The sequence below is a fragment of the Phocoena phocoena genome, chromosome 1, assembly GCF_963924675.1.
Source record: "Phocoena phocoena chromosome 1, mPhoPho1.1, whole genome shotgun sequence".
In the NCBI taxonomy this organism is placed as follows: Eukaryota; Metazoa; Chordata; class Mammalia; order Artiodactyla; family Phocoenidae; genus Phocoena; species Phocoena phocoena.
In genome coordinates, this window is record NC_089219.1 from 98,166,536 (window position 1) to 98,237,833 (window position 71,298).

Sequence of the window (71,298 nt, forward strand, 5' to 3'; positions counted from 1 at the left end):
TAGATAACCATCCGCATCATATCAAGGGTATGATTATAGTAAACCTCAGCTGGTCCTAATTCTTCTTGTGATCATATTATATATGATTTTGATACCTGGTTAGGTATCAAAATCATCTGAAGAATTTTAAAAAATACAGGTTCCCAGGTCCTATTGCTAGAGATATTTGGTAGGTTTGAGATGGGGCCTCATATTTTCATAAGCTCCCCAGGATTCCAGTCCTTGTTAAACCTTTTGAGTTACAACTAGGCTTAGTAACCACTGTCATAAACTACCTAAAAAGGTGCAATGACTCTTGGAAGCTGTGAAGAGTAGCAGCATAGTTAGGGGTGGCATGTGGACAGAAGAACATGTGCCACCTGCAGTAGGTCTCTGTGACCCTAAAATAAAATTATATTGGCTTTCACTTCAATTTGGTAACCCTAGTCCCCATCCCACCCTCCAACAACATTTGTGTTCTTTGTACAGAATGCAGGGGCCTCTGAGGGCCACACTCACATACACACATTGAAAAGATGGAATTTTTGAAAAACAAGATGCTTCTAAAAGTTTCCCATCCCTTACAGTGTTTGAACAGAAACCGTCCGTAGAGATACAGAGGGAAGATGGACCAGGTGACTGCTAAACTTGTTTGAACTTCTAAGATTTTGATTCTCTTTTCTCAAAGAGAAAAAACGTCAATGCGGGGATCCCTCTTCCTCTAGCTAAAGAGTTGAACTGGGCTTCTCAACATATTGAAGTTGGAAGTAGGATGTCTAACATGGAAAGTTCCAAACTGGAAGTGATGGGCACACAGACCTACTGATGGAAACAATGTAGTGTTCTTCACTGGCTTCTGTCAACTGAAATTCCTACCCTCAAGTTACTCGACTGCAAATGCTTCACTCTGGCTAGCAGCCTTTCCTCCCAAGATTCTGGAAAGCACACCGAACTAGAACCAAGAACTGCTGCTGTGTCCCCAGCGCGGTTGCTGCTTTTACCAGTATCCCTCACCCTTCGTATTAGAAGGCTCTGCCGACCCCTGTAATCCCACCACTCCAAACACAGTCCCAGAGTTCTGGGCACTATTGCCAGGTCCTCTACTTCTAGCGCAGTTTATTCTCACATCTATTGCCTTGTTTTCCTGGTTTTCTCTCCATAGTGGAAGCCAGAGATACACATTTAAAGAACAAGAAGATTTTCATCTTTATTCTTATCCTCACATGTCCACAGACCTCTTCTTTTATGTGGAGAAACTGAGCCTTTGGGCCACAACTGCTTTCTCTGTTGAGGGTTTTGTAAGAGGTTCCTGGAAGAGGGCAGTTACAGCAACTTGTAAGACTCTACAACACCTCTACTACGGTCTCCTGCCCGGTGTCACCTCTGCAGGAAAGGCAGCTTTGTGCCCAGCTCTGTGAGCACAGAGGTCAGAGCCTTCCAAAGTCTTGAGAAAGCTGATTCCAGGGATCCCAAACTCAGGACACCAACTTGAAGCAAGACCTGGTTACCAGGACTCGGAAGAAGGCTGTGGATTCTGGGGGCTGAGAGCTTCACATCCTACCATGCTGGCAGGGGCCAAAGTCCACAACTGGCCTATAGGTCTAGTCACTGCTGTTCACCACAGCTCTTATTTCAAAGTCTTTTCCTTTGGTTTCTTCTGTTTCTTCCGTTCCTCGTATTCAAGTATTTTCTGTTGGAAATAGCCTGTGGGTTCAGATACATGGGTTAGAGACATCTAATCTGGCCAGGCAGACTTAAGATGAGCTCAGGAGTGAGGGTCAGGAATATCCTCTCTGCTGCCCACGCTCCCTGACTACACCCACATTCCTGCCAGGATGCCCAAGCCCTCACAGGCCTTTGGAGATACAGGTATTTGATTTGGCCCCAGAGGGGACCTAAAACAAATAATAATTAGTAGGAATTAGCTCCAGACTAAAACAAAGAGCATACGGCCTCCTGTTGGCTGATGAACAGAGCAACTTCTGCAAAGTATCAGCCCAGGAGGCATTTTCTTAGGCTTCAGGTTCTTTCCTTCCAGCCCCACTTGGTAAGATTACAGCTATTTTTGTGGGCCTCTAGAGAGAAATGCTCTTTCCTCCCCTCCTCTTGATCGTAGGGCCACACCTGACTTGGAGGCAGTGACCCTCCGGGCTTGGATTGATAGGGGCCTGTCACCATATACCTGCAGGAGGGTTCTTGCTCTTCTCAGCTTCCTGGATGAAAAGGGAAAAGAGCTGTGTCTTCACAAACTTCTTCACAAATCGGCGGTTGGCCTTGGAGGTCAGAGCCTTATAGAAGGCCCGTTCTTGGAAGTGGCCTTGCCCATTTGCTTCCCGCTTGATGTAGGAAGCGTAGTGGCCCACAGTCTTGACAAAGAACTGCACAAAAGGGCCTGAAACATGCTCATTGATTTGTTCAGAAGCTGCAGGGAACAGAGACCATCTCGGGATAGTGGAAGGATGAAACTACCCACTCTTACCATCAGTGGCTTTCATTGCAAGCTGAAAGCTCTTGGAGAAGGGGTGAGGTAGGGTTCATAACTACTGATTGACTGATTAAAATGGGAGACTAGATATGGGTTCACCATTGCTTAGGAAGAATAAAATCTCATACTCGCCCTAGAATCAAGGCCTCTGGGACTAGCCCAGGACTGCTGAGTGAATTTGTTTTAGTTCTGGAAGGGAATTACTGGGAATCATGCCCCCAAGCTCTTAGGAGAAAGCCAAAATAAGAGGAGCCTAGGACTTACTCTGTGACCCCTTGATCCCCTGACCAAGAGATTCTAAGATGTCCTCCTGAAGCTTGGGTGGTAGGATGTCTTTTTCATCACCAACCTAGGAGACGACAGAGGCAGCTCGGAGGTTAAGCAGTCAGGGGGGAGGTGTGGAGTGAAGTGTTGGCAGAGAGTGTGAGGTGGGGATGAATTCTACACCCAACTCTTCCCCCCGCCCCCACCCAGATAATTGGCCACAGAGAAGAGAAGCAACAGAAGCTTTGACTCTAAACACTAGTAAGTTTCTCTATCCCTCTGGTACTTGGTTTATATCCTTGCCCTAAAGGCACTAACAGGGACTGCCTTGTGAAGTCATCTGTCTTTGTCATGGGCTCCCTGAGAGAGGAGAGATCTTGTTAGCATGGATTCTCACTCAACAAAAGTACTTAAAGTTTGTTAAAGTAAGTGGAACATCAATGAGACTAGAGCAATTGAATTGGTGGTGGGTCTGCAGGGGATCTGAACCCAGACACTTACTGACATTAAGAAGGTTCCTTCACAAAGATTCACCAACAGGACCTGAAAAAAACACAAAACAGCTTGATCTCTTCCCCTTTCTCCATTTCTGCCTGTGGTTATAACTTTCAGCCCAAGTAGCAATAAAATCAGCACCTTCACTTCTCATTTCCTGTCTGATACTCTCTTCTCTCACCACCCCCTCTTTCCTGGGAAAACGGTGTGAGGGTGTAGGAAGCAGGCAACAGGTGAGAGCTAAGGAAAATGGGACAGACAATATGGGTAAACCATAGCCGGTCACTCCCTTAATAAAACATTGATCATGGTAATGGCTTCTACATATGCAACATTTAGTACATGGCACACATGGTGCTTTGCACATTTTATCTCATTTAATCTGCCCAATGCTCCTGTAGAGGCAGGTACTGTGCCTGTTTTGCAGATGAGGGAAGAGACCCAAAGAAGCTAAGCTGCCTGAGGTGATACTGCTAACAAATAGGACAGTTTCCAAGCCGAGGTTGTGCTGTCCTTGGGACTACGTCTTTCTCCCGACAACTCTCCTTCAACTCCCTTCCCTCTGGTCAGCTTTAGGACAGGGATGGACATCTTTTGATTTTTTTAATGCTCACAACAACTTTATGTACAATTGCCCGGAGTTCCATTTTTAAAACTCCCACAGAGCTTTGGGCCTTCCAGCAGGAAACAGCGAGAGGAGGAAATGAGCCCAGGGTCAACAGGAAGAGGGAAGGAAAGGCAGTAACCTGTGTCTATAGGCTGCAGGTAGGACAAGCACAGGGCTGGAACTTGGGAGACCCGAGCTCTAGTATCAGCTCCATCATTGCCTGAGAGGCCTTCAGTCCAGACTAGAGATGACAAATAGGCATCCTGCTGGTTGGATTCCAACCTACAGATCTGTTTCTTTTTGCCTCAGAGAATTTTTAAATAATTGAATTTAGTTTCCAATATTTAAATCGGAAAATCTCACATAAAATTTGGATTTGGGGCTTCTCCTGAAAAGTCAGGAGCTCTAACACTGATCCACATACAGATGGAACTGAGTTATAGCTGCCCCCTTTAGTCAAGCAGTTTGTCATAATCCCCCAAAGCCTGTGTTGGCCATTTAAATGCCTGCTGGCTCCCTCTTTTCAGTTTGTGACCCTTGGTCTCGACAGGTGGGTGAGTGATCCCTGCATGCTCCCTTCTCCCAAATAAAAAGAAAGAGAGGAACTAGGAAGTGTGCCAAGAGACAGAGCAACCACTGTAATTATCCATCATCAAGGGAGAAAAGTTGAACTAGTTCAGGCCTGAAACCACTTGTATACATAGGCTCAGATGCCTTCACTCAGGGCAGGCTGTTTACTTCGGGGGCTGGGAGGTAAGAGTGTGTGAAGAAATTTTTTGTGAAGTTGTTCCCAGAAGTCTTTCCAGTACTTGGAAAGACTGTCTGTCAAGCGTTCCCTTCCAGAGAGTGGACGTGGGGAGTCAGGGAATCCCCCTCCCCTTCCGTGTGGCCCCTAGCCCTCTCCCTTCCTCACCCCCTGCCCATTTCACGGGGCAGCTGCAGAGGAATAAAATAGGCCAAGGCTCTTAGAGAGCGGGAGCTGGAGTCTGAGTAGCCTTCGGGTGTCTTCCCGCCAGGCCAGTGGAGGAAGAGCCACAGCTTCTGAGGAGATAGAGCTGTAGCATCAGGAAGTTTCATAACTTCTGGGTATGGGGCATTTTAAGTCATTGCTAAACATGGGGCTGATACTCTGTCCCAGTTAGTCACAAGGCAAATACCGGCTCAAAGGGCATGTGTACTCAGCAGGCCTGAGGAGGGTTGAGCGGGCCAGCAAAGCAAGGAAGGGAAACAGAGCCTGCTTCTTTACCTCCCAGCAGCACTCAGTGGAAGAAAGGCTTTGGTTCTATCTGTGCTAGATTCCATCCTTGCCTGTGTGGCTTCAGATAACTGAGTTATCTGGACCTCAGATGCTTCTTATGTAAATGGAGGAAGTCCTCCCACTAGGGTGGGTTGCAAGCCTTCAATAGCTAACTGCTAGGCCCTGCCTCTCCCCTTGGTAGGCTCTTTGTCTACACAGAGGGAGTCAGTGGTTAGCCCGTGCAGACAAACCTAAGTAGCTCTTCTGGCTTGAAATTATAATCACGTGCTATCTCTTGAAAGTTCCTATTGACAACTCAAGCAAAGCACATGTTTTGAGTTCTTCTTCCAACACTGGAGATAGATTTATGTTATTAATGCCTATTCTCACCACTCATCTTTCTGGTGTATCTGGAGGCACTGCCAAGAAATAAGAAGCTGACAGAGATCAAAGGGAATTTGGACCTATATCCTCATTAGCCAACTGAGCTCTGAGCTAATCAGAAAGATGACCCTTGCTACAAAAAAAAAAAAAAAAAAAAAAAATCTGCATTTTCAAGGCTCATTGTTTGCAGGAAGGCTGTGTCAGTTCACTTCTAAGCACCGCACCGTGAACAGCCCCCGGCGGGGTGTGTGTTGTATAGACCAGCTGTGCTCATCCATTCAGAAGAAAAATGGGACACCTGGGGCCTGCTCATTAGGACTAGCTGGACTAGGACAGTTGGGTGAGCCCTGAATAAGCCACGTGCCGCCCCTTAAGCCCAGGGAAATCGTTCAGGAGGAGGGAGCAGACACTTATTGAGTATCAGCTATGTCAGGCACCAGGCTAGGTGCTTTATGCAGAATTTTTCCCCCTAGGATCCCTAGGAACTGAACACTGTCATTCCGATATTACAGATGAGGGAGCTCAGGCTTAAAGAGGTTAAACGACTTGCGGCAAAATCACCCAGCTGTTAGTAGCAGAGCTGGGATCGGGATTCAGGTCTGCCTGGCTCCAAATCATGCCCTCCGCTTGCGGCATCATACCTCTTCCATGGGGCTCTCCATAACCTCCTGCCGAAAGCGCATTTGGACTCCAACCATGAAGGGAGTGGGGCAGCAGACAGTGGCCAGAAGGCTCTCGGGGACAACAGGGATGTAGGTGTGGGCCCAGCTGAAGGGGTAGAGCAGCGCCGCAGCAGCATGGATGCACTGAGACAGTGTGCTGGGGACAGGGCACAGAGAGTGAGAGTCAGAGGGGCCTCCCTGCGCCTCCACCCCCAGGGACCCACCCCTACAGCCCACCACTGACAGCAGCTGCTCACGCTGCCTGTAAAAGCAAGTCTGGGAGCCATGCCAGTCACAGAGCTTGTGACTACTTGTAGCTGGGAGGAAAGGTACAGAAACCGGGAGGCTGAGGCTCCCCTCATCAAGGACGGGGCCTCTGTTTGATCCTTCTTTTCCCAGTTAAGTCTTCTCAACTCACTTCCGGGGGTTGGGGGGGCCAGGGGAGTGACTCTAAAGAGGGGAGGGAAGAAGAAATGGCTTCATTGTTCGAGTCCCTTCTCTGTGCTTACCACTGTGCTAAGGATGTGGATACCAGGAAGCATAAGGCTGGCTCTGCTTTTAAGGAACTCAGTGTAGTTAAGGAGACAAACGTGTAAACATTGGGGTGCGGCAGAGAGGTCAAGCCTGTTTCCTCCTTATGTCTCATCCTGAGTCTTTAACTCTCACAGCTCCCTCTGGCCACTAGTGGTCATTTCAAGTTACCGGGTTGGTGCCTGAGTTTGCTTGGGAAATTCCTGGATTCCAGGAACTTCTGACCAGCAATTCCTACCTGGAAAGTCCCACAGAAGTGGCTCCTCCACCCTTCCCAACGAAGCATTCCCTGTGTAATTACTGCCTAAGTCACAACTCGGGCCCAGCTCCTCCCAATCCCTCCCCTGTTTGCCCCTCCAACACACACACACAAACCCCCTTTCTGTCTTCTCTATTCTCCACTGGCTTTCATGGCTCTTCATTTCTCCAAATTACCCCAAAGCCAAAGCCAATCGAAACACAGATGCAGAAACCTTGTTTCAGCTCTTGGTATGGAGCTAGCTAGCACTTCCTGAGTTAGAAAGATGGAGTCTCTGAGAGTCTCGCCAAGGCTTAGGCTGACTGGAAGTCCCCTTCCTGCCTGAGTTGCAGAGATCTGAAACACTCAGTGTAGGAAGGAAGTGGGGAGTGGTAGAGTCTTCCTGAAGAAAGTTAACGCCTGAGAGATGAGTCTTGCCGGCCTTTGCCCATGTCCAGGCCAGAGTCCCCTTCACTTCCTAAACACTGATCTTAGGGGGAAAAGGCCAGAATCCCAGCTCCAGCTGTGACAGAAACTTCTCAGTCCCCTACAGGGCAGAGAGTGGAAGAGCTACTTCCAAAGCAAAAGATTACACCACTTTCCACAAGGATTGGCCTACTACTGGTGCCTTTTTGGTTATCACTGATTTTTACAGAATTTTCAACCCACAGACCCCCCATTGCCTGCCCAAGCTTCCTTTCCTCTAAAACCCATGACATTCACCTGGCCCTCTGGCCTAACATTTGGGTCCCTAATATCCTTTTCTTCTTCTTCCCTAAAAGATAAAACCAGGGTTGTCAGCCCAACATAAGCAGCTTTCTCCATCCCAAGACATAAATAGGTCAACCTTCTACTGTCTTACGATTTTTCTCCCTTCTCTATTCTGTCACACATCTCCCCGTGTCTTTCTCAGACTTGAAGCCCCTAAGAGGTAGAGACCAAGACATGATATTATTCTGCTTCAACTATACACAGGGATATAGTCAACTATGAACTTATTATTAAGAAAAACAGCTAGCACTTACCAGTGTGTGCCTGGCAGAGTGCTAGTTACCTAATGTGCATTACTTCATTTAATCCTTACCACACCCTTATGAAGTAGCTACAGATCTCCATTTTACAGATAAGGAGATCACGACTTCAAGAAGTTAAGAACCTAACCTAAGGAACACCCATGTAGCTAAAGGTAGAGGAAAAGAACTTGAACTTTGTTCTGTTGATTTCAATACCTGTGCTTTCTTTTCAAATGGGGATAATTCTACATTCCCTTAAGGTCTAGGACCATGTCTTATTTGTCTGTATCTTCCTGATGTTTGGCATCTGGTAAACAGTTGACACACAATAAGTGTTTGTTGAATGAGTGAATAAACGGACAGATGACATGTGTTTGCCACTAAGGATAGTGTGCTGGACCTCCCTACCACTATATGACTTCCTGCCCTGTCCTCCCTCAGCTTCTCAAGCGCAGAATCATGTCTGCATCCACCCTAACTGGTCTCCTCCAGGGCTGTCACGGGAATACTTCATGTACTTCTCAGAGTTAAATCACAAACCTCCTTCAGGCTTAGGCAGTGATCAAGTTTGGAGGCAGAAACAGGGAATTATCACAGCTACTTTCTAGGCTTAGTGCAGATCAAGGCAGGGTGGCAGGAGGGTGGGGAGTACACAGGTCCTACAGCCTGATTTCCTTCGAGAACCCCCCGGTCTATTCCTTGGAGCCCAGGGATGCCAGTCAGTTCAGGTGACCCCGCTCAGTGGCTGGACCAACCTGAGACCTTCTGCCAGGAAGATGATTCTTCTCTCCAGCACTGCAGAGGCAAAGATCTGAAGAATCTGCTCAAAACTGAGACAGCGCAACAGAGAACTAAAATCCACGTGCTCTAGGTGGGAGTCAAGGGGCCGCGTCAGCGAAATGAACTGTGGGGAAACCAGAGAGAGGGGGAGTCACCACACTGAAAAAATCACACAAACCCCTGAAAGCTGGGTCTCTACCAGCCTCCACCCTATCTTCCCCAAAGGAGTACATCTGACCGTGCCTCCCCACCGCTAAAAACCCACCCATGGTTTCCCTACGCTCTGAGAATGACACTGATGTAATCCCCTACGTGGCCCACAAGGCCCGCCTCTCTCACCACCTGCCTCACCTCGCTTCCCCGCATCAACTCCTTTCCGTTCCTTGAGCATGTCACGCTCTTTCTTGCCGGAGGTTCTTCCCTCCCCTGGCTTGCCTTTCACTCTTTTCCAAAAAAACTGACTTATTAGTTTTTCATTGAAGTGTAGTTGGTTTACAATATTCTCTCTCTTCATTCTTACCCTCCTTTATGTCTCAGAGGCCTTCATTGGCCACCTAATGCAAGGTGTCAACCTGTGATTCTCATCATTTTCCCATGTAGCATCCTGTTTTCTTTTCATCACAATCATACAATTTTTAATTATTTATTTGTGTGTTTACTTATTTAAGTCTTTAGACTTTTAGCTCCATGAAGTCAGGGACCACGTTCATTTTATTTACCGCTTCGTAGCCAGAAAATAGTCTAACTCGGTGCGTAGCTAGCCTGCCACACTTATTTTTTGGATAAGTGAACAATCCTAGCCCCTCCCCTTATTCTGATCTGGGGAAGCAGAGGACACACAGGTTATCCAGAGTACCAGGGGTCAGGACTGGAATTCTTAAAACAACGTTCTACTTGCTGCTTTGTATGCTTAGCGTCTTAAAACAATAGCATCCCCACTGTGGCATGGGTGGGGACTCAGGGGTGGGGATGTGTGATAAGAAAAAGACAGGTGGAGGCCATAAGGTAGAGATATAGGACAGACACCGGAAGATAAGTGAGGTAATGGGGAAAAGTGGCAGTTTGGCGGCCGGGGGCAAAGGCCATTCTAGGACCAGGAGCCTCAGCTTACATGATTTATTTATTATAAATAAAAGTCTTGGTGGCTTAAACAGTAAGTAGGTCCTTGTGAGCATCAGGTTGGGAGGATCAGAACATTGGGGTTTGACTTTCAGCTCTGCCGCCAATAATTCGAGCCAAGCCCCAGTGCCTGCCTGGCTCAGTTTCTGGTGAATGGGAGCACTGTGACGAGAGGTGCCCCAGGAACACGCCGCCTGCAGTCAGGGAGAGTCTTGTCCATTTTGCTCACCCACCTCAGTGCCTGAGTCGGGGATGAAGCTCTTGAGGGTGACGGTCTTCCCAGGAGCAGGGAAGGCTGCCTCTCGGAGGCCCTGCATGAATGGGTAGATGACTGCCATGGAGATCTGATGCCTCTTTTCCACTTCATCCAGGATCTGTATGGAAGAGGACCACGGGAAACATGACTCAAAGGGACGCTCCCAGGCTGGTAGCTGAGATCTCGTGTGTGAGGCTGGTCCTGCCAATCCTTAACTGGTTCTTTCCTCCCTGGCAGAAACCAGTCTGCTGTTTATCTCCTGCGCAAGACCCGCTTTTGCTCCTAGCCTTCTTCTTTTCATCTTCTCTCTACCGATCCGTATTCCTTCCTTCTCCTAACCTCAGCACGAGCTACCTTCCCCAGGAAGTCATTCTAGAGTAAACTCGTCATCCCTGATGGTACCATGTTCATTTGTGCTAGATGGAGTGGGAGACTAGAAGCTGGGCCTCTTGGGTGCCACTCTGCCCTCCAACTTCCACCAGAGGCTCCCCAGGTCGAGGGATGGCCTTCATCCACAGAACCCTGCACAGATGAACCATCCACCCAAGCCAAGGCTGATGGAGTATATTACCTTCATCCTTCAAGGGGCCTGCCTGGGGCAGCGCACACTGATGCCCTTTTCTGGCCACTAAGACATGCCGCATCCATTCGGAAGGACTCCTCTCTGATCCCAACTCAGGTGTACTAGCACTCAAATTAGCTCCAGCAGAAGTCCTGGAGACCTCAACTTCCCCCTCTACCCTGGAAGGAGTCAGAGGGAGTCCCCCAAGCCCCACTGTATAATTGTCTTTATATCTGTTTAGTATTCTGTCTCCTTCATGTATCGTGTCATCTGAGCCTCACACCAACCCATGAGATAGGAAGGTGAGGGATCATTACATGCATTTGACGGATGAGGAACTGGAACTCCCCACTCCTAACCTGGAGCTGTACCCATGTCCCTCTCCAGCTGCATTCTTACCTGACTAGACGGGGAGCAGTGGGCTTTCTGCAGGGGAGACAGTCCTCTAGCTTCAGTTCCTACTTTTCCCTAAAGCCCAATCACCTGTCTGCCTGAATCTCCCCAGGGTGCCTCGCCTGACCCCGGCTGTGGGGGAGGAGCACAGGGGGCTCAGGCAGGGCAGGCAGCCAGGTGGACCTGGAGGCTCAACAGGCCCAACAGGCCCCGAGGAATCCCGTTCCACCCCTACCTTGGAGAACAAGCCGAAGCAGCCGATGCAGCTGATGATGCAGTACACCCTGGGGAGGCGAGGACCACGGCCGGCGGGCTAGGGAGGGACGGACAGCCTCCTTCAGTGCTGCAGCCTCCCCAGGGCCTCTATGCAACTGGGGCTGATGGGGCACAGGGCTGGTGGCTGGGGCTGGGGGATCCATGGTGAATGGTGGGCTGGAGGGAGAAAGACCTGGCTGTGCAGAGGTCCCACTCATGGGAGAGGCAGCAGGGAGGCCAGAACGGTCACCGAAATCCAAAGAAAGTGGCCTTGAGGGGGCTGGTTGGCTCAAGGGCGAACACTGCCTGCATCAGCACCAACACTATCAGGGGTGAGCAAAGAGGGAGCAAGTGTGTTGTAGAGACGAGGGAACAGCTAGGCAGGAGAGCGCTATGAAAGTGACTTGAGAGCCCAAGGACTGAGCTGCGTTGTCCAAATCCCAGGCCAGGCTGTGGGAGGCAGGGGCCAAGTCAATGAGGCCTGGATAGAGAGGGCGGGGAGCGGGTTAGAATGAAGCTTCCCCCCGAGCTGGGGAGAGTAGAGACCAAAGCATGGCAGCAAAGGTGCTCTGGGTGGGTGAGGAGGGGTGTGTGTCCCCATTCTTGCGAGGTGGCACAGGGCACTAACATGGCAGCAGGTACCGGGCTGTGCTCTCTCTACAACCACCTCTGCCAGGGAGCCTTGGCTTTTGCAACTGAGGCCTGAGCAAACCCAGCTGTGGAGCAGAACAGGCTGCAGAGAGGAGGGGCCAGTTCAGAGCTGCACAAACCAAGAGGCGCCTGCAGTAGCCAATCTTCCTGCTGCCATCCACGTTGGTCAGAACGAACGAGAAGGTCTCCCTGAGGAAGAGCAGACAAGACTGGTTTACATTTGCTCACTAGGTTCTTTTTATTCCTTAAGATTTATTTATGATTTATTTATTTATTTTTGGCTGCATCAGGTCTTCGAAGAGGCGTGCAGCCTCTTCGTTGTGGTGAGAGGGCTTCTCTCCAGTTGTGGCGGGTGGGCTTTCTCTCTCTAGCTGTGGCACGCAAGCTCCAGGGTGAGTGGTCTCTGTAGTTGTGGTGCGAAGGTTCCAGAGCACGTGGGCTCTAGTTGAGGCATGCGAGCTCAGTAGTTGTGTCTTGGGCTTAGCTGCCCTGCGACACGTGGGATCTTAGTTCCCTGACCAGGGATCGACCCCGTGTCCCCTTCATTGTGAGGCGGATTCTTTACCACTGGACCACCAGGGAAGTCCCTGCTCACTACATTCTAAAGCAGGAAGGCAGTCAGCATCAGAGCAGGGCTGAGGGGGCTGGAGAGGGTAAAGGGGAGCTGCTGATTAATCCTGAGAGTAACCGTAACATCAGTAATTTATTTAAAGTGCTTATTGGTGACAAGCTCTAAATGTAACATCACATTTAGTTCTCAGAACAACCCTTTGAAGTAGGTTCAATCACTATGCCCACTTTACAAATAAAGGAACTGAGACTCTGGGGGAGTGTTTCTCATCCATGGTCATTCAACTCATAAGTGCTAAAGCCAAAACTTGAGCTCAGGCAGTCAAATTCCAGGACTCATGGCGTAAAAGGCTCTGGCATATAAGGGACTCCTTAGAGGCCAAAGGACTTCTTCTAAGTCCATCTTCTGCCAGAGGCCGTCAAAACAGAGTGACTAGCTCCTAGGACAAGTGAAAGAGCCTCGCCCTTCTGTTAGATGTTTAGAAATGAATCAACTCCAGCCCCTCCCCATCAGGAAGGAAGCAGTTGATGGGGGGGGGGGTTGGCTGCTGGTGGTGGTGGTGGTGGTGCAAGAACCCCATGGTTCGTCCTTCTCCTGCAATCCCAGATTCCCCCGTCCCAGGGCTGAGCGATTACCTGGGATACTCAGTGAGTGGGGCCCACTCATTCCCATCTGGGAAGCAAAACAAGGGGATGGCTCCGAGCAGCCGTTCCTCCTCCTCCTGTTGTCCCCGAAGCAAGTTCTCTCGCTACAAGGAATGGGAAAAGAGACAGGTAGATGTGGAGGTAGGAGCAGGTGGAGAGGGCTTGGGGGCTGGCAGGCTACTCTGTGCCCATCACTGCATAGAGACTTCGTTCTGGGTCTGGCTGGAAGAACCCCAACGCTGAAACAGTCCCTCCCGGGCCAAGTCTACATGAACCTGAGTTGGACTTCAGTATCCTAAGGATCTACATAGTCAGGAAGGGGGCCAGGACCATGCTGAGTGCAGAAAGGCCCAGAGACCTCCTGGCTTCCTGGGAGGACCACATCAGAGAGATACCGCATCTGAGAAGAGAAGCGGCCAGCTCAGTAGCCTCACTGTCAGGGTTAATGAGAAAGATGCCCTAACCCCACCCCTTCACCCACTGCGGGACCAGACAAGAAGGAGTCTGATGCTTGAGCTGTGGCCACCAGCTACGTGCCTGCCCCACCCTTTCCCTCCCACCCACCCCAGGGAGGGGATTCCTGCAAGGACCTCTGGCAGAAGGTAAGCTTCTCTACAGAGAAGGGTGGCTGAGCATAGAATTTGGAAGAATTAGGAGGTCCCCCAAACAGCAGAAGAACTAGCCTAGTTTCCCAGCTAGGGAGCCTAGGTCAGTTCATTACAGACCTAGATTCTGCGGGTGATAAGAGAAAACAGGGCTGGACCTGAAGGAAACAGGAGCAGTGAGCTCAGGGCAGCTCTAGACGAGCCCCCGCAGGGTGGGGGGCTGGGGGTGGGGAGACGGCACCCCACCCCCACCCATCGCCTCTCAAACACCCAAACCCTCTGCCCCCCATTGCCCCTTCCTTCAATCCTTACCTTGGGGAACTGGTAGGTGATTGTGGGCTCATAATCATCCCCCGAAGGCTTTTTTTTGAGAGAAACGACGAGGAGGTATTCAAAGAAGTGCTGCCCTCCAGCAAAGTTGGGTAGACAGTGCTCCTGGGCCCTTTCTGGTTCCTTTACAACTTCCCCCAGATTATCCTGGGGAGGTCCTGAAACCAAGACACCAGGGCCTACTGGTATCTCATTGATCCAGGCCCCGAGTGGAGGATGTGAGGCTCCAGTATCTTTGGCATTTTTAGGCCGTCATACCGACACCGAGGTCCCTGGAGCCTGCCCAGCACCTCAGGTCCAGGCATGGGATCAGAGCCAACTGGGCAGTTTCCGTGCTTGCCTGGGAGATTTGGAACCACCGGGGGTGGGGGGGCAAGAGGAGGAAAGAAGTCACTGATTCGGAAGCCAAGGAAATATACTGGGGAGGTCACCTGGGAGGCCCGAGGCCCCTGGGTAGCAGAAACTCTGCCTAAGTGAAACAGTACACCCTGAGTTGACTTGGACTCAAGAAATCGGAACAGGCCAAGGGCCACGTGACTGTGACCACAGGGCATGACCGGCTCTAAAAACCAACAGGGGAAACCTCCTGGCCCGGTCACATGGGGAACCAGGGAGAGGATGAGATATAAAAGAAGAAGAAAAAGAAGTATTTCAAGGAAGAAACAGCCCCATCGAAGAGGGTCACCCTGGAAAAAAGAAGTAGCTAATCCAGTCCAGACCTGCTCCGTGTCGAGGCAGCCAGTTGCAGAAGCGCCTGAGTATCCCGCCTACCACTTGTCTTTCCATCTTCTTGGGCCTGTAAGGCATGGAGTGCTTGCCTTTCCTCTAACAGACTGGCTACAGAAAGCCTGAGAAAGCGGCTGCCGTTTCAGTCTCCAGCCACAACTCTATGAAGCCAAGCCACGTGCTGTCTTCCAAATAGGGGAGAGCAGTTTCCATCCTATGCACCCAATAGTTGAGCAAGAAGCCTGTGTGACAGGACCCAGAAAGGCAGCAGAATGCCTGCACTGACAGAGGCAGCATCCTGGCACTGCAGCTCAGACCTCAGCTCCTCCCAAGAGCCCCAGGGTGTGGTGAGAGAAAAGGTCATAGGCAAACACCTCCAGAGCCCAGCTGCTTCTGGGCTAAGGGCTTTTAATTCTGGGCTGAAGGTTGTGCAATGGGTTTATTTACAACCCCTTGACAGTGGAGAATGCCTTGTCAGTCCCAGGACAGGGATCTTATATCTCCATAACTGATTCCCAACCTTTCACTTCCTAACTCAGTTAATGGCAGCAGATAACCTCTGCATGGCCCCCTGCTGCACTCTGGGACTTCCAGGACTTCAAGGCTGCAAGCAAGAGCACAGGACCAAAAACTCGTCACAGCAAGGTTGCCCCTGCCTCCCCTGATTAAAATCAATAGACTTGACCTCATTCATTATTTAAGTGGAGAAATTGTTCTAGCAAGAGGAATTCCTGGATATCAAAATGAACCTAATCCTCTCCTGGTGGTGAAATAAAGAGCAAAGTCCATCTCTGGGTTGGAGAGTTCCTGATATCTCAGCACAATCTACAATGGTGCATCTTTCATCCCCTGCAATATGTCCTAAGGCAAACTTGTCTCACTGGGACCTGTTCCAGGGCTCCAGCAAAGAATCCCTCCTCCCAGATAGGAAGCACTGACTTAGGACAGTCTCCCTGGCCTACAGTAGGGGACTGGTTGCATCAGTAGCCTGAGGGGCACTCAGTGGAGTGGAAAGCATCTAGGTGATCTCCACCCCACCCCCACTCCTGCTCAGTCTTTTTTCCTGGTTTGTCCAGGTCAACAGTTCTGCACAAGCTAAGAGCAGAGCAGCTGGGCCCTGGGGCTCCAGTGGTGCTGTGTCTGGAGGCTGGGGAAGAGAGACAGCATAGCAGTAAATCACCTGGGATTCTCACATAAACCCTTGAGTGTGTAAATGCACGTGGTAAGAGATAAAGACTTTTGCCAGGAGGCTGCCCCTAAGAGGAGCTAGAAGGCAAAAGGGTTTGGTGCCAGTGTCTGCCACTCCTGCAAAGAATTAATAGACCTTTGGAAGAATGTGTGGTGCTGAAATAGGGGGCACAGCTGCTTGCTCTTAATAGTTCCAGACCTGGCTTCTGTGGACTAGTAAAAGCCAGTACTCAGTGGCCCAGCCATGACTCCTGGGGAGATCAAGGATCACAGTAAATGAGAACGTTTCAATCACTGTAGGGACTTCCCTGGTGGTGCAGTGGTTAAGAATCCGTTTGCCAATGCAGAGGACATGGGTTCGAGCCCTGGTCTGGGAAGATCCCACATGCCACGGAGCAACTAAGCCCGTGCACCACAACTACTGAAGCCCGTGTGCCTACAGCCCATGCTCCGCAACAAGAGAAGCCACCGCAATGAGAAGCCTGTGCTCCGCCATGAAGAGTAGCCCCCGCTCACTTGCCTGCAACTAGAGAAAGCCCGCATGCAGCAACAAAGACCCAGTGCAGCCAAAAAAAAAAAAAAGGGAATGTTACATTCACTGCAACGGTGAGAACAGTGACCTGGAACACTCGGATCTGTCACCACACCTTATCTGCAACCTGCGCAGACTGGTTGCACAATCCTTGCCACCAATCTGAGAAACAAGCACCATCTCCGGATACAGATGGGGAAACCGAGGCACAGAGCAATTCAGGGACTATTTGGGGAATACAAAAGAATCTGTCGGGGGTGGGAATGATGAGCGTTTCACGCTGATGCTCCTGCCTTCTGGGTGCAGTACACACCAAACATCCCACAAATGTGGATGCCTCCTGTTTGCAAAAGACCTTGAGAAGCAAAATCTTTTCCCTGGGCATTCCAGAACCTCAGGAAAGGATTTCTTTCCCTAAATCCTTTGGGTTGCATTTTCAGCCCATTTCTTCCTGCTTTATCAGAAGAGCCAAGAGAACAGCAAAACTTACAATCGCAAACAAAAGGAGTTACTGGACTTTGGGACTGAGGACCAAGAAATCCAGAAAAAAGTCTTCCCCCTTTCAAAGGAGGTTATCAACAGAAGAGAAAACCTCCATCAAACACACGTTTAATATGGGTCTTCTCGGTTAATCCCCAGTGCCCTAGGAAGGAATTATTATCCTGAATTTTCAGTTTAGGAGGGAGACGCCCTTTCTAGGGAAGTCAGGAGTCTGGTTGCAGTGTTCCTCCACCAGGAAGTGCCTCCCACAGCCCTCTGACAAAAGTCCCAGAACTAGCTGGAATATAGGTGAAGGTGAAGGGACTTTCTGGAACCTTGATCCGGAAAGCTGGCCCTTCCTCTTCTAGCTCAGCTGCTCTTGACCCAGGACCACCACCACTGCCAACCCTCCCATCAGGATGATTTATACCCATGCATGTGTGTATACACACACACACACACACACACATCCTCCTACCACACAGTTGCCTTGGGACCAAAAGGACAAAAGAGGGAGGGGGAAATTCCGGGAAAGGTGGAGGATAGTATGGAAGATGAGGAAGGCACACTCTCCTGCCCGGTAGGTGCCAGACCTCAGGACAGGTAATACTGGCTGCACATCTTACAGTCCCTCACTGTCATCAGGCACAGTCATCAGCCCTGTTTTGGGAACAACTGGAATGTTTCCTCTGGGCTGCGGGGAGCAGATCCCTTCCATTCACACAGGCTTCTGAGGGTCGAGGGAGACCGGGAAAGACCAAGCCAGTGCTCTCCAGAGAAAAGATGCCACAGCCCCACCCTGCATCTCCTCCTGCCACGGCACGCTCCCAGGCATCTGTCCCAACCCATGGTCTCTGACCTCTCCACCTCAGTACAGGTGGAATGACCAGATAGATACTGGAAACCTGTGTTCAGGGAGAACAGCAAGGGCTAGGGGTGGGGGACAGGGGTAATGGCAGAAGGAGCACTGATTCCCCCCTCCCAGGTCTCCCCAGCTCTGGGACTTGGAGTAAGAGGGGGGTCTCATTCAATCTTTTGACCACCAATGTTAGAAGGGGTGGACTGTCTTGGTATGACCCCTGCTTACTTTCCAATCGGCTCCCTTCTTCTCAGAAGGTGGGACCTCTGCACAAAGTATCTAAGAGTTGTGGCTGCTTATAGCCATCGGGCTGGTCAGTGGTAAGCAGCAATAAATATATGTTGAATGAATGAAAAAAAGAATGAATGAATTCCTAATTCCCTTCCTTCCAAAGCCCAGCGCCCCTGCTGAGAAGAAAGGAAGCGAATATTGACTTCTAATTTAATCCGTACAACCCTGTACGGCAGGAATCATTCTTCCTTCTGTAATGGGGGACCAAGGGATAAGGGAGGCTTGCCTTGCCGGGTTCGCACACTCTAAGGAAGCAGCTGAGCAGGCTCTATCCCAGCTCTGCTGGAGGCCACACTCTCCAGGGCTCCTCGCCGCCCCTGGGGGAGGGAGGGGGGTGACGTCGCAGGGGAAGGGCAGTGATGTGGCCGGCGGCTGTGTGCGGGGCAAAGTCGCTGGCTCCCACGAGTGGAGTCCGGGGGCGGGGGGGGGGGGGGGGGGGGCGGGGAGGCGGGGCAGCGCGGGGAGGCGGGGCAGCGCGGGGAGGCGGGCGGCCGGGGGCTGAGGCTGTGTCTCCCGGGCGGGCGCCGGGCCCGGGAGCTGCAGGCACCCTGCGGTTGCCCCACAAACTTCCTGGCTGGTAGGACACGTGGCCCCGGGGCCCCACAACGGTTTCCTTTGGTTGGCGACCTCCCCTTTGCCCCTGCTGGCGTGGCTTCTCCTCTGACCTCCGACCCCTTCCCCACCACCCCGTTTCCACCTCTACCTGCGCCCTTTCTCTCCAGCTCACCTGACCCCTGCCCAGCACCCCCGGCATGCCCCCTCAGACTGCTCCTCGATCGATCGCGACCCTCCGCACCGCCCTGCCTTGGCCCCTTGTCCCCGTCACCGCCTGTCCTGGCCCGCGGTCCCCCCGCTGTGCCCGCGCCCTCGTCCCGGCGCGCCCCGGCCCGGCACTAACCCCCACGGCCGCGCTTCAGTCTCAGGCTGGCTCGGAGGCGGCGGCCGAGCCCATCCATGGCCCCTGGAACACCCGGCGCCCGCTCCCAGGTCCGCGCCGGCCCCGCCCCCCCAATGCGCGACCTCGGCTGGCAGACACTTTCACTTTTCCGCGGGGGAGAGGCAGAGGGGGACGAGCCGGGACGCGACGGCACACCTTCCGGAGTCCGGCCCAACCCCCGGCGCACCTGGGCGGGCCCGCTCTTCCCTGGGCGCCGGGCAGGGCTGCGTGGGGTGACAGAGGGCGCTCAACGCGCGTCCGGGAGGGGCGGTGCCACCTGGCTCCCACCCTCTGTGGGGCGTCCCGGGAAGCTTGACTTTCCGAGCCCCGCGGTCCGCAAATGTTCGGGGTCGCCACGAAGTCACCCTCCGCCTCCGCGGCAAGCGCGGGTTGTGCCCTCCCGGTGGGCATCCCTACACCTTCCAGGTGGCTCGGGGACTTATGCCAGAAGGAGACAGAGTTTTCAGAGTCGGCACAGCTTTCCAACCTCTCCACTTCGCCCCCTGCAACTGCGTTAGCCTCTGGCCATTTCCAGATCTCTTGCTATATTTGTCCTTCTCCTCCGTGGGGCCCGTGTCCCTGCGTTGCTCTTTTCCCTATTCCACTCCCCCGACGAAAGGACCTGGCCCTGTGAGCTCTTGAGGAGGGACTGGAGATGCAGTTTAGGGCCTTGACCCTGCCTTCCATCCAGCCGGCTCTTGGGCAGTTCAGCAAAATGAGAGGAATCCCTGCCCTGCCACCCTGCAAAGACGTGGAAGTCAAGGATTAGACAGCTCTTTGTAAACTCTTAGGTGATACAAATTTAAGGGATGACGATAATAATGATGACAGTAGTGATGATGACAGTTGCAGCTAGCCACACTCCCCTTCTAATCCCAAATCCCCATAGAGCCATTCAGCTTTTCTTCTGCCCTTCTCACCTTCAATGGCTTCCTTACACTCCCACATTTCAAGCTTCCTTTGTCAGAAATGAAAATTTGCATTTGATAAGCCCCTCTTGCTCCTGGGGGATCCGCCCTGGCTCTCCTCTGCCTCCCAGGACCTGTAGGGTGGAAAGGATAGAGGAATTGCAGAGTCCGTCTGAAATTTCTCCATTCACAGAGGTTTTAGCCTCTGTTTCAGATATGGGTGGCAGAGGGAAGAAGACACTGTGGCAGAAATATGTCTAGGATCTATAGAAATGACCCCCAGACCTACACCCCCTTCCTCTCCCATGCATGGCCTCCAGGTGACTCTTGTGTCACAGACTATGGGTGAGCAACAGTGAGGAATCCAGCCCTGGTATTAAACTGTCTAGTCTTAGCCCAGAGGTTCTAAAAGTTGCCTCTACTCTGGGCCTATGCAATTTTGTACTTAATTACACAGTCTGTTTCTGTTCCCTATTCTCTGTGAATTTCCACACACGAGGACACGTCTCTTTCTCAAGTACCTTCTCTTGGCTCTGCATTCATGTCTTCTGCATCTCCGTGTAAGTACAGTAGTTGTTCATGATAAACTTGTCCCACTGGTTGAACATAATTGGGCCTTAATTTTCCCAACCTATTTTGTGGCGGCCTTAACCAAACTACTTCCTTCCTGTAAAAACAGATGAAGAAATATGTGTACAGGTACAGCAAAAAGATATGTACAAGACTGTTCATGTTGAATCTTATTTGAAATAACCTCAAACGTCCATAAACAATGACATGGATGAGTTGCAGCCTATTCTTACGATGGAGTACTATACAGCAGTAGGAATGAATACACCATGACTGCATGCAATAGCATGGCGACACCATACAAATATAATGTTGAGCAAGACAGTCAGACACAAAAGACGACATAATGTAAGTTTCCATTTATGTAAAGTTAAAAACAAGCAAAACTAATAGATGGAATGAGAAGTCAGGATGATGCCACGTTAGGGAGGAGGGAGGAAGTAGTGATTGGGAGAACACCACAGGGCTTCTGGGGTGCTAGTAGTGTCCTATTTCTTTTTTTTTCTTTAATTAACATCAAGCCACTTACTTTCATTTATCTGTCACTTTTTTTTAAAGGATTTCATGATGATGTATGTTTCCTAAAGTTTAGGTGTGAATCAAAATGAGCCTTTGTGTTTAAAAATATATACAATACATCTTTTAGATGGTTATTGTCCACCTTTGATTATGAACTATTACAATGAAAATGAAAAATTGGGCAACGTTGGTACAAGCTGTGGCTTTTGCATGCCTTACCTTGCTTCTTTTTATCCCTGTCTTCTCTTCATTTATTTGATGCTTTCTGCCTCACCACGACCATTTCAGTTGGTGATACCGTGATAGTGAAGTTATTTGCCAGTTGGAAATATAAACCTTGCTCCCGTCACAATTTGTTTCACTGCCGAAGGGCTTAATAATTTTTCTCCACCCAACTTTTTCTGTCTGTGGCAACCAAGGTAGTGTTATGAGAAATTCTCTCATGAATAAAGCTTAACTTCTGAATCTGGGGGCAGGGAGTAGAGTCCTGTCCTGTTACTGATTTCAAGTTACTGATTTCTCTAGTTTATCTTTTTTGGTAACTAGAGCCCTCAGAACAAAATGGTAGCCAACAGACATTTCCCAGAGAAGAGGAAGTCAAAAAGGAGTTCTCCACGGTGTAGTAAGGACTCTTAGGAATTCATAGGACTTTTATAGTCAGTATTGTCTCTCCTCTCTCACCATGACCCTTGCATATAAGGACAATATTGGGCCATCAATGTCCTATTTCTTAACCTGGTGGCAGATACATAGGTGTGGTCATTCTTTGCACTGTATGCTTACATGTACTTCTTTCTATGTATGTGAAACTAAATAGTTTTTTTTTTTTAAAGTATCCATTAGGATGACATAAATGGAGGCATAAGCTAGTTGAGAATGAATTGAGAAGTTATTGGGATGTAAGTAAGCAAGTATAAATCTACATTTTTGAGAAGTGTGGATAACAATAGGAAAAATTGGTCCATAGTTAGAGGGAGATTTGGGTTTAAAGTGGTGGGTTAAGATGGGAAAGATGAGAGCATATTTATGGGCGTAGGGGCAGGAACCAGCGGGAAGGAGATGAAGAGTACAAGAGAGTGGCAGGTTGAACAAAATCTGAGAGGGGGGAGAAGGTAGAAGTTGGAGGCTTTGGCAGAAGACTGGCTTTAAATGGGAAAAAGAGCTTTATTTGTGGGAAATGGGTATAGATGTTGATTAATTTCTAGATGAAGAAGTGGGAAGTTAAAAGGATAAAATGAGGCCTCAGTTTCTACTAGAAGAAAAGTTTTTTCCTCCTTTTCTTCTTGTAGTTGTGTTACTGAGTCCAAGCTCGCTCTGCTCGCCACACGACAGGCCAATAAATCAGAGACGAGGTGTTGAGGCAGGGAATACGACTTTATTCTGAAAGCCAGCAGACCAAGAAGGTGGCAGACTAATGTCTCAAAGTAACTGTCTTATCTGGCTTTGGATCCCAGTTTCTTTTATAGCACAGAGACGGGGAGGAGATAAGGAAGTAAGTAAAAAGGCCATAAGATTTGCAACTGTCCCCTGGAATGCCCAACCTCGGGAAGGGGATGTGTTCATTTCTTCTTTCTTGCAGCCATCCACAGGTGGACAGGGTCAGGATGTTTCCCTGAACAAAGGCACTCTGGCTTAACATTCAGGCAGAGGGGCAGGGTTCCCCAAGGCAGGCCATTATGTATAGACAGTATCCTTTTAGTGAACAAAAGCAGCGGGAAGCAAAGGTTAAAGGAAAAGAAACAGATCCAACATGTAGTCAGACTTGGCGCTTCCTCCCTCTCTATCCCTCTGCCTGTTCTCCCAGAGTCTGACTGTGGAGTGGGAGAAAATGAGCCAGCCTTCTTTTCTTGAAGGTCTTGAAAGGAAGCCCCCAGGTAAGTTTTATTCAGGGAGGCAGCATGGCACAACAGAATGACCTTGGGTGCATGGACTTAGCCCCAGGATGACGCTTACTTGCCCAGCAGCCTTGGGTTAGGCATTTCCTATACCTTACTCTCCTAAAATAAATAAATCACTTTCAGGGTGCTTGTGAAAACTAGAAAGAAGATTTGTAATCCAAATGTCCAAACTTCACATATCTCTTTAATGCCCCAAACACTGTAGTCTCAAATCATCTCTTTTAATTATAGAAGTACTGTCTATTACCAGGCTTCTCCTTCTGGGGATTTCCGGGCAACCTTTAAGAAGTGTTTACACATTCCACAAACCAATTCTGGTAGTTGCTTGTCATCAGAGTCCATAGTAGGGATCCAAGCTATTACTTCCTCCTTCCTCAGTTATGCGTTTGTCTCCCCTGTGCCATTTTGCCCAATTTGGACATTGGCCCTGTCTCCAACTCAGGACGGTGATAGCTGAGATCAGGAAATAAGATTTGTTAGGATTTTGCTGACGGCTTTGATAAGAAAGGATATTACAAAACAGAGAACTTAAAAACAAAGTATCGCTGCTCTTGGGGTCCACAGAGGGGTCCTGTCCTGGCACTTCTCTGCCTGCCCCTAGGGCTGCCCCCATGTTGCAGGGACCAGCAGACTTGACCTCAGTGGAAATGCCCTTGAGTCTAGCCTTGTCTCTGTGTTCACATATTCCAGAATGGTCTACGGTGGCAAGGTTTATTACATTCGGGGGGAGCCCTGCCCCTGAATGCGATCCTGTCCTTTGGCACAACGCATCAGAACAAAACAACGACAAACTCCACAAAACACCTCCAAAGAATGGGTCCTTCAGTACAGAATAACACTGTCCATAGTCCTGTACAGTTCTTCTTCACAGCTTCAGGTGCACTTCAGAAGCTCAACTGTCTGTCCTTCAAGCCACCTTGGAGTCTTGGTTTCTAATCTCCTGTGAGCAACAACTTGAACAGTGACCCACGCCTCTGCTAGGAATAATCAACAATAGCCAGGATTAGCAAAGGACCTCTGAGTACTAGGAACAAAGACTACCTTTTTTTTTTTTTTTTTTTAATATTTATTTATTTATTTGGCTGTGCCGGGTCTTAGTTGTGGCATGTGCCTCCTTTAGTTGCGGCCTGCATGCGGGATCTAGTTCCCTGACCAGGGATTGAACCAGGCCCCCTGCATTGGGACCGCACAGTCTTAACCACCGGACCGCCAGGGAAGTCCCACAAAGACTACCTTTTACATTCCCGCAAAGAGATCCTGGAGCCAAAGTTCTCAAACCTCTCTGCTGGACAAGGGTCTCTGCTCTATATTTGGATAATTTTGACCAAACCTTGACCCCTCTCCTCCCCATTTAAATTAGAGCCTCCTGTTACAACCTCAGATCACACTCTTTCCTTTGTTTTCTTAAAAACACTTAACGATTTATAGTTAAACACGGATTTCTGAAATTAGTTGTTCAGCTATTCTCTGCCTTTCTAGAGTCACCCCAGGGGGCATGGATCGTGTCTCTTTTGCTCATCCCTGTGTCCCCAGTGCCTAGCACAGTGCTGGGCACACATTAGATAATCAGTAAACACTTCTCCATTGAATAAATAAGTGAATGACTAGGGGGGTAGTCTACCCTTAGCGTCCACCTCTAAGGAGACAGAAAATTACTTGAAACATTTTTGGTCTTCCAAGTTCTATCAGGGCTAACACTTAGATTGCTTACCGCTCATTCTGACTCTTTCTTTGCTGGATGAGTCTTTGATCAGAGGTGTATCAGATCAGTAGGATCTGATCATGGCGGTCCCAGTCTCCTTTCTTGAGAATGATTTGTAGTGGCCAGGTGACTCAGCTCTGGCCCAGTAAAAGGTAAGGAGGTGTCTGTCCTAGTCAAGGGGAAATCTGCTGGGGACTTCTGGTATAGGTTTCTCTAGAAGGGATGGTATTTTTCTGCCTCTGGACATCACTGAGTTTGGATATGATGACAGGAACTGCCGAGATGAAGCCAGGACATGCAGCAGAACAGGGCAGACCAGCTCTCAGAGTAAGGGGACCAGAGCCAGCTACAGCTGGGCTGGCAGGAGCCTGGAGCTGCCTCAGCTCTGCGCTTCTTGTTACCCAAGGTATCAACTCTTCCTACAGATTAAGGTGGTGAGCTTTCTAAGTACATTTTACATGGCATCCGACACAATACACACACAGGTAATATACAAAAAACACAAACTTCACAAAACAATACCACTCCTACCATATGCAATGTATTTCTGCTTTTTTTCTTCCGTTCTATTATTGCATTAAAAAATATCTTTTTGAAGGCACCCTAAAATGATTTCATCACCCCAAATGTGTGTAACCTGCAGTTCAAAAAACTTTGGAGTTTTCTGGTACTTTTAACTGCAGACTCTGGGGCCAGACTACCTGGGTTGGTATCCCAGCTCTGCTAATTACTAGTTTTGTTACATTGGACAAGTTTCTTAACCTCTCTGTGATTCGATTTTCTCATATTTGATGGGAATAAGACTGACCTACCCCATAGGGTTGCTTAAGGATGTATAAATGAGTTAATGCACCCAAAGCACATGGTAAGGGAAGGCATTGGGAGGTCTGAAGAGAAGACTGACATGATCTCACAAAGATGAATAAGCTACGGTCCCTGTCCTCACAGAGTTTACATTCTTGTGGGAAAGATATAACATAGAGGCGCTGAGATTAAGAGAAATACAGAACAGTCCAGAAACATGAAGGAGAAGCATGCATTCTAGCTGTGGAATCAAATCTAATCTCCAGGGGGTAGGACTGGGAGATAAAATGAGTTGTGAAAATTCTACTTACTTAAAAAACAATAGGGCTTCCCTGGTGGCACAGTGGTTGAGAGTCCGCCTGCCAATGCAGGGGACACGGGTTCGTGCCCCGGTCCGGGAAGATCCCACGTGCCACAGAGTGGCTGGGCCTGTGAGCCATGGCCGCTGAGCCTGCGTGTCCGGAGCCTGTGCTCCACAACGGGAGAGGCCGCAACAGTGAGAGGCCAGCGTACCGCAAAAAAAAAAAACAAAAATAGACTAATTTTTAGAGCAATTTTAGGTTTATAGAAAAATTGAATGGAAAGTATGGACAATTCCTACATATATCCTTCACTCCCACCCTCACACACAGTTTTCCCTATTATCAATATGTAGTACGTTTGTTACAGTTGATGAGCCAATATCGATACACTATTATTAACTAAATTCCATAGTTTATATTAGGGTTCACTCTAGGTCTTGTAAATTCTGTGGGTTTTGACAAATGTATAATGACATGTCTCCACCATTACAGTATCATATGGAGTAGTTTCACTGCCCTAAAATCCCCTGTGTTCCCACCTATTCATGCCTCCTTCCCTCCCTGGCATCCCTGGCAACCTCTGGTCCTTTTACTGTCTCCATAGTTTTGCCTTTTTCCAGAATGTCACAGAATTGGAATCGTACAGCAAGTAGCATTTTCAGATTGGCTTCTTTCACTTAACAATATCTACTTACATTTTAAAAACCTCTCTGAATACAGAATACATTCAGAAGAAAAAGAACAAAGAGTAAGAATTTGAAAGTATCTTTCATCACTATTCAGGGCTCTGAGCAACCAATAGGCATAACCAATGTCCTCGACAATCATCTGCTTAATAAATATTTGTTGAATAAATATGAATAAGTTCCCAGTGCTATGACTGCAACATTAGTACATGGTTAGTACATATCTGCTGAGGGGAACTACAGTCCTAACACCTTTGATTTTAACTTAGGAGCTTCCCGGTTCTCCTTGGCCATTCACTTAATAGGAACAGACAGTTCTCATGGTTTGAGCTCTTTATATGTTCCAGGAACGATGCTAAGAATTTTACAAATATTATTTCAAATCAGCATTACTAATAATCCTTTGAGCTAGGTGTTACTATCTCTGCTTTATAGATGAAGAAACAGGTTCAGAGACGCAAGGTCACACATCAAGGTAAAGTGAACCTTTCATTCACACTCAGATGGGAACGTTATCTCCAGGTTCTTGAGCCACTGCCAATGAGTCCACCAGCAGTTGCTGTGGAGTCTTCTATGGAGCTGACAAGTGGTCTGGCCCTCAAAGCCTTCCCTGATGTCCTCAGACAGATATCCTGTGTGATTACAGTCAGGTCAGTCTGCTCAGTGCTCCTAAACTGCCCTACCTTCCACACTGAGGAATTCCCCAAAGTCTATGTGGGTTTCATTGTTGTTGTTGTTGCTTTTTCTTTTTTGGGACAGAGGCTCATCATTATCGGTGTCACAGCTACTAAAAGTCCTCAGAGATGCGAATGATCCCCTAGAGATAAGGCAGACAGTTCTACTGAAATGCTAGGAAAATAAGCCCACCATTCACCATTGTATGGGGAGAGAGGGGCCCTGAGGATCATGTATGGCTTTGTAATTCATCGAGGAGCCTTAGACATTTCTGCATTTAGAAATTTTAAATGAGTTCTCCAAAGCTTCAAACTTCTGGCGGGGAAGACATATTAATCCAACGAGCAAATCTTCTAAACATGTAAATGAGTCTTGCAAATCGAACATATCGACCTGCTAAATGTGGCAAGCAGACAGAAGATAACCAAAGCCACACCGTGAAGATAAGTCACTTTACCTGAATGAACACAATTTACCAAAAGTACTGATCCCACTGTCATCTATTTATTGTCTCCTTGCTTATCTGTACATTTTCCCAGAACTACATTTTTTTCTCAGCCAACCAAGAGAAACTTAAAAACACTCAGTCCCATGACTACAGTAACTGACATTTCAGAATCAGAGTTTGGTCTGCGACTCTGGATAACTAAACAAGGCTTACACAGTGATTCTAAGATCATTGTAGATGAGCCATAAATAGGCTGAACTCTTAAGTCTTTTCAATCCTGTACATTTTCTTACAATATAGTGCATCTTCTAACACCTTTTTGATATTTTGAACAGTAACCTTTTATAACACTTTTACTGAGATATCTTCCATGTGAATTTTGATTGACTAATTTGAACTTCTCTTCTCCTTGTCTAGTTTTCAATGAAATGCCTTTATTGCCTGCAGTGAAATCTCTTTGTTCCATACCTTCTTTGTTTCTCTACATCTCATTTGTCTCATTAACCATATTCTGGGCATTTATTGACAGAAAGAACCTAGACTTGTAAAATGTCCAGTTAGAAGGAACTGGATCAGAGGCATTCCTATGCCCCAGGCTGGCCCTGTCAAGGGCTGCTACCTCTGCGGGCACAGTCTCAGCAATAGGAAAATCCCTGCCTTGAGAACTTAGAGTCTGCCAGTCCATGGCCTCCCGGGCCATGTGTGTGCGTGCATGCGTGCGTGCGTGTGTGTGTGTGTGTGTAGCCTTGTCATCATACAGCTATTTAGTGGCTGTCTAAGGACAGGCTCTGTCCAAGCCCTTATCTTCAGCCCAGTGAAGGGATCTGATGGATAACTGTCTTCATTTTTCCCCCCCTTTTCCCTTAATGAGCAAATACCACAGAAAGCAGTGAGCACTCAGCACAGCCCTAGAACACAGAGATCAGTAAATACTTGTTCATTGACTGATTAATGACACTGACCCCCAGCTGTCCACATTCACCCTAACAACGGAGCCTAAGAATATATGAGCCCCACACCCCCATAGGTCTCTTCCTCTCCCCTTACGCCTGCCCAGTTCAGAAAGGAGCTGTGCTGAACAGCCTTGACCATGGCCATCCTGTAGTGGAAGCTAAGGAAAGGATGAAAGGCTTTGAAAGACAAGTATGTGAAGAAAGGGGGAAGGTCACAGTGAGCAGGGACCTGGAGGGAAGAGAGAAAGGTGGCTGGGTAGAGAGGCCGGGGGCAGGACTGTCATCCCCCTAAAAACCAAGGCTGTCCACTTGGGTCTCAGAGACTGCTCTCCTTTCCTTCCCTTTGGCTCCTGCAGAAAATATTATTTTGTCTTATGTCTCGGTCATATTTAACTAGATGGATGCATATAGGTGTATGTATGTATACATACATATACTCACATAGGTGCCCACATGTCTATTTAGCTATACATACCAAATTGACACCTGTTCCCAAACTGGACTCTGCTGCTGAATACAGCCACTCAAACTCAGTGCCCTCAGGGAGCTTGCACTCTTGGGATGACACATCAACTCAAGGATAAGGGCCCGCCTCCCCTTGGGTGGATGCCTATATCAGACTTCTCTAAGAGCTGAAATAAACCACAGCCTACTTCATCATTTCTCCACTTCTCTCCTCACTTTACATCTCACTCCAACATTTCTTCATGCAGCTGTCATTTCCTGAGTGTCTCCTGTGTCCCAGGCACACTTCTGGGTGCTGTGGATTGAACCACACAAACTTGAACCTGGTTCCAAGGAGGTACCCCCCCAGCACTCAGAGGAGTTTCCACAACCAATGCGAATTGCTGGCTTCTTGTGAGGACCAAGGGAGATTGTAGTTATGGAAATGCTTCGAGTAATTGGAACACCCGAGTTAATATTTTTGCCATATACTTCAGTGGTATGTATAACAGAGCTCACTAGTGTTCTTGAAGCTGAGAGGAAGCAGAAGGGAACAGTACTCAGCACCTTCATGGACCACATGAAGGGTGTGAGGTCTGAGCAGCAGTCAGGCTGTGAGTATGTGAGAACCCAGGAGCATCCGGTTCCCATAGTGAATGGGGCCGTGCACTTAAAAAGCACTTTGTTTTATTTTTGCTTTCTTTTTTTTCCTTTTTGTAATATACAAAGGAAACTAAATGCAAATTGGTACTTATTTTATAGGGGCCCAGATACCAGTCCCCCGCTTATCAGGAAATGGGAAGTATCGGTTGCCCTAGCAACAGAGTCCTGGTGGCAACAGACCTGGGGGCAGGAGGAGGGGCTATGGTTGTTTACCAGCTTGTTCTGGGGAAGGAGGTGGAACCCTCACCCACTGCACTAACCAGAGGAAACTGTCTGTTCCCCAAGGTCATTATGGGCTTCCTGCCAGAGCACCTGAAATTTCAAGTCACGAATGAGGTGGGCCTTCACCTCAAAGTCTTTCCATAGATGGAGGTGGAAGTGTGGGTTTGTGAATGACCAACCAGCCGCCTCCCAGCTCAAACTTGAACTCCTTCGTGCTGACTGGGGGAAACTCTAGGTAGAAGGAGCACCAGGCTTTTGAATTCTGCGTTTCAATCCTGGCTCTGCCATTTGAAAGCTGTGTGGGGAGAGGGTATAAAGTCCATTGGCTACGAGGTTTACATAACTATCTCCCAACCTTTTTTTTTTTTTTGCGGTACGTGGGCCTCTCACTATTGTGGCCTCTCCCGTTGCGGAGCACAGGTTCCGGACGCGCAGGCTCAGCGGCCATGGCTCACGGGCCCAGCCACTTCGCGGCATGTGGGATCTTCCAGGACCGGGGCACAAACCCGTGTCCCCTGCATCGGCAGGCGGACTCTCAACCACTGCGCCACCAGGGAAGCCCCTCCCATCCATTTTAATTTTTCCCCTTTCCTTCCCAGTTCTCAGGATCCCTTTATCTCTCCTCTTGTGCAGCCAGTCAGAACTCAAAATTCTTCTTACTGGGCTTCCCTGGTGGCACAGTGGTTGAGAGTCCGCCTGCCGATGCAGGGGACACGGGTTCGTGCCCCGGTCCGGGAAGATCCCACATGCCGCGGAGCGGCTGGGCCCGTGAGCCATGGCCGCTGAGCCTGTGCGTCCGGAGCCTGTGCTCCGCAATGGGAGAGGCCACAACAGTGAGAGGCCCGCGTAACGCTAAAAAAAAAAAAAAAAAAATTCTTCTTACTTTATTGTGCAAAGCAATTTTGTTTACTTTGTTTCATTTTGTGCTCTCTAAACCAGATCCTGAGACCTAATTTTTCAGAATAGAGTGACTATGTAAGTGTTATGCTAACAGCAACAATAAAATTCTTCTCCAAAAGGAATTCTGTCTCCAGCTTTAATATAACATTGATTTTTTTTTTTCCCTCATGGCTACTCTGGTGGTTCTTCACTCGACACTTCCCTACATCCCTTGCTCCTCAAGATAACCTAAAATGAATGAGAGGGCCAAACTGGCATGCCATCTCTACAGACTTTTCCCTGCAGATAATGTATGACTTTGTAATTCCTTGAAGATCCTTAGATATTTCTACATTTAGAAATCTAAAATGACTGATTTCGGGCTTCCCTGCTGGCACAGTGGTTAAGAATCCACCTGCCAATGCAGGGACACAGGTTCGAGCCCTGGTCCAGGAAAATACACATGCCGCGGAGCAGCTAAGCTTGGGCGCCACAACTTCTGAGTCTGCGCTCTAGAGCCCGTGAACCACAACTACTGAGCCTATGTGCCACAATTACTGAGCCTATGTGCCACAATTACTGAAGCCCGCGTGCCTAGAGCCCGTGCTCTGCAACAAGAGAACCACCGCAATGAGAAGCCCACGCACCACAACAAAGACCCAATGCAGCCAAAAATAAATAAATAAATAAATTAATTAATTAATTAATTAAAATGACTGATTTCTCCAGTGCTTCAAACTTCTGGCAGGAAAGACATATTAATCCAAGTCCCCAGGGGTGGAATACTCCTCACAGGCCATTTTTCAAACAATCTGAAACCAAACATGCCCACCCTTCTCCCCTCCATCTCCCCCCTGTGTCTTTCTTTCAATCAGCTTGTTAATGAAGTCTTCTAAAATCAGTCTGCCATCTTACCAACATCATAGCAATACATATTTATTATATACATCTGCCAAACACTGGCGGGGGCTGGGGGGAAGGGGTGGTTTTGTAACAAAATTGCCAAAAGCAATCTATGATAGAAATTGTCCGTCACCAACTTAACATTCTTCCTGCAGCATGCCCCTTCTACTCTGCCAATAGAACCTTGATGTGTTTAGCTACCAGTAGAAATCTTTTGACTTTAGGGAGAGAAGATCTCTTACTCTGGCCATAAGGAATGAATTGCAATTTGCCTGGACCACGCATAGTAATCTCATTCTCCTAAGGTTGGCTACATGAACCAATGAGATATGAGGGGAAGTTTGCTGGATGGGGTTTCCAAGAAAGTTTTTGCTTTCTTGGGTAAAAAGGGACAAACTCAACTGGCAGGGTCCCTTTTGTCCCTTTGTCATTGCTTCTTTCCTGGAATACTGACATCGTGCCTGGAAGTACAGCAGCCATCTTGGGACCATGAGACACAGGAAAAAGGACAAAGATGCAATCTTTTATGTATGGTTTAAGAGAAAGATAGCAAGACCCTGGGATACTAATGGTAACCTTGAGTAGCTGACCATCCCTGGTCTAATCAGTTATGTGAAACAAGCCTCCATTTGTTTATGTCCTTAGGTTTTCTGTCATATGTATCTAAATGCAGTCCTAACTGATATATACTTCTTGCTCTCAAGAAACATTTAATGGCTCTTGAGAGCCATTAATGTATATGCATCTTGACATCAATCTTGATTCCAAATTCAGTGCATGGAAAAAAATCCCATCTGCCCTACTATCAAAATATATCCCAGATTTCAACCACTTCCCATTGCCCCTGCTGCTACCTGGTTTAAGCCACCCTCCTCTCTCAGAATAATGTAGTATTCTCTTGACAGAACACCTGTGTCTGCTCTTTTGCCTCTTCAGTCTATTCTCAACACAGCAGCCAAAGTGATTCCATAAAATGTAAGTCAGACGGTATCACTCCTCTCATCCAAACCCTCCAATGGTGTCCGTGTTACTCAACTTAGAAGCCAAACTCCTTAGAATGACCTACAGGGCACCTGCATGATTTCACCCCTGCTTTCAGATAGTTTCTGTTACGCCACCTTCAAGTTCACTGTTATTTTCTTCTTCAGGATCTAATCTACTTTTTTGTCCATCCAGTGAATTTATCATTTTGAATATTGTATTTTTCAGCTCTTGAGGTTCCATTTTTCTTTACAGTTTCTATCTCTCCCTTCATTACATCGACTGAAATAAAAACACACAATATGAGAGATGTGAGTTTCAGTCTTATTTGGGGACTTACTGAAGACTATAAGCCTGGAGACAGTGTCTCAGATGGCTCTGAGGAACTGCTTGAAAGAGGTAGGGGGGAGGCCAGCATATATGTGATTTTGCAGGAGGGGTACATGCAGTCAAGCACACATCTTGGTAGAAGGTTGCTACTAGTCAAGAGGAACAGCTATGATTAGTGCTTTTCTAAGTATGGAAAGATGCAAGAATCCAGGTTCATAAAATTTCCTCCTGAAAGTGTCTGACTCTCTGAAGGCCTGTTCTGCCCATTTTCCCAGAGCACAGTGTGCCTTGTTCCTGATCTCTGCCCTAAACTCCTTTCAGGGTGTGTTGAAGGTCAGTGACTACAGTGGCTAATGACTCAATCATCGTGGAGCCGGATGGTGAGTAAAATTCTTTAGTTGTCAATTATATTTATGTTTCCCTTTAAGTCCTTGAATATACTTATTATAGCTGCTTTAAGGCCTTTGCATGTCAATCTCCATTTTCTATTTGTTTTTATTTACCCATTTTCATCCTGGTTATTAGTCATCCTTCCTGTATTTTGGCATATCTAGTAATTTTTTATTGGACGCTGAGCACTGTAACTGTTATGTCATTGAATCTGTAGATTTTGTTGGCAGGCAGTCAATTTACTGGCAGATTGGCTTGAGTGTTTTGCAACTCGTGTTCAGGCTTTGCTAGGGATGGTCTCGAGTGATGGTTTAGCTTTCAGCTCTCTAGTGGCGTTTTTTTCCTCGGTGATGGATCTTCACCCATTCTTCTGGAGTTTCACCCTTTGTACGTACAGCTTGGCATTCAGCAAAGATTCAGGGGAAACACACAGATTTCTGAAGCTCTCTTTCTGTATCGCTCCCTTGTCTCTGGGACGCTATTGCACAACTTCCATACATCCCAGCCTCTTCCAACTCCAGTCTTTGTCCTCTCAGCTCAGTGAGACCACCATGCTCTTCATAGGCCCCCCTTCCTTGTGCTACAGTCTGGAAATGGCCCCAAGGCAGAAATCTGGGGGAGCAGTAGGGTTCACCTCATTTGCTTTCCTTCTGTCTGGGTTCACAGTCCTGCACTGCACGTTGCCTACTGCCTGCAAATAATGGTTTCACATATTTAAACTAGTTCTCTAGTTTATGGCACGAGGGTTACTCAGTCATAACTGGAAGTGGTCACAAACCCTTTCTAAATGTGTACTGCATTTCAGCCTCTGTGCTAGTTACTAGGATACGAAGTTGAGTATAAGTACATTGGCACGTGGTAGAGGAAATGAAACTCAGAGCAGGGAGATAATTTGCCTAAGACAAAGCTGTCGTTGGTACCAGGAGGAGTGTCCAGGCGTTTTACATTCTCAGGCTGTTCTTTATGCACAAGCCATATCATTTTTCCCTCAGCTTAGCTCCTCTGAGCACTTTCTCCCCCTCAGTCCCTGTCTTCTAACATTTGGAATACTGACTCCTTCAACCAGCTCCTCTCCAACACCTCCCCAACCCCTCTTTCAGACTAGCTGGGAAAGTTTTCTCAGGCCCACATGTAACAGACCATTTAGAAGGATTGAGACCCATGCCATCACGAGCCAGTGGGTTGAGCTTTGTGATTCTCTCCACTTGGACATCTGCTTCAGATTTTCCCCAAAGTCTCTTCACGCCAACATGCAACAAGATGAGCCCATGTTGAGGAAATTGTGCCCAAAATAGCAACATCTAAGCAAATGGGATCCATCAAAAACTAAGCAGATAATAAACACCTGCCTCTGTGCGTCAGGCCCCAAGGGGCTGAGGGTCACAAATAAAAGGCCTCTTTTCTCCAGGAGCATTCATTCAAGGGACTGGCGTCAGCAGACACCTCCTGCTGCTGGTTTTTCAGGGTCTGCCTCAGATACAGATGTCCCCCTTTCCCAAGGTCATGCCCTTACCAGGGTGGCCCACATTTGGGGACAAAATTGGGTGGGAGGATAAAGGTCCAGGTATTTTAGTCTGAAGCAGGACGACTCAGATGGACACCACTTGTTCTAGAGCTCCTGGCCAGGTTGGCCGAAGATTTGTCAAGGCTGCGTCATGACTCAGCTTCTCCCTCTGCCCAGTCCTGCCCCGTCTCCCTTCCTTTCACAGGTGATGATTCCTGATAAACGACTTGTGCCCAAGCTCTGACTCCACATCTGTAACCAGACTACCTACACTGTGACGTAGGAAGCCACCACTGGGCTTTGGCAGCTACATAGAGTCCGGGTTCCCTGCAGCCAGGGCCTCAAGGTCAGGCAGTGGGTGTTGACCCCCCAGGAAGGTCACCCTGATGCACAGGTTCTGGCCCCTCACAACTCTCCGCCTCCCTTTTTTACCAGTGGGACAGAAAATTGACATGAACACCCAGAATATATCGGAAAATGACATTAGATATTTACTGAGTATACATTCGGATCCAGGCAGTATACTCAGTGCTTCCCATGTGCGATCAAATTTAATCCCCACAGGCAATCCCACACGGGAGGTCATCTTATTGTCCCTATTCTCTAAAGGACTTTCCTCTTCCCTGGCCTGTGTCTGCAAAACGTTGGGGCAGGTCCATGGGCAGGTGATGTATGATTATCTCAGGCCCCCTCCAGGAATCTGGCTCCAACTTCTAGGGCATGAGACCCTCACAACAGTTTCCTTTCATGTCTGGCTGGTGCTTACGTTCTTCTTTTCCTCGTTCCTCCCCCAACTTTCAATTCTTCAGATCTGGCAGCTCCCCGCAAGGGGCCCACTGACAAATCAGAGGCACTTTCAGAGCTCCACCCCCACCCTCAAAACTAGGAAGGCGAGAGGTGCGCAGCCCACATCCTGTATTTGAGCCCCATTCCCACAAGTGGTTCAACCTAGGCAAGTCTTTATGCAACAGCTTTCAGCTTCCCTCCAGCTTAGCAAACACCCACTTGGGGTCCCAAGAGGTCACTCATTCACTCATTCATTTATCAATGATGCACTACCAGTGGTGAACCTACTGTGGACAGGGGCCGGCTGGAAGGACACAGATGAATGACCTGTTCGTTTATTCTTACACTTGTTTATTTAATAATGACTTACTTTGTTTATTTATTTTTGGCTGTGTTGGGTCTTCGTTTCTGTGCGAGGGCTTTCTCTAGTTGCGACAAGCGGGGGCCACTCTTCATCGCGGTGCGCGGGCCTCTCACTGTCACGGCCTCTCTTGTTGCGGAGCACAGGCTCCAGACGCGCAGGCTCAGTAGTTGTGGCTCACGCGCCCAGTTGCTCCGCGGCATGTGGTATCCTCCCAGACCAGGGCTTGAACCTGTGTCCCCTGCATTGACAGGCAGACTGTCAACCACTGCGCCACCAGGGAAGCCCTGAGGTCCTATTCTGTTTGAAGCACAAGTCCTAGAAATATGTGGGGGGAGAGCGGGGAAGCAAGAAACAGTCTTTATTTATTTATTATCGAAGCAGAGTTGATTTACAATGTTGTGTTACTTTCTGCTGTACAGCAAAGTGATTCAGTTATACATACATATACATTCATTTTTATATCCTTTTCCATTATGGTTTATCACAGGTTATTGAATATAGTTCCCTGTGCTATACAGTAGGACCTTGTTGTTTATCCGTTCTATATATACTAGTTTGTATCTGCTAACCCCAAACTCCCACTCCATCCCTAACTCCCCCTCACCCTTGGCAACCACAGGTCTGTTCTCTATGTCTGTGAGTCTCTTTCTGTAACAAACAGTCTTGACCTTACACTCCACTTAGTGGAAGGGAGAAGGACTAGAGTCCATGATTAAACTACTTTACCATAGTCCCGTCTCACACACAAAGTCCAGAAGAATGGGCAAGACATTTTTAGTTCAAGTTTAACAGCAAAAGGCGTTCTCAGAGAGGTGGGTAGTTCTTTTGGGGGGCTGAGTCTTTCTATTTAGATCCTCTGGGTGTGTCACAGGCCAGTTCCTCTCACCAAGGAGCAAATACCTCTGTCTGAACCTGCTCTCTCCCCTCCCCCTCATGGACACTTGGCCTCATTTAGCCTCCCTCCCAGCATCCTGCCCCGTAGTTGGGCCTCTCTCAGCACACATCCCATGTGTCTCCAGGCTGAAGTGATGAAAGAGCCTGTCTCTTCCTCTGACTTGAGGTACATTAACAAAAGCCCCTTCTGTTACACCAAGTGTAGTCCTGAACTAGGTCCCAGAAAGCAAGGTGGGAGGTGCCAAGCCTCAGGAATGTGTGCAAGTTGGGACAAACAAGAAAAACCCATTTTGCCATATTTAGAACACAGCATTTCTTTATCCTTTTTCTGCATTTTTCCCTTCTAACTTCCCTGGCATTCTGCCTCTGCTTCGTCCATTTTTTCAGTCCATACCTATTTCCACAGGGAGCTGGGTCACGGACTCATTCCTATATCCCTATTCCTATCCCCATTCACCCTCCCAGCTTTTGGGAGACATCCTCTATCCCAGCAAGAGACTGAGGGGTTGGGGGACACAGCACCTTCTCAGGCCACAAGCCCAGGTATTGAGCCACTCACCAACCACCACCAGAGGGCGCTACTGCCCCTTGCCTCCTGCTGCCAAGGCACTCTCCCAAGTCCAGGCTGGTGGTGGTTCAGCCCAAGTGCAAGAGCCTGGAACCAGAACTCTACCTGGACCAGTGACAGTGCCTCACTTTCTTCACTGGCTAATAAAAAGCCGCATTTGTTGTTGTTTTTCTCAATAAAAACATATGTATTACCCATTCCACTTGTTTTCCACTTTTTTTTTTTAACATCTTTATTGGAGTATAATTGCTTTACAATGGTGTGTTAGTTTCTGCTGTATAACAAAGTGAATCAGCTATACATATACATATATCCCCATATCTCCTCCCTCTTGCGTCTCCCTCCCACCCTCCCTATCCCACCCCTCTAGGTGGGCACAAAGCACCAAGCTGATCTCCCTGTGCTATGCGGCTGCTCCCACTAGCTATCTATTTTACATTTGGTAGTGTATATACGTCCATGCCACTCTCTCACTTCGTTCCTGCTTACCCTTCCCCACTCCCCGTGTCCTCAAGTCCATTCTCTATGTCTGCATCTTTATTCCTGTCCTGGCCCTAGGTTTTTCATAACCTTTTTTTTAATTTTTAGATTCCATATATATGTGTTAGCATACGGTATTTGTTTTCCTCCTTCTGACTTACTTCACTCTGTAGGACAGACTCTAGGTCCATCCACCTCACTACAAATAACTCAATTTTGTTTCTTTTTATGGCTGAGTAAAATTCTGTTTTATATATGTGCCACATCTTCTTTATCCATTCATCTGTCGATGGACACTTAGGTTGATTCCATGTCCTGGCTATCGTAAATAGTCCTGCAGTGAACATTGTGGTACATGACTATTCTTGAATTATGGTTTTCTCAGGGTATATGCCCAGTAGTGAGATTGCTGGGTCGTATGGTAGTTCTATTTTTAGTTTTTTAAGGAACCTCCGTACTGTTCTCCATAGTAGCTGCATCCATTTACATTCCCACCAACAGTGCAAGAGGGTTTCCTTTTCTCCACACCCTCTCTAGCATTTATTGATTGTAGGTTTTTTGATGATGGCCATTCTGAACAGTGTGAGGTGATACCTCATTGTAGTTTTGATTTGCATTTCTCTAATGATTAGTGATGTTGAGCATTCTTTCATGTGTTTGTTGTCAGTCTGTATATCTTCTTTGGAGAAATGTCTATTTAGGCCTTCTGCCCATTTTTGGACTGGGTTGTTTGTTTTTTGGGTATTGAGCCGCATGAGCTACTTGTAAATTTTGGAGATTAAACTTTTGTCAGTTACTTCATTTGCAAATATTTTCTCCCATTCCGAGGGTTGTTTTTTCATCTTGTTTATGGTTTCCTTTGCTGTGCAAAAGCTTTTAGGTTTCATTAGGTCTCATTTGTTTATTTTTGGTTTTATTTCCATTTCTCTAGGAGGTGGGTCACAAAGGATCTTGCTGTGATTTATGTCATAGAGTGTTCTGCCTATGTTTTCCTCTAAGAGTTTTATAGTGTCTGGCCTTACATTTAGGTCTTTAATCCATTTTGAGTTTATTTTTGTGTGTGGTGTTAGTGAGTGTTCTAATTTCATTCTTTTACATGTAACTGTCCAGTTTCCCCAGCACCACTTATTGAAGAGGCTGTCTTTTCTCCATTGTATATTCTTGCCTTCTTTATCAAAAATAAGGTGACCATATGTGCATGGGTTTATCTCTGGGATTTCTATCTGTTCCATTGATCTATATTTCTGTTTTTCTGCCAGTACCATACTGTCTTGATTACTGTAGCTTTGTAGTATAGTCTGAAGTCTGGGCGCCTGATTCCTCCAGCTCCATTTTTCTTTCTCAAGATTGTTTTGGCTATTCAGGGTATTTTGTGTTTCCATGCAAATTGTGGGATTTTTTGTTCTATTTCTGTGAAAAATGCCATTGGTAGTTTGATACATCCTTCATTTTTATTTCCTCCTGTGGCTGTACTGAGTTCTGAATTTCCTCCAAGCAAATCCCTGAAAAGCATATTTCTGACCAAGCTTAGGTTAATAAGTATAGTTTTTTCCACCTTTAGGGATTCAGGTCTTCCCTGGGGTTTGAAACAGAGCTAGATCTTCCCTTCCTAGGTCCCTGTTAATCAAGCTGACCCACAGTTGGCATTGAAATCTGGCCTTATAACCAAAATTGACATCCTCACACTCCCCCCATCTGGTGATTCTCAGTGTCTACGATGCTCACAAAGTCTCTCAGTCACTCTTGTTCCTACCTGGAGACTTGCTTGAGATTTGGCTGCAGTGCATGTTTCTGACTCTTCTCTGCACCCTAGCAAAGTCAATGTCCTCTTTCTAATCCTGTCTGAAAGCTTGCTTTCTGAAGGAAGCCAGCCCGGTTCCTCCCAGCGCACTGCAGCCATTCTCTAGCCACAGTCCTCCATTCCATTTGCACTGCTGTTCTATGTGTATTTTATTCCCTATTCCTTCATCCTGCATCTGACACAGGTCTCACCTACGTCCCCTTTCCTGGGTTAGATTCAGAAGCTATAAATAAAGATCGATAGATCAGACTTCAAAAAAATATTTTTAACTGCACAAAGAAAATATAAACAAAATATAAAGTGAAGAAAATGGGAAAAATATAAAATAAATATGAGAGAGAAAAGATTAATGTATACATAATAGAGAGGAAACTCCTAAAAAGCAATACCAAAAAGAAGGATAATCCAGTAGGAATGGGCAGGCAATAGTATTGGCTAATAAACAAATAACATAATTGCTCAATGTTTAATTTTAACATAAATTAAAAATAAGGCATCATTGTTTAATATAATAGAGTCATAGATGTAGGAAACAAACTTATGGTTACCAAGGGGGAAAGGAGAGGGAGGGATAAATTGGGAGATTGGGATTGACATATACACACTACTATATATAAAACAGATAACTAATAAGAACCTACTGTAGAGCACAGGGAACTCTACTCAAAGATCTGTAATAACCTATATGGGAAAAGAATCTAAAAAAGAGTAGATACACGTCTATGTATAACTGATTCACTTCGCTGCACAACAGAAACTAACACAACATTGTAAATGAACTATTCTCTAATAAAAATTAATTTAAAAAAGAATGATATATACTAAATTGTTACAGTGGTTTCTTTAGAGAATGACTAAGTACTTTCATTTTCTGCTTTATATACTTTCTTATATACTTTCATATTCTTTAGGGTTTTGGTGCAGGGTACATTTGCTACAATTATAATTTTTTTTCACATTTTCAGTTTTGGGTACAAAGGAACAATTCATTTATGAATTTGTCTCCACCGCTAAGGACCTAAGTTATTGGAAAGCTGGAACCATATCATATTAATATTTATAAAGTAGATGACATAAATATTCCATTAATCTATTTTGAATTGGTTTTCTTTTATACAGTTTAAAAGCTGATGTTCTGTTTAGGATGTACAGAATTCCCCCCTTACCCACGGGGTATAAGTTCCAAGACCACCAGAATGACAGAAACAGTGGATAGCACTGAACCCTATATATACTATGTTTGTTTGTTTGTTTCCTATACAGATATACCTATTGTAAAGTTTAGTTTATAAGTTAGGCACGGTAAGATAATATCCTAATCGCCAGCATCATTACTCTTGCACTTTGGGACTCTTATTAAGTAAAATAAGGGTTACTTGAACACAAGCCCTGCAATACCAGGACAGTTGATCTGATATCCAAGAAGGGTACTAAGTGACTAAATGGGTGGAAGCGGATACAACACAGATATGCTGAACAAAGTAATGATTCACTCACCAGGTGGGCTGGAGAGGGATGGCCTAAGATTTTATCATGATACTCAGAACAGCTCTCAATTTTAAACTTATGAGTTGTTTATTTCTGGAACTTTCCATTTAATATTTTCAGACACTGGTTGACCACAGGTAACTGAAACCACGGAAAATGAAACCAGGGAAAACAAAACCACGGATGAGAAGGGACTACTGTACTTCATTTCCCATAGTATTACACTTAGCTGTATAGTTGACCCTTAAATAACTTGGGGGTCAGGGATGCCAGCCCTCTGCACAGTAAAAAATCTACATGAAACTTTACAATTAGCCCTCTGTATCCATGGTTTTACATCCGAAGATTCAACCACAGATTGCGTAGCACTGTAGTATGTATTTATTGAAAAAAATTCGCATATAAGTGGACCCATACAGTTCAAACCTGTGTTGTTCAAGGGTCAACTGTATTTACAAACCTGTCTTCATAAGTACAAGTTCCTTGAGGCAGATCACATGCATCCCCTATAGACCTCTAGAAGTTCATTGCAAAGTGTCGACTTTGCATAAAGTTTGCTGAACTTGTTGGATGGTGAGTGACTGCAAAACTTACTCGCTGCTCAGGCCTCAACCCTTCCACTCATATTCTCCTTCTCTTCCACAGTGGAGCTTTGAGTTTAGAACATACTGATGTATCTTGTGAGATCATGAATCTAGTAAGGAATGTCTCTAATTTAGGTTTTGAGTCAAAATAGACAATGGAGCAGAAGACACTGCTTGGGACAGAATCCACAGCTTGGACCTGGAAGGAGACTTGTTTAAGCAGAAGGTTTGCACACAAATGTCATGACCTTGATAATGAAAACCAAAATATGTTTGCTCTTTTAGTCTTGGGGGCAAATTTATTATTTTCCAGAATTAAAATAAAGGGAGAAAAAAGATACATCTCTTCTACCAACATAATAAAGCATAATAGCAGGAAAGAAGAAATGAATCCTGAATTACTTTCTTTAGGATACCGTCCATGAGCCTGGCCATCTGATTAAAATACTGAGATGAACATGGGCAAAGAAATGCAAGCCAGTGTGCAACTCACAGGTATACTCACAAAATGCTAGGGTTACCTTTTCTAGCAAGGCAGGAAATACTCACCATAGGATGGGAAGACTTCAGTTCAAACTGAATAAATTATTAGTCAAATAAACTAGATTAGGTGATGTGATCTTGTGGAAATATCAAAGATACCAAACTAGGGGCTTCCCTGGTGGTGCAGTGGTTGAGAGTCCGCCTGCCGATGCAGGGGACACGGGTTCGTGCCCCGGTCCGGGAAGATCCCACATGCTGCGGAGCAGCTAGGTCCATCAGCCATGGCCGCTGAGCCTGCGCGTCTGGAGCCTGTGCTCCGCAATGGGAGAGGCCACAACAGTGACAGGCCTGCGTACAGCAAAAAAAAAAAAAAGAAAGAAAAAAAAAGATACCAAATTGAAATTAGGAGGTTGGGGGTTTGATTTCAGGTTCTGTCTTTAACTAGGTGTAGGATCTTGGACCTGTAATTAAACATTTCTGGGCCATGATTTTCTCTTCTCTAAAATGAGGAAATTAAAATTGATAAGTAGTTTTCAAAATTTTTGTTGTTGTTTTGAAAATTCCAGAGCACTTTCTTCAAATGTAAGTTTAGAGAAGCTCCATGTATACAAACATAAAAATGAAACTACTCTCATTGAAGCTGGTATGGGTGCCTGGAACCATTTGTTCCCACAAGGCTGCCTTTGGTTGGAACCCAGGGAACTCCAGACTCCACGAAGCTCAGTGTAAAAGTTGCTGGACAGGATAATCCTTGGAATCACTTTCATTTCTGACTGGCTACAACTCAAGGACCCTAATAAAATTAATTGCTAAAATCCAGACATTATGTTAAGCATAGATTTTAGCCTGGGAAACATGGCACCAACATCCAGTGATGACATGGTTAGTTATTTTTCACACCTTGGTTGCCCTTTGTCAGAAAATCTTCTATAAGTACTAGAAAATTTCTATAAGAAATTTTCTGTAAGTCAAATCTAGTTTATTGGACTAATTATAAGCAACTGAAAAGGTCCTAATAGATCTTTTTCTACTGAAACTATTGAAACCTAATTCTGATTTTTATAGCAAGTCCCCTACTTTACCAAGTTCTAACTAAGCAAATGTGATTATCTTAGAATAAAGTCAAATTTATCTTTTCCCAGGCTACCTATCTCTGACTGTAGCTAGCTCAGCACTCGTCCAATGACAACTACTTGGGAACCATTGATCTACCCTAGTTTCAAAATTATGAAGCTCTGTATTCACCCAAAAAACAAGCACACTGGTTTTCTATATAAATCCTCAGATCTCCATACTGCTTTCTCCTAAACAAATAGATGAACGAATAAACAAAAATGCTTTCCAAACCCTCATTTTAATTTGGAAGGAGAATGAACTCTTTTGTATGCATGATGTTAATATTATACACAATAATAATATTTTTCTCTGCTGTGTTTTGTAAACCTCACTGAAGAAACCAGAAGAAAGTTAAAGCTTTCCACACCATTTTCTTGACCCCCTCTCAGTGGGCTGAGCTGAGTGATTTTCATATTGACTCAGGTTCTGTAGGCTTCTGGAGCCATGGAGAATCAGAGTAGGTAGGAATGAACTCCTGACAGATCAAGTTCCATGGTAAATGTTAATAAATATGGCTGAGTCAGCAAAATGGTGGAATAGAAGGTTTCAGCCCTCATCCCCCCACAGAAACATGGATGTGACAAATCATTCGTGGATGAAAATACCTGCATACGGGCTCCAGAATCCAGGTGAGAGATTACAGGACCCGGGTAGAACACAGAAATGAAAAAAAGACACATTGAAGAGGGTAGGGGGGACAGTTTTATTTTACCTGTGCCACCTCTCTCCCAAGCCTACACAGCACCAAGGGCGATGCCTCACCTCACACTTAAGATGGCTTTTATTACAAAACCCAAAAGATAACAAATGTTGATGAAGATGTGCTTGTACAATGTTGGTGGGAATACAAATTGATGCAGCCACTATGGAAAACAGTATGGAGTTTCCTCAAAAAATTAAAAACAGAACTACTATATGATCCAACAATTCCACTTCTAGATATATATCCAAAGGAAATGAAGTCAAGATCTGAAGATCCTGAAATTACATATTCGTTGGAATATTATTCACAATAGCCGAGACAAGGAAGTGACATTCATCAACAGATAAATAGGTAAAGAAATGTGGACTATACATACAATGAAATATTATTCAGCCTTAAAAAAAGGGAAACCTCACCATTTGTGACAACATGGATGAACCTGGAGGACATTATGCTAAGTTAAGTAAGTCAGACACAGAAGAACAAATTCTGCATGATACCACTTATAAAATGAATCTAAAATAGTCAAACTCATAGAAACAGAGACTGGAATGGTAGTTGCCAGGGACTGGGGGGAGGCGGGGAAAAAAGAAGGTATTAGTCAAGTGTACAAAGTTTTCATTACACAGATGAGTATGTCCTAGATACCTATTGTACAGTATATATAGTTAACAATATCGTAGACTTAATTTGTTATGAGAATAAATCTTATGTTAAGTGTTCTTATCACAATATAATAATAATAATAGGGCTGGAGGAAACTTTTGGAGATGATGGATAGGTTTAAGGCATTGATTGTGGTGATGGTTTCATGGGTGTATACTTATCTCCAAACTCATCAAGTTGTATATATTAATTATGCACAGCTTTTTATATGTAAAAATGAAATAAAATACAACAGAAAAACATGACCAAGCCCAAGTTCTCCTCTAATTCACAGATACATTTTTAAAAGTGTTATCTTGTTCCAGGGCACATCCAAGCACTTTAAAAAGTGACAATGATTGTGTTTTCTTCCTGATCACGAAAGTGCTGTGTGATCATTAAGGAAAACATGGAAATTACAAGGCTTCTGGATTCTTTGATTGAACCAAAGAGAAAGCCAAGCATCCTTCTCCATTCTGTCCTGTTATCAGGATCCAAGTCATATCCTTCTCCATCCTGACCCCCCCTCTTCATCCAGGGATGGCTTCAAGAGCTCATTTAACCTATTGGTCAATTAGTATCTTAAAGGTCAACTCAATATTAACTCCTCCAAAATTAAAACTATTGCTTTTGGTGTACACTTTTCCCCTCTACAGCATGGCATGATGAATGTTAGTTTTAATAGTCTATGATTTGGTAACCATAAAAAATGACTCCAGTTCACATTTTGTTTTATTTTACTATCTTGGGGAAGATATTACTATATTTCACATCTAACTCATCTGAGAGGGTCCCTTTAGATGTGGACCCATGCAAAAGAAAACGTTCTCAAGAAATGCATGTGGCATAATATAATGTTATATATTTTAAAAAGCAGAAACCGAAGTGTATATGAGATGTGCTACAATATTAAACGGCACAGATTCATCAATGAACAGAGTATAGGGGCAGAGAATAAAGAAATTTACCTAGTAAATTCGCTACCGGAAAGTGGCATTTCAAATCAGTTAAGAAAAGATGAATTTTTAATAAATAATATTAAAACATGTAGCTAACTATTTGGGAAAAAAGCTCCATCCACAGGCATTAAAGAAAAAATTAACTCCATATAGGTCAAAGATCAAAATGTAAAAAATAAATGACACAGTGTTAGAAGAAAACATAAGTAATTTTTAAAAATATAATCTTGGGTTTAAAAGGCCCGTTTGCTTAAGCAAGATACCAAAGCCAGAACTCAAAAAAAAAAGAAAAGATTGATTTTAACTACATATAAATTAAAAACATTGTGGGCAAAAGCACCACAAACAAAATTAAAACCAAAAAAATCTAAGAAAATATATTTGCAACATATTTGACAAAGCTCTAACACACTTTATATATAAAGTCAGGGCTAATTTATTTATGGTATAGAGTTCTTTCAAATAAAAAGGAAAATCCAATAGAAAAATAGACAAAAAAATATATAGGCAGTGCTCTGACAATGAAATGCAAATGATTCATAAATGTAAACAATAACACTCATTTAAAAGAGTGCAAATTAAAACAATGAGGTAACACCTATCACCTATGAAATTGGCAGAGATAACAAAGTTGAAAGACGTGCAAAGTCTTTGGAAGGCAGTTTTACAATAACTCTCAAAATTAAAAAATTCAAATGCCCTTTGACCTATCAATTCTACTGCTAGGGATTTCTCCTAGAGATAGATTCCTACACATATAAAGAATAGATATTTTCATGGATGTTCATTTTAGCTTTGTTTTAAATAACAAAAGTATCTAGAGATAAGCTAAATGTTGATCAATAGGAAGTGATTAAGTAAATGAAGGTATAGCCATACAATGGAATACGGTGAAGCCAGTAAAAAGACTGAGTTAGAGACTGATTTGGAAGGATATCTAGGTATATTAAGTGGGAAAAATGTAAAGAAAATGAATATTTTATGCTCCTATTTAGACATAACACTAGATTTCTTAAAAGGTGAACAAGTATGGCTGGTACAGTGAAGTAGCAGGACGTACCGGTTAGAATCATAAAAGCAACTTTACTTTTGGCTCCGGTCCCTTTAAGTTTGCTGCTCAGTGGAGATGGTTCTACCCTCTTCCTGGATTTTTCTTCTGACTTGCAGGTAATAAAATTTCTACAGTCAATATAAGTTACAAACACAATTCAGTTTACTAACCAGTCCCAGATGATAACCAAGACTCCAAACGTGACTAAAAGTTAAATCGGATCCTCTTCCCCAGCTCAGCCTGCTATGGGATGCTGCTTGAACCCACCTTCTTTTTTCTTTTCTTGCTTTACTCTTCTGCCCCCTGATTTTCCATCTTGCTATTTTGATTTCTGAACCAGCTTTAGTCAAAGCCAGGGGAGGGAGAAGAGTGGCAAGAGGAATAGGATAGTTGTCACTTAACTGGTGTGGGCTTAAGAGGGCATCATGCCTCCAGGGCCTGGCAGATGTTTCAAGCTGACATTTTTCCCTCCTGAGAGAATTTGTGCATTTTCCTCCAGCCACTGGTTCCCATCTGTCCCTGATTTTCAAGTATGTCCCTTCAAACAGCAGACTTTCTCTGTTGGGGTCGTATTGCTCTTTCTTGGGCAGAATTTAAGATGGATCCAGGCCAGTTTTCTTTTCTGCGTGTGGCCCACATCTGATGTATGAGTAACAGCAGGTTCAAGGCTGGAGAGAGGTATCCTGGGACTAACACAGAGCAAGAGATCAGAGTCAGGAAAAGTGAGAGACAGAGACACACCCACAGAGAAAGCCAGGAGACCAGAGAGGTAGTCAGGGAGCAGATCGTGTAGGGCCTTGAGAGTCTGTCTGCACCTTAGAATCTGGGGTACAATTCAATTCTAATCTTCAATAAATATTTGTTGAGGTTTTTGTTTTTCTTGTTTCACTCAGTTCTTGTACTTAAGAACTACACAGGCAAGTTGGGGAGATAGACATGTACACCAGTGCGCTACAGTACAGTGTGGAGACATGGGAAGAAATACAGTGTTCTGTGAGCAGAGGAGCCAGCTACCCTGGGCTCAGGGAGAAGCAGAAAAGGTTCCATAGAGAAGGCGTCATTGGATGTTATCAGGTGAAGAAGAGCTGTAGGGTAGGACCACCTGGGATGGTAGCACTGCCTGATTAGATGATCAAGAATATGCAGGCCACAAGTGATGTGAATATGGAGGGAGGTCAGGGAAAGAAGAAGGAAACAGATCCTGGGTGGTGGAGAAATGGGATTTGGGAGCCAGAAAGCAGTATGAAGAGGCAACCCGAAGTACCATCTTCTTCCCTTCTCAGGGACCAGATCCCTTCAGGGTGAGACTGGAGGAAAAGGACCTCTCAGTGGTTGTCTCCACTGCAGCTTTTTTTTTGACACTTGGCATTGCACAAATCTGGGTCTCATTGCCAGGAAGTTTCACAAGGCAGATTTGCCAAGGGAAGTCCCCGGAATCTCCTGGACTTCTTCCTGCTTCCTTCCCATAAGAGAGGCTGTTGAAACCTCTAGGGCATAAAAGGCCCAGAGGCATCCCAGGGAAGCTGACCAGGGATATGGGAGAAATCACCGTGGACCAGAAGTCTGTCTCTCTGGGCAGGTGAGCTCTGGGCTGATAATTCAGCAGGAAGTTAATGAGGAGAGAAAGGGTAACGTAGGTAACATAGACCTATGGAAGAGGCGGTCGTCTTCTCCTCCTGGGACACCAGTCTCTCTGTTCACCTCCTTATCAAAACCTATCGAGTCAAGGCAACTGCCCTAGGGGACCATCTGATCTTTCCTAGATGGGCAAGGGAGCAGCCGTGGCCAGAGCCCTTCAGACCATCAGGAGTGTTTTCAGTCTGCATTTTCACAGAGCCGCCTCTCATCCAGATTGTGATATACGAGCACTGTCTTGGGAGTCCCATGTTTCACGGGCTCTGCTTTCTGCACATGTTAAAACTTTAGGGAGCCTCACCACTTCTTGTCTTCAGAATGATCTGTTGGGGTAAATGTTTTCTAAAATCCCCCTTTCAACTCTAAAGTTCTGATCCAAAACTCTGGCTTTCATGGTGGCTGGGAATTTGGATGAAGGTGAGGAGGACACTAAATAAATAGGGCTATGGGTGAAGAAGGGAAGTTTGCTGGGCCGAGATGGATTATGTCTTACGGAGGCAAAGGAACCATTTCATCGTGTCTTTCCCTCTTTCTTCCTGCCTATGGTCTCAAGGCATGCCTGCCCACTTGGAAATGGCAAGAGCATTTTAAGTTCCCTGTTGAAGCTCTCCGCTCTGAGCTCTTGGAAGAGCAGCCCACAGGAAGCTGGCACTTTGAAGAAGGGCCTGGAGGCTGACTTAACAGCAGATGTGGCAACCAGAATTCTCCTACCCACTGAGCTGGTGTGTGGAGGGCCAGTTCCCTAAGAGTCATGTGAATCAGGAGAACAGGACCCTTGAATCCAGTTTCCCAGCCCCAAAGTCTGTGGAGAAGGCACAAGCCCCAACAGCTGTCATCCAAAGTTTTACCTCATTTTTAACTGCCCTTTTCTCCATTTTCATACCCCCCAAATGTCTTAGTGTGGGTAAGTCTAGACAATGTCCCCAGGGTGGGGGTCATAGTTCAAGGAGTCTTGCCTTTTGGGTGAGGTTTCCAGCATCAGGGTCCTGCCCTTTCCTTCCCTTTAGGAGGGTGAATTAAGGGTAGAATGGTCTCATCAGTCCTCGCAGGGGAGGTGTCCTATGGAGAAGAGGCTGGACATGACCTCAGTCATGAAGGCTTGGCGCACTTCCAGAGGCAGCTCACACTGCCCAATTCACCTTGCCTTGTTTTAAGAGTTGTGTGTACGCACGGTGACTATTCATTTCGATTCACCCAGGAGAGTTCTGGTTCAAGCTGGTGCCCCAGGGAAATTATTAATAATGCTCCTTTTCACCCTCCAAACTGTCCCATTGGATGATAAACTATTTGGTCACCTTAACTATATTCAATTCCAGGCAAGGCTGTGAGCTCCCTGAGTACAGGGACAGCATCAACCTCATTTTAGCTTTCCCAATATCCAGGACAACACTTGGAACAGAGCAGGTGGTTCAATTAATTTCTATTGGATAAATGAACGAGCAAATGAATTCCCGGTCTGGAAAATGTCTCTCTGTAGGGCTGTAGACTCCACAAGGCACCCAGGTGCTGGGGACCTCAAGGCCCTATAAAAAGACCTCAGTAGCTATGCCTGCAGTGTCCAGAGGAAGTGTAGCTATATTTTGCATGTAGGCACGCCCGCACACTCACTGCCACAGTCTGAGACAGAGAACCAGCTGTGGCTTAGCAGATTTCCTTCTCACCCACCTCTTACAGTTTTAGTGGTCTTGTTGCTTCAGGAAGTCAAGTAGTCAATGAGTTACCACTGCCTGGGTCCCCTGGGCTGTGTCCCTTCTGATGTTTGGTTTATATCTCTGCTTCATTTTGTTTCTCTTGATGACTCTGCCAGGTTCTGACACTAACATATTGATGACTCTGAGGTTTTGTCCTGTGTGTCTCTTTGTGCATGCAAGGCTCTGCTTCTATCTTTTGAGCCTCTCTCTCTGTCTCTCTGTTTCTGTCTCTCTCACCCACTTCAATGTTGTGTGTATCATCTCTTTTTTTATCCACTGATATTTCTGTGTCATTCATCCATCCATCCACATTGAATCTCAGTGCTCTGGGGATGAGTTCCTTATGGATAATATCTCTGTCTCTCGTTGTATCTCTTAACTGGGGTCTGGATGCTCAAGAGCCAGCACTGAGGGCCCAGGTTGAATGACCCTCAGAGGCTCTGGCTGAATAAGCAAAGGAGGCCATGGTTTTGGGGGGAGAAACTTGTGGCATTCTGGGCTCTGAGAACACCGCACTAGGTTCCCCATTGGCTCTCTTCCCTCTACTCCAGGATCTGCCTACAAACTGGTTTGCTACTTTACCAACTGGTCACGGGACAGGCAGGAACCAGGAAAGTTCACCCTTGAGAGCACTGACCCCTTCCTATGTTCTCACCTCATCTACTCATTCGCCAGCATCAGTAACAACAAGGTCATCATCAAGGACAAGAATGATGCGATGCTTTCCCAGACCATCAGCAGTCTCAAAACCAAGTCAGTAGGATAGGAGTGGGGAGCATCCAGGGTGGGTTTTGGGGGAGAGAAGATAGTTCTAAACTGGGCCGAAGGTCTTCTGGCTCCATTCATTCATTTGTGTGTTTATTCAAGTGTTTTTCCTCGGGTATAATCCTGATGCTTCCTGATTTTCTCCCCCATGCCTCATCCCTTCACTGAACTTAGTTGCTAAATAGCTGGAGCCCACTTACCCATAATCTAGTCCTAACCCTTTAGGCAAAGTTTTCCCTGGCAACCAGTAAAGAAATAATCAGCTTATTCTTCTACTCCAGGAATCCCAAACTGAAAATTCTCTTGTCTGTTGGAAGGTATCTGTTTGGTTCCAAAGGGTAAGGCCACAATATCTCTATTTTTTGTTTATTCTGCCGTGTAATTTCTAATCATCACTGCTTTTCCTCCTCTTGAAAAGAGACATTGAATTAGGCTTTAGAAAGGTCCTCCCTTGGCTTAGATGGCAAAACTGATCTGAATCTTGTCACAAGTTGAGGCATAGCACTATGTTTGCTTGTGTCTTGGAAGGAACTCTGCAGGAGCTTAACACAAGCTCAGATACTTAAGTCGTGGGAGAAACTGAACTGGAAGCAGTATTTGGTAAACTTTCAATTATTTACATGAAGGTTTTTCACCTAATGGACTATGGGGAGATGCAATTTTTTTAAGGGTTCTGAAGGTTTGACTTTGTACCATGGGGGTGGGTCATGTAGGTGACTTCCACATAAAACCAAGTCCTTAGCAGCCATCAGTGGACCTCGATTTCCTGGGTCATTGTTGTACAGCTGGATGGCCTGGACGTGCAAAGCAGCATAGGGGCAATCAGGTCTGTTTTGCTTAAAAACAAAATAGTTATTAATATGAGACATCTATTGTAAATTATAATTCCTATTCACAGGAAAATGATACTCCATTTGCATCAAGCTAAATAAATACAAATATGTAAGGAAGAAAGGCACCTTTTTTGCAATTTTTAAATGCAGTTAATCTAATTTTGAATTTCTTCTGCTTTAATTTTTTTTTAAAGTGCCAACATTTTAAGAAGTCCAGAGATCTTAATCTCAGTCAGCAGAGGCTTTCCGCTTTCACGAGAAGTCTGAAAAGACATCTTTCTCGTGTAGCAGGTCAGTATTCTTTACAGCTGGAGTAAGCAGAGGACAGAAGTAGCATTAGAAGACCTATGTAGGTGAGTGACCTAGGGAAAGTTAACTCACCTCTCTGAGCTCAGTTTACCCATCTGTAAGATGTACATCACAACATCTACTTCATAAGGTGCGTGCAAAGACTTCGAATGAGGTAACGTATGTCATGTGCCTGACTTAGTTATCGACCAGTAAGTGTCAACTTTTTCTTCTCCTTTTTTTATACTGAATATTTTCATCTATGAAATAAGAGGGCTGACCTAATTAATTTCTAAAGTCTCTACCAGCTCAAAACTTGTAGAATACTTAGTAAAGCAATTTCTACACACATAAAGAAAAAAGATCAACCTACCTAACTTATCTGGTTCTGCATTAACCTCACCATGAACTCCTTTTAATTATTAATGGGTTTTCATGGCAATTATCCATCTGATTCCCAAATTCTCTCTCATTCATAATACCTGCTTATCTTTGATTCAATTAAAAATATCTTCATTCATTCGTTCTTACATGCATGCATTCATTTATTCAATAAATAATTTATTGAGTACTTATTGTATATTAGTGTAGTGGTTAAAAGTAGGACTTTGGAGATAAACAAATTTGGTTTGGCTTTCTCCTTAGCTATATGCAAGCTGCATGCTTTCTCTTTAGCTATATGCAAGCTGCATGCTTTCTCTTTAGCTATATGCAAGCTGCATGTTTAACTTCAGGCAATTTCTTTTTTCTTTCCTTTAGGCAATTTTTTAAATGTCTCTATGCTTCAATTAAAAAAAAAAAACTACACAATGAGGCAAGTAACAGGATCAACCTAAGGATGAAGTTGTGAGGGCAGGCAATGCAAGCAAACTGTTTAGGTAGTGCTGATGTGCAAAAAGGACCTAATGGTTGCAATAATTATTGTTGTATATTAACGTTGTCATTATTATTAGGTAAATGCCAGGCTTTGTGCCAGGTGCTATGCAGCAATACTTAGAAATATGTAATGCATAGACTTGCTTCTAAATTTCTAGAATGTTTGTCTTTCCTAAAATTGGAGGTTTCTGCCCAGAACATCAGATGCAACTGCTCCCTAAAAGAGGTATCCTTGCTTTTCTTCTAATCACTGTGAGCACTTCTGAAATATAAGAATAAAGTTACAAACCTACTTCTACCATGTTTTTCAGATAATAGTCCAAGTTTTGCTATCTCCTCCACTGGGCTGCTGAGATACATGCAGGAACCAAATCCTCAATTTAATTTTTTTTCTTTTTTTTTTTAACATCTTTATTGGAGTATAATTGCTTTACAATGGTGTGTTAGTTTCTGCTTTATAACAAAGTGAATCAGTTATGCATATACATATGTTCCCATATCTCTTCCCTCTTGCGTCTCCCTCCCTCCCACCCTCCCTATCCCACCCCTCTAGGTGGTCACAAAGCACGGAGCTGATCTCCCTGTGTTATGCAGCTGCTTCCCACTATCTATCTATTTTACGTTTGGTAGTGTATATATGTCCATACCACTCTCTCACTTTGTCACAACTTACCCTTCCCCCTCCCCATAACCTCAAGTCCATACTCTAGTAGGTCTGTGTCTTTATTCCTGTCTTACCCCTAGGTTCTTCATGACATTATTTTTTTCTTAAATTCTATACATATGTGTTAGCATACGGTATTTGTTTTTCTCTTTCTGACTTACTTCACTCGGTATGACAGACTCTAGGTCCATCCACCTCACTACAAATAACCCCATTTCGTTTCTTTTTATGGCTGAGTAATATTCCATTGTATATATGTGCCACATCTTCTTTATCCATTCATCCGATGATGGACACTTAGGTTGCTTCCATCTCCTGGCTATTGTAAATACAGCTGCAATGAACATTTTGGTACATGACTTATTTTATTTTATTTTTTTTGCGGTACACGGGCCTCTCACTGTTTTGGCCTCTCCCGTTGCAGACCACAGGTTCTGGACGCACAGGCTCAGCGGCCATGGCTCACGGGCCTAGCTGCTCTGCAGCATGTGGGATCTTCCCAGACCGGGGCACGAACCCGTGTCCCCTGCATCGGCAGGCAGACTCTCAACCACTGCGCCACCAGGGAAGCCCCATGACTCTTTTTGAATGATGGTTTTCTCAGGGTATATGCCCAATAGTGGGATTGCTGGGTCGTATGGTAGTTCTATTTGTAGTTTTTTAAGGAACCTCCATACTGTTCTCCATACTGGCTGTACCAATTCACATTCCCACCAGCAGTGCAAGAGTGTTCCCTTTTCTCCACACCCTCTCCAGCACTTGTTTCTAGATTTTTTGATGATGGCCATTCTGACCTGTGTGAGATGATATCTCATTGTAGTTTTGATTTGCATTTCTCTAATGATTATTGATGTTGAGCATTCTTTCATGTGTTTGTTGGCAATCTGTATATCTTCTTTGGAGAAATGTCTATTTAGGTCTTCTGCCCATTTTTGGATTGAGTTGTTTGTTTTTTTTTGTTATTGAGCTGCATGAGCTGCTTGAGAAATGGAAATAAAAACAAAAATAAACAAATGGGACCTAATGAAACTTAAAAGCTTTTGCACAGCAAAGGAAACCATGAACAAGACCAAAAGACAACCCTCAGAATGGGAGAAAATATTTGCAAATGAAGCAACTGGCAAAGGATTAATCTCCAAAATTCGCAAGCAGCTTAATTTAATATTGATTGAAACAAATGAATTCAAGACTCTAAATCTGTCTGGGGATGGGAGGTGTTGTGAGAGGTGGGAAGTGATACAAGTCAAAGATATGTCCTCTGGAAAATACCAATATCTTGTCTATAGCTTTGGATTTTAAATACTGTTGGTGCCCTCTGTGTGCACAGCTAAGAATCAACTTCCTGGCTTAAGAATTCTAGTTCAGATAAAAGCTCTTGAGGGGCTGCTGCTTTCAGGGTCCTCCTGGCTTTTCACCAGAAGCCCTGGGACTGGGGAGATCTGGGTTGCTAATTCGTGCCTGGGTTTATTGTTTGGGGAATGTGAAGTCCAGCTCTGCTTTCATGAAGCTTGCCAAAATGTGATTACTTTGAGATAGATGAGGCAGGATCAGTATCTTCAATCCCAATTTAGAGATGGCCAGACTGAAGCCAGAGAGCTGGTTAGTGAACAAAATGTACTAGAAATGACTGTGACCTGGGACTTGAACCCAGATTTCCCAATCCTAAGCCCACCACAATGCAAACTGCTTTCTCAAGGGTGTAACATGTTAAGGAAAACCAGAGCTGGACAGTAATTAAAGAGGTAAAAATAGCTTTTATTCAGGAAATATTATAAGAGGGGAAAGGAGACCTCAGTATAGTACTGGGCTCAATTCTGGATACAGCAGGGGCAAGTGGGGAGGTATAGCCAAGGAACAGGTTGCAGGTGCAGGTTGGTGGATGGAAAAAGAGGGAACATTAGAGGTAGGGAGATTCTTGGTAAACTGACTCAACAGAACTCTTGCTGAAGGCAGGCCAGGGTGAACAGATATCACCTGGGGGATGGTAGGGGAGGAGGAATTTGATCAGATATTGAAGAAGATCTGATTTCAAGGGTGGGGCAGTCTCATTAAACTGACTTAGGATTCTCTTTTTAAACATCTTTATTGGAGTATAGTTGCTTTATATTGTTGTGTTAGTTCCTGCTGCATAACAAAGTGAATCAGTTGTACTGTATACATATATCCCCATATCCCCTCCCTCTTGTGTCTCCCTCCCACCATCCCTATCCCCCACCACCAGGTTGTCACAAAGCACCGAGCTGATCTCCCTGTGCTATGCGGCTGCTTCCCACTAGCTAGCTATTTTACGTTTGGTAGTGTATATATGTCCATGCCACTCTCTCACTTCATCCCATCTTACCCCTCCCCCTCCCCGTGTCCTCAAGTCCATGACTTAGGATCCTTGCTACAACTGCACTCTGCAAAGATAGGCACAGAAGTCCAAGGTCAAAGTCTAGTTGAGAAGAGGGTTCATAGGAGTCTGGCTAAAGTTTGGTCAAGGAGCGTCTTTGTTAAAGGCAACTCCATTACCCTGCAGAAAGGTCTGCAGAGAACCCAATTGTCCTCTGCCCAATCCAATCAATTTTCTGGCCCAACAATCCTTCCTCTCCTCTTTTGATCCAAAAGAGGCAGGAGTTGGGATAGATAAGTGGTGAGAATATATTGCGGAACGGAAGACTATTTCAGGATTTCTGTGAAAAATATGTTGTGCAATGGTAATTACTTCCTCTTTCCAAAAGCACCTGTATTGCTTCTACCCAGGTTCCAACGCATGGTTGATTCTTCTACATTACGCTTAGAATTTATCAACTCTGTAATCCTATTTCTGAGGAACCATAACTTTGATGGGCTGGACATAGCTGTATTTACCCATATCTGAAAGACAACACTTGTTTCACTGTGCTGATTCTTGTAAGACAAACTCTGTGGTACCCTTAGTACCTTAACAAGTGGAACCCATGGCCACACCAGGAGAAAAAAAGGAAGAGATTGGCTCTGGCTTGAAGACAGTCCCTTTCTTCCAGAAGCCCCCACTGATGAAGGAAAAGCCCTTGGTCCTAGTTTAGGGCAAGGACAACATCAGAGAACAGAGCCTCCTTATACAATAAACAACACTGAAACAAAGCAACACCCACATAAAAGATTGTGAGACCATAGAATCTCCTGAGCACTGAAAGAGTCTCACAGATGTTCTATCAGATAGATTAGAGAATCCATCAGGAGGAAACTCAGTTTTTCCTGGGTACAATGTGACTGGTTGTCCTCCTACCTAATGTGGAGATTTCCTGACCACAAGGCAGGAGGCATCCCCATGTGGGAATGGGGAGAAAAGATTTGGTCTTTCCATCTAATGCTGTTTCCATCTAGAAATGTCCTACCAAGCAAGAACTTTAGCGCTTTCCTCTGGGAGGGAAAATTGACCTCTTCTGGGTTTTTTTTGTTTGTTTTCATAGGAGTTAGCAGAAGCCTTTCAGCAGGACTTTGTAAAATCCACCAAAGAAAGGCTTCTCTTGACTGCAGGAGTTTCCGCAGGGAGGCATATGATCGACAACAGCTATCAGATCAAGGAATTGGTAAAGTAAGTGCTTTGGAGCACCCCCTCCATCTCTCTGCCTCCAGCCTGGCCCATGCAAGTGATGCATGCCAGTATGTCTGAGGGATGAAGGGAAGAGGGAGAGCATGAAGGTCACTATCCTAACCACATCATCCGGGCAGGAACTTTTCCTCTATGGCTAATTTCAATCCTTCTAACAGCATCCAAAGCCCTAAACAAATATGTATACAGTTGACCCTTGAACAAAGCGAGGGTTAACCCACATGTAATTTATAGTTAGCCCCTTGTATCCATGTTTCTTCCAAATCTGTGGATCCAGCCAACCACAGACCATGTAGTACTGCAGTATTTACTGTTGAAAAATACCCTTGTATAAGTGGACTGTACAATTCAAACCCACCATGTTTCAAGGGTCAACAGTAGTTGCTCCCACCTCTGCTCATCACAGAATCTTCTCGAGAACTGGATTTCATCAACCTCCTTTCCTTTGACTTCCATGGGTCTTGGGAAAAGCCCCTCATCACTGGCCATAATAGCCCTCTGAGAAAGTAGCAGCTGGACAGAGGGACAAGCTCTTACTACAACATGGAGAGTTATAAGGAGGAAGGGTGGTGGGACACTGGCTGTGGGGCAAGCTGAGGACACTGCAGCTTGTCCAGAGTTATTTCTGTCTTGACCTGAGGAGGGGATGTGTTGCCAGAGGGACTCCGGTAACCCTGGAAGCTGGTGAGAATGGGGAAAATGCTTTGACCAGGCACAGTAAAATGTCACCAGGAAAATGTCAGAGGACCTCATATTTGAAGCGCCCTAAGCTTTGTCTCTGGTCCAAGGTGTCAGCCACGCCAGTCTTCTCTTAATTCTCCATCTTTGATACATTTCCTAGTGCCCACATGGATGTACAGGACTTGGTACTCTGCTGTGTCTGTCCACATTCCTCTGCTGTGTCTGTCCACATTCCCCATTAATTTGATTTCAACATAATCCTCTGAGGTTGGCTGGTCAGGAAGCATTACTCTCACTCCACAGATGATGAAATGGAAGCCTGGCAAATTAATTGGCTGTTCAAGGTCATGCTGATGTGAAGGTCCTGAAAAGTGGTGGCAAATGAAAAATGCAAGGGAAAAATGTCATTAACCAAACGATTTTATTGTTGTGGTACATATATAGAGATGTGTATTCTTAAAATTGGGTGAGAGAAAATGTTGTCTAGGTTGCATATTCCAAGCCTTCATGTTTAAAATTAAAAAATGGGTCAGTCCAAAGCTGGGTATTCTGATTTCTAGTCTGGGGTTTTCTAGAACTCCGTATGATTGTGTCACATCAAGTTCCCTTCATTCTTTCCTCTCCATTGATTATCTTTAAGGGTAAGGAGACATATCCTCATCTTCTCTAACACCTTATTCTGTTCTGGAGGGCAGTAAGGCCCCAACTAGCCTCTGACCTCTTACCTAGCCTCTTGGGTCTGATGTCATTGTGAGGCCCCACAGACTAGGGTCTGACGGCCACCTCCCCCCACGCCTGCTTTCATCAGTAACACAACTAGCCATCATAGTGTAGACAAACTCCGTAGGCAATTGACTCAAAGGGGAAAGAAAGATGGCGACAACTTTGATTTCATGTTTTCTAGGTCACTTGCCTGATTTCTTTCGTGACCCATTGTTCAGTTTTCTTTCACGATTAGAAAAAGCTGAATTGGTCTCAGTGCTGAAGAGCATTAAGTGCATTAGAATAAGCACTCTGGTTCTGGTGGGACCCTCCATAGCCACTGATGTAGAAAGGGAATCAAGGAGTCACTTCTGTGAATTTGGGCTGGAGACTCAGAAAGGTCTGACACCTTTCTCTCCCATACACACTGTGCCTCAGTCTACTTCTCTTTCTAGGAATATGCTGTGGGATACTGGATAAACAAAGGGATGCCTGTGGAGAAGGTGGTCATGGGCATCCCAATGTATGGACGTTCCTCTACACTGGCCTCTGCAGAAAACACTCGGGGGCCCCTGCCCCTCGTCCTGGAGCTGCTGGCCCCATCACCAAGTTTTCAGGCTTCCTGGCTTATTATGAGGTACCTGGAACCACCCTGTGCCTTCAGCTGCCCCCTGTCTCTGGGTAGGAGTTCCAGCTTCAATCTGACAATAATTAAGTATCACATCCTGAATGCTGGGAAGGGAAGTATGGAGTACTATTGGAGCATGTAAGAGAAGCTCCTCCCTCTGACTTGGGAGGGGGTCGGTGAATGCTTCCTGGAGGAAGTGATGTTAGCTGACATCTGGAGAGGAGGTGGAACAAGTGAGGAGTGGGGATGTGTGGAACAGGTATGGGAGATTGAAAAGGGAGACTGTCCTAGGTTTCTGACTTGGGCAATTATGTGGATGGTAATGCCATTTTTACTGGGTTGGGATAGGAAGGAGCAGAGTGGGCATTGGTCTCAATCATGAGATCAGTTTTGGTCATTCTGAGTTTGAGGAGCAAGTGGGACATCCAAATGCCTGTGGGACATATAGATAAAAAGTGAGTGGTTAGGTATATGGGTTTGGATCACAGGAGGTCATTCTGTGCTAGAGATGTAGATTCTAAAATCATCAGCATAAAGACGGTATTTGAAGCCAAAGCGTGAGATGTGACAAAACTCAAGGACCTCCTGCACCTAAGAGATAGGCAGAAGAGGAGCCCACTAAGGAAACTGACAAGATCAACAGAAGCTAGGCAGAACCCATACTGTTCTGTGCCAAAGACCTTAGAGAAGAGGGTGTTTCAAGAAGAGAGGAGTGGTCAAATGTGTCAGATTCTGTCCAGAAGTCAGACAGACTTAACATCACAGAGATAACAGTCAAAGGTGTTCGGCTGATTAGACCATCATTTCTTTCTGCCCCTCAATCTGAAAAAAAAAAAAAAAAAGGTTTTTTTTAATGTATAGGAAACACTAAGAATCAAACAATAATTCAACCAACAGAAACTCTTGGGACCCTGCCATATCACAAAGACTGGGTACTGTGAGAGCTAGACATAAGTAATTCTTCATCCTTGTCTCAAAGGGCTTACTGTCAAGGTGGAAAGAACGTAGAGTGCATTCATAATATACCTAGTTAAATAAGAGTTTAAAAACAGGATAACTATGAGGAATTCCCTGGCGGTCCAGTGGTTAGGACTCCGTGCTGTCACTGCTGAGGACCCAGGTTCAATCCCTGGTTGGGGAACTAAGATCCTGTAAGCTGTGTAGTGCGGCCAAAAAAAAAAAAACTTAAAAAGAAACCCAAAGATAACTATAATAGTTAATAAAATTATGTAGGTATTGCAAAATGAGATGTGATTAAGTGGCCAATGTGGAGGGTCATGAGTTGAAAGATGGGTAACAGGGGAAGAGAGATACATGCTGGCCCTTGAAGGATGGGAAGGAGTTGGATCAGGTAAGGAAAGAATAATATCTTACATCTTGGTTTCCCCTTGGAGTCCTAGTCTAGCCTCTTGTCACTGGCGTGGGCAAGCTATAAACCCCTACTGAGGGACTTGGCATCCACTGAGGTACTCAGTGAGTGTAATGTTCAATTTTTCCTCTCTTCTCACACAGGGGAATGATTGAGGCACCTTGTTCAGTTGGCAGGGGGAAAGGGGCATGGGTCACCATGGTAGTCCTCACTGAATCATTTAATATAAGGGATAAGAGAAGTCAGTGCTCAGAATCTGCTGGTAGGATTTTAGTACGGACCACTGGATACACAGTTCCCTATTTCATGGAAAATTTAATTTGATTGTTCAGTTTACCACACTAGATCATTATAATTTTGACAAACTGGTATTTGCTTAAATATTCAACTTTCCATTTTCTACCCTCTTTGAGGCAAACGTGAGTGTAAATAATCTAAAAAATGTAAGCAAGATCCAAAATGAGTTTTCTACATGACCTTAAAATACATTTTTTTCCACTGAAGATTTATCTCTTTTAGTAGCTCTTACTTATGCTAACAGAAAGAGAAAATAGCTGATCATAAAAGTGGGGATCCCAACACAGGCACATTGGGAAGGGGAAAGGGGAGAGGGAGAGCAGCGGGATTGAAGCAGGGATAATCTACAAGGTGGGGGGAATGATGGTGATTGTCATTGTAATTCTACATATTTATAAAGCACTTTACTGTTTTCAAAGTTGTTTTTTTCCTAACGAGTGTTAGTTCATTTGATCCTAACAACAATATTGTAAGATAGATGTATAGGAGACATAATTATAATAGTTTCCATTCTGCAAATGAAGACATAGGAAGATTTACTGGTCAGTGCTTAGGTCTGATGTGGAACTCGAGTACTGTCTGCCCTCTAGCTGTTTGTGGCTCCCCCTGATGAGGACTTAGCACAAACAATTCCCAAAGGTTCACCTTGGACCATCCATTCTGTATGCTGTATCCGGTCATTTCTCTCATTGATCCCTGGAGTGAAGATTCTGTTGTCCCCAAGACCCTAGTGTCTTACCTGTCCCTTCTATTTCTAAATTTCAAGAAGAACCCATTACTGACCCTCTTGTTCCTCCTTCCCCTGCCAGATCTGCCACTTCCTGAAAGGAGTCAAGATCACGAGGCTCCAGGATCATCAGGGTCCCTATGCAGTCAAGGGAAACCAGTGGGTGAGCTATGATGATGTGGAGAGCGTGGAGACCAAGGTAGGTAGGCAAGAGGCTCTGGGACAGCAGAACACTCATGCAGGTGGGAATGGGGTGTGAGATCAAATGCCTTAGTAGTCTGTGTGGAAGGAAAGAAGCCTCTGGGGCTCCATTCTTGGATGGGATCCAGTGGCCTCTGGGGCTCAGACCTAGTAGTGACTCTAAGCCACACCTGTGAGCACCTATGGTACATGTGGGAGAGGTGGAAAGGACTCAAGGAAGAATTAAGAATAAGGGGAGAAGCGAGGAATGGAGAGGAGTTAGGAGGAGAAGGGAGAGGGAACAAAGGAGAGACATTGGTGCCTATATAGAGTAGTTACCCACCCAGTTGATCATCTCAGGACAAATCCTTCCATCCTTCTCATGGATTACCTATCTAGGAGACTCCAAATTTCTGAGCCTACCAGTTCTTAGATCTTGCTAAGACCTTTGTTTGCCTTCCAGGCTTAGAGCAGGACAAAGGCATCAATGTAATTGACAACCCAATTGTAATTCAAATCTTGCTAGCGGCTTCCTAGTTCCCGCTCCTCATACCGGAGCCTCTAGTGTTTCAGAGCCTCCAAGAACACTGAACCTAGGGTGTGGTTATTCCATGAGAAGTGGTTAATAGTGGGTGGCCTTCTCTTCATTTTATAAGCCTCCCTAAGTGACCTTTCCCTTCAGGGAATCCATGACTCCATAGGCTATAAGTCTACTTCTGCACTCTAAGCTCAAACCCTCATCTGAACCTGACTTGGGTCTTGGGCCTTTAACAGTCTCTTCTAACCTCTGTATGCCCTTCTGTGCCACCCTCAGGTTCAGTTCCTAAAGAATCTAAACCTGGGAGGGGCCATGATCTGGTCCATTGACATGGATGACTTTACCAGCAAATCCTGCAGCCAGGGCTCCTACCCCCTCTTTCAAGCTGTCAAGAGAAACCTTGGCTCCCTAGGAAGATAACAGAGTCCAGGACAGGCTGGGAGTGGGCAGAGAGCTGGGCAGAGTGGGACACAGGAGACTGGGGGAGATCATCTTCACATATTTGGATTGATCCATTCTTATGTCCTTTGGACCTTCTGCCTTGTTTCCTTATTGATTAGGCTGGTTCTGTCCTTTTGGTGGGCTTCCCATAGATTTTAAAAATATAACAGTAATAATTTGGTTACTATTTATTGAGAACAGTCTGAGCTAAGGGCTTTCTTTTCATGTAGAGTGGGCATAAACATTGACTCCACCACAAAATCATCAGCCTGTTTTAATTTTCTAAATCAGAATAAATCTGATTTTATGTCCCCCACTCACTGCTAAGAAAGCCAATCTCAGTCGTTAGTAAAGCTCCCTCCCTCTCCACATCCACAGTTGATCTTACTTTAGACATTCAGGAGGTCTCATGGTCATCATTGATGACCAAGCCCACTATTACCTTAACGGCAGGTGGTTTGGCTCTGCTCCATCCCGGGGTGCCTTGTTCCCCAGGTGAATCGTACACATATCCTCTTGTGCAGGTGAGAGCCAGTTGCTGACCAACCAGCTGTGCTGACATCCATTGCAATGGAGGAGCAGGAGACTGGGAATCACTGCAGACAGACAACTGGAGAGGACTGGCCATGTTGTCCTGGAGAAAGGCCCAGAACAGTTTGAAATCTCCTAGACTATATGACTGGGCAGCAGCTTTCCAACTCTGAACATCTATGGCTTAGTAAATTGACTCAGGCCTCAGGTTACTGACTTGGGCTTTGAAATAGTCTTTCTTTTGTACCCAGGTTTAACTCGTAGCTGAGCAGGCAAGGAGCTGCCTGCCCCTCCTCTGCAGGAATTCCTGAGTGAGATTCTCAGAGGTTAGAAGAGGCTCTCCAGATGTCTCTCCTCCAAGCCACCCCTTGACTTTCTCTCAGACTTCAGACTGGGCCTGGCTTTGTTCTCCTGCAGCTGCTCACTTGTCCTGAAGCTCAATAAAAGAAGCATTTGCTCCAGTCAGTGTGGCCTCATTTGTGCAATCTTTGACCTTCTGGTATAAGGTTGTCCTGTCTCACCATTTGTGGCACCCAGGGCTGGGGTACAAATGGAGGCCTGCATATCGTATGTCTAAATATTTAAATGAGCCAAGTATTAAAATATGGTTTGTATTCTTAACAAGTATGATTTCACAATGACCTAAAAGAGCAGGTTTGAATTTAGAATTCTCCGACTCCTCGGAATTCTGCACCAGCGTGCGGCAGCTTGTGCTCTTGGTTCCCAGCCCACGTGCAACACCCTTCTCTTCCCATCTCCATCCCTGTCCCACAGAGCAAGGACCTCACATACACACGTTGCATCCAAGGTTCATCTACACCCCACCCCACCCCAACACACACACACACACACACACACACACACACACACACACATACACACACACACAAACATCCTCTAGCAGGTATGTTCACACTAGCTTTGTGGTTCACACTCAGGATCATGGGACCAGGAAAAAGGGCCGTGCAGGCCCTGAAAGTGGGCACAGGCTGTTTGGGCTATTTGAGCAGGAGTCCTGGGTATCTGGATTAGGGTTTAAAAGAGCAGGGATGTGGGCTTCAGGTGGATGTGCCCCTAGCCCTGCAGTCTTCTCACCTCACGGTGAGGGGTGCAGCTGGAAGAGGACAAGAATGGAGCCATCAAAAGCAGGGGGTAGCAAACTGCGACCGATGGGTCAAATCTAACGCACTGATTTTTTTTGTAAATCAGATTTTATGGGAACACAGCTGTGCCCATTTTTGTTTACATATTGTCTATGGCTGCTTTCTCTCTACAGTGGCAGGGTCAAGAACTTGCAACAGATTCGGTATGGCCTACAAAGCCTAAAGTATTACTCTCTGGCCCTTTATGGAAAAGTTTGCAATTCTTCCTCTAAAGCATGGTGCCCGAAGCAGGGAGTAAGACTGCTTGAAGTCTAAGGCTGTTTCTGAGTTCAGACACCCTAATTTCAGGATAAATTGTGTTTCCCCTCATTCTCCCACTACTCTTCCAATCTTTTCCTTATTGAAAAATGATTTTTATCCTAAACTTTCTTTTTTTTCTTTTTTTTGGCTGTGCGGCATAAGGGATATTATTTCTCCAACCAGGGATTGAACCAGTGTCCCCTGCAGTGGAAGCGCAGAGTATTAACTACCGGACTGCCAGGGAAGTCCCTTATCCTAAACTTTAAACAAGACTTTCATTTGCATATTTAAACCTCATGGCTTATGAAGGGGGCATTTAAGCCCAATTTTCAGATGAGCTGACTGGGGCTCAGGGAATGTAAGATCATATATCTAAGTGGTGGCAGCACTGATCTCGGAGAGACAGCAGTGAACGGTGGCTTGAAGCGAGATCTTAGTTCCCTGACCAGAAATTGAACCTGGGTAACCTGGATGAAAACAAGGAATCCTAGCCCCTAGACCACCAGGGGCTAGTGGCTAGAAGCAAAATTCCCCTGGCCCTTGCTCCCGCTGAAAAATGTATTTCTCAAGGAGGAAAAACTGTAAAACCAGGTACAAAGTTTATGATTAGAGACACAGTACAACAAATAGGAGAGTCCACAGAGAAACAGTTTGTTTAGTTAAGAAAGAAGCAGGGCAAAGATACACACCAGGAGAGAAAGGGTGTGGGCGTCCTCCTTAATGAGGACTGCAGTAAAGAGGCGGTTAAGTCATTTATATCGGGCAGTTCTTCCGGGTCTTTGTTTACCTGTGGCCAACTACCTGGTTTCTTTTTCCACACCTGACCTGTCCTAGGCCCCTCCCCAACAGGTGTGCACTACTTTTTCCAAGATGGATTCCAGCCAAGAGGCCTATGGGGGGCCTTGGCAACACCTATTCTGGGGTGGTGCCCCCTCCTGTTTGACCAACAAGGAGTCTTTCTGTGCATATGCAGTATCTCCCTTGACCCAAGGAGGGAAATACGTGACCTCTTGATCTTTTACTCAAGCAGGGTTTAACCCTCTCTGTCCCTGCCATAACTGTTATCTTAAAGTGTCCACAGGAGGCAAAGTCCAGCTATTTACCCTGTTCCTGTTGTTATTTCCATCTCGAAGGGCAAACAGGAGGCTGGTTGTAAGTATCTGGTCTAGAGCCCACATGCCTCCTTCCTCAAGAAATGTAAACAGGAGGCTAGTTGTAAATGCCTAGCCTGGAACCCATCTATCTCCTGCCTCAGCACCAGAATTTCTGCAGATGAAGGGGCTTAGAGGTGGCTACGTGATCCGAAGGTGGGTGAGAGTGGGAGTACTAGGGGATTTATTCCTTTATGGTTGAGAAAACATTAGATGTACATGTGAAAAAACAGGGGTGGCAAACGCTGCTGGAGACTAGGGAGAACTTTGTGCCCAAGGCCCCCTGAATGCTGCCCCAGAGCTCAGGTCTTCTTACTATAAGGTATACGTTGTTTGGGGTACCTCTCTGGTTTTCTAACTCTGGCTCAGTCCTTTGCTCCCTCAGGTTGTTGCGTTCTTGAGAAGCAGAAGAGTGAAATGATTAAGAGCACAGTCAGGAGTCAGACTGCGTGGATTCACATCCTGGCTTTGTCACTAACTTACTGTGTGACTTTGGCCAAGTTGCTTACCTTCTCTGTGCTCCACTCTTCTCTGTAAAATGGGGATAATAAGCGTGCCTGCTGCCGGAGATATGAGGGGTAAGTAAGGTAATATTTGCAAAGAATTTAGGCTAGTACGTGACACATCAAAACCATTATTTGTGTCTGTTGTTACTTTGATTATCATGGACAGCTGTCCAACACAGTTACCTTGGCCTCGCATGGAGCCCAAGAGTCCATCAAAGGTCTATGTCTTGGGCTCCAAGCCCTGAACTCTATGGATTCCTTTCTCACACCTGCTGTGAGGAGAGAACCCTTTGCTTTGCAAATATCCAGGAGTAGATTAAGGAGATTAGGGCCTTCTGTTTAGCTGAGATTGGAGAGGAACTCTGATCAACCTCCTACCCAACCCCCCCCCACCCCAGACAACTTCTCTCAGGAGACTTTTTAAGGCTAGGAGTCCTCTGCCAAAGAGGAGCCGTATGTGCCGGTTGTATAGGGTGGTATGGGTGAGGGATGGTGGAGCAAGAGAACCCAGGTCCCAGAGGCAGGCTGTCTCTGCTTGGGTCTCAGCTCTACTTATTCTCAGTGTGACCTTAGACAGTTCATTAATTTCCCTTAAATCTGTTTCCCCAGTCTGTAAAAGGGATGACAATAATTTGCCTCAAAGGGTTGATTTGAGGATTAAATGACTTAATCGTCTCTCACATTGCACGTGCTGATTGAATGTGAGCTGTTATTACCATTTTCAAGACTGGGCCAATTCCAGATAGTTAACGCCTCAAGTGCTTGGCAGTCAATGATAGAGGCCAACTGAGTCAAAGGCCTGGGAAGGATAACAGCCATGGGATTGCCAGCAGCCCATCATACTTATGTTAAATCTGTAGGAGCCATTCCTGTATTCTCTGTGAACCCAGATTGCCCTTAAATGGGTCTGGATTAGAAGTTCCCAAAGGTCTGATCAGCATCTTCCAGCAGACCTTGAACACTCACCTAGCAGGTCTCAAAGCAGCAGGTGTTGCCTGGAGTGCAACCAGCAGTGCCACCCGTCCCAACTGGGATTTTATTTTATTTTATTTATTTATTTTGCGGTACGCGGGCCTCTCACTGTTGTGGCATCTCCCATTGCGGAGCACAGGCTCCGGACGCGCAGGCTCAGTGGCCATGGCTCACGGGCCCAGCCACTGCATGGCATGTGGGATCTTCCCGGACCAGGGCACGAACCCGTGTCCCCTGCATCGGCAGGCGGACTCTCAACCACTGCGCCACCAGGGAAGCCCCCAACTGGGATTTTAGTCAGACTCAGTGTGTGTCCTGGGGCTGGTGTCGATGCCAGAGGTAAAACCACACCTTTGCTCCTCTCATTGCCTTCTGAGGCTGAGTGACCCTGAGACGCGGTCTGGACATCTGTGATGTGGCCTCATAGTGGGCTTCCTGTAGATGCATCCCCTTCTGTCTGGGCAGTTAGCCTGGGAGTGGAGTGGAGGGAGGGAGGCAGGTCCTAAAACACTGTGATTCTCAGTGCCTCGATCCATGGACATTTTTGCTGCTGTCTTTGCTCTGATTTTTATGGCTCCCTGGGGCCTTGTCCCAGGACTTGCTGCTTCTCCCGTCTGAAGCAAAGCCTAACTATAAATGTCTGCACCCCGTGAATTTCCTCCATCCTCTGAAAACCAGGCAACCTTCAGTTAAATGGAAGCAGGTTTGAAAAGTGATGCTTTCTCACTGCAAACTTGGTGAAACCTCACAAACTGGTAGCCATTACCTGACAGCTATTGTTACGATGGATTCAAGGAGTTGGAGGCTGGGCAGGGCTGCCTACCCTTGTCTGGCCAGCGATAAATCCTGGTCAAATGGCAGCCTCACTTCCCTTGTCCATACTCATCCCCTAGAGTTCAGATGGTCTCTTTGGACATGTAGGGCCTACTGGGACCTGTAATGACTTTGAACCCTAGACCAGCCTTATACCTGTGCCAGATATACCATTTTCCTAAACGTACCTTCAGTCAATAACCTTTTATGTCTGTTCTTACCGAGTCTCCATTGTGTCTTGGGGTTGATTACCTAAGAAGGAAAACACAGGTAAGGTTCAGAGGATAATTGGGAGCCATGTGTCCCCTGCTACCCCTTTATTCCTGGGTCAGAGGAAGGGAGACTTGCTTGCTGAAGGGAGCCAGGTGCGGGGTGGCAAGGCCTCCAGTGTTCCCTATAAAAAGCTGGCGAGTGATCATTCAGCCCTGGAACTCGCAATGAGCACTTCCTATCAAAAAGGGGAAATTGCTGATTCTTGCCGGTGAGTCTGTCCCAGGTGGCCCAGGTGAGCTTTCAGAGTATCTGCCTTTTCTCCTCTATTTATTCTACCTCCACCCTCACTCTCTATGCTCCAAGGCTTCCTTGTCCCCTTTCTCTCTTGCAGATTCCTTGGGTTCATAACATAGTGGGGAAGGAAGGAAGGAAGAGAGGGAGAGGAAGAGGAAGGAAGGGCCTGCTAATCACCCAAGGGCTTCAGATGGGAAAGAAAATGGATAACTCTGGTGAATCAGGACAAGGCCATTTCCCCATGTAGGGTGATGGAAGACTTGGGCTAGCCATTCTAGTTCTGATGTACCTGTGGGGAGGAAGGTGATCTCCGCGTCTTACTCTTTCACCATCTTCCTCAACTCCTGGGCTAGCCATTCTAGTTCTGATGCTCTGTGATGCCTCCTCACTGCCAGCCACAGAGCGGGAACTCAGTGCATACACTTGACCAAGGATTAATCAACTAACAGGAACAGTTAGCAGAAAACTGGATGGGGCAGAGCTTTTTCTGATTGTGTACTTTGGGGACAGGTGTGAGGGTTCCAGGGAGAGAGGCAGACAAGACCTTAAAGAGCTAATGCAGTTCCTCCAGTGCTAACTCATCCCTAGAGATGACGCCGCAACTGTGGGTAGGAGCCCAATGAGAATGGTCACTGAGTCAGATAGCACAGCGCATCCTGGGTACAACTGGGTAGCTTGGATGGAAATAAAATTTAGGAGCATAATTTCAGTTGAGAAGTAGAGTGAAACTGGTTCTGGAAAAGTGAGTTCTAGTCCTTAGTGTGAAGGGTATGGCTACCTGAGGGGGCCCTCTGCCTGCCCTCTCCTTCTCCACCTCTGGTGCCTCCTCTGCCCTTCTCCACCACTTTGGTTTATCTTTAGGGTCTGTTCATTCAATACATATGGACAGAGAGTTGACCATGTGCCAGGCACTGGGCTGGGTAGTGGGGATTCAGCGGTGTAAGTACAGTCCCTGCCCTCAGGGAGTTCATATTCTAGTGGGCAGACCAATAAACAATTAGTGCTTTCAGGGTGAAACATGCTGTGATAGGGATAAGAAAGCGCAAATCCCAAAGGAGCCTAGAGGGAGAACAGAGAGCCCAGTCCCAATGTCACCTCTCTTGGGAAGTCTTCCCTGACTTGTTTTCTATAATATCCTGTGCATATCTCAATTTTAACACTTGTCTCATTGCATTGAGCTGAGGTTTGGTTGTGCTTACGGGTTTGACTTCCCCACCAGGCTCAGAGTTCTCTGAGGGCAGGGAGTTTGTCTAGTTTTTCTTTTTGTCTTCAGAACTCAGTACTTAATATGAGTTTGTTGAACGAATAACAACATGTGTTCCTGGTTCCTGAACTGCTCCCTATCATCTGAGCTTCCAGGTAGCTCACCGAGTGCCTACATTAGCTACTTTCCCTGAAATCATCATGCAGGGGTCCATGTCGGGAAAGGATTTATAGAGCAGAGGGGGCACCAGGCCCCAGCTCCCCTTCTCCATTTACTGCCGAGTGCTGTCCCAGGTCAGCCAGGGAAAGAATGACCCTGCTACCCTCTGACCAAGATCTCTTTTCTTCTTTAGGGCTGGCCCTCTTGCTGCAGCTGGGCAATTGCCCCATGTGAGGATGGGGTGTACCAGGGTACCCTGGGGACAAGGGATATTAGTCAGGGAAGGGGCCATCTCTTATTTCCCTGCCGTTCCAGGCACAGCAACCAATATTGTCTGTTACTTCACCAATTGGAGCCAGTACCGTCCTGGGATTGCCCGCTACATGCCCGAGAATGTGGACCCTTGTCTCTGCACACACATCATCTTTGCTTTCACTGGCATGACCAACAACCAGATGACAACCATTGAGTAGAATGATGAGACCCTCTATGCCAGCATCAATGGCCTCAAGCACTAGTGAGTTCTGGACTTGGGCTCTGGGCTGGGTTGGAGGTTTTCACATGGGTCTTTCAGAAGTCCTTAGAGACACCAACACCAGAATGCCTAGTCTTTGAGTCCTGTTTGCAATCACTCTCATGCCTCATTGGCAGAGCTATTGGCATCATTCTCCCTAGGAGAGGCAGGTTGCTGTCATTTGTCTGGATTATTTTCTCAGCAGATCCTTCGCATTGAATGTTATGTGTCCCATGAGTTGCCATCCACAAGGGATTCATTGTGAATACAGTCCCCTGGAGGTTGCCATGTTGCAGTACAGACCCACACCAACCTATGGGCTAGCTGCCAATTTAACCTGAGATGGTTCTCGTGCCAGTTAAACACTTAGCACATGTACTGAGTGACTACCAATGAATTGGGCGAGCCAGACATTATGCTAGGTGCTTTTCATTTATTATTTTTGTAACCGCCACGACAAACACTAGGAAGTAGGCATGTTAAAGTTTAAAAGATATTTTAAGCTTGAGGAAACTGCACTTGTAGAGAGGTTAAAAGCTTTCCGTTGCCCACAGAACTAGTAAGTGGCAGAACTCAGGAATGCCTGATCAGTTTATCAGATAGGTTAATTGACACTTTGGTCCAGTTGGGAATCCAGTGGGTAGTTTTTAAGATCAAGCTCACAGGACCTGGGTGCCTGCTGGGAGACACCATGGAATAGAGGAGTTAGGTTTAAATCCTGGCTCTGCCAACCTTAGTAGCTGGGTGATCTGGAACAGATTGCTTAAGCTCTCTGAATATCACATAAAGGGCAAAGTGAGATTAATAGTTCCTGCCTATTGGGATTGTAAGTGTGACAGAAGCCATGCATGTAAAAGTACCGGGCATTT

At 45.9% G+C, this 71,298-nt stretch overlaps 2 protein-coding genes, 1 non-coding gene and 1 pseudogene across 4 annotated transcripts; 3 read left to right on the forward strand and 1 right to left on the reverse strand.

The window, feature by feature from the left end:
- Positions 1-1,160: 1,160 nt before the first annotated feature.
- Positions 1,161-19,093, reverse strand: DENND2D (DENN domain containing 2D). 2 transcript variants are annotated; one of them, XM_065878287.1, is made up of 12 exons: positions 14,781-15,093; positions 14,044-14,219; positions 13,118-13,230; positions 12,031-12,100; positions 11,241-11,318; positions 10,028-10,168; positions 8,651-8,799; positions 6,093-6,270; positions 3,230-3,271; positions 2,729-2,813; positions 2,162-2,401; positions 1,161-1,683 (listed from the first exon to the last, which is right to left on the reverse strand). In XM_065878287.1, exons 1-12 carry the CDS (start codon positions 14,866-14,868, stop codon positions 1,607-1,609), a joined length of 1,437 nt encoding a protein of 478 aa, XP_065734359.1. In that variant the 5' UTR covers positions 14,869-15,093; the 3' UTR covers positions 1,161-1,606. The 2 variants fall into 2 exon arrangements, with proteins under 2 accessions (XP_065734359.1, XP_065734365.1); XM_065878293.1 differs by lacking the exon at positions 14,781-15,093 and adding an exon at positions 19,036-19,093 and having other exon boundaries at positions 1,607-1,683.
- A 29,219-nt stretch (positions 19,094-48,312) lies between these two features.
- Positions 48,313-62,648, forward strand: CHI3L2 (chitinase 3 like 2). The gene is given in 11 exon segments (XM_065891558.1): positions 48,313-48,352; positions 50,655-50,856; positions 51,150-51,206; positions 56,272-56,369; positions 56,372-56,421; positions 56,964-57,084; positions 57,519-57,656; positions 58,928-59,050; positions 59,053-59,126; positions 61,593-61,709; positions 62,505-62,648. Coding segments are annotated over 11 exon segments (1,164 nt in total).
- Positions 60,186-60,258, forward strand: TRNAD-GUC (transfer RNA aspartic acid (anticodon GUC)). Its single transcript has one exon. It is a non-coding gene; the product is annotated as a tRNA-Asp (tRNA).
- Positions 62,649-66,325: 3,677 nt separating the features above from the next.
- LOC136134140 (acidic mammalian chitinase-like) overlaps positions 66,326-71,298 on the forward strand; it is a 12,805-nt pseudogene continuing 7,832 nt past the window's right edge.

Bases quoted from the DNA above. Each gene is read 5' to 3' on its own strand.
- DENND2D (XM_065878287.1), bottom strand. From the start codon at position 14,868: ATGCCTTACAGGCCCAAGAAGATGGAAAGACAAGTGGTAGGCGGGATA. The intron at 14,220-14,780 runs GTCTGGACTGGA...TCTTGGTTTCAG, and splicing joins GCTGCCTCGACACGGAGCAG to GACCTCCCCAGGATAATCTG. The intron at 12,101-13,117 runs GTAATCGCTCAG...GCTCTTCCTCAG, and splicing joins CCACTCACTGAGTATCCCAG to GGAGACCTTCTCGTTCGTTC.